Genomic DNA, 59,444 nt, shown 5'->3' with positions numbered 1-59,444 from the left:
ATCTTAATTATAATTTCGAAAACATAATTTTAATTTTTTCGATTTAACTGAAAATCTTATGAAAATTTCGATAGAGTCTTCCCTAACATTCGAATTTCTCCACCATTAAAGGGTTCCATCCAAACCAAATATCCATAAACCCTTCTCAACCGATTAATTTTTTCAATCATTGTTAAGGTAACATACAAACAACTCAATCATTATTAATAAAGTCAAGACTTTTTTTAACAATTTCAGCAGCAGGAATCAGCAAACAACTTAATAATCCAACATTTTTCAGCAATCTCAGAATCTAATCTAACATATCCTAACCACCTAAATCCACCAAAACAGAAAATTAAACTAATTAATATCTACTAACTAATTAATTAACTTAATATAATATAATTTGAAATAACTAAAGTTCAAACAAAAAATCTTAAAGAGGAGTGGAGGTGCAGGGGCGGCAAAAGCAGAAGCGACAGGAGCGTTGCATTAGCGGCGGCAGTGTCGAAAGCAACGGCGATGGCAGAGGAAGTTGACAGAGAGGAGAGATGAGAGAGTGGGAAGGTGAGAGGAGAGAGAGAGAGAGTGAATTCGAAATGAAGGGAGAGGGGTTTGCGGTTTCAATTAGGGCACGTTTACTGTCAGATTTAATGACAGATATTTCCGACAGTAACGCGGTGCGAATCACCAAAATGCAGTATTTTATTAAATATCTCTACCATCGGATAAATCTGACGCTAAAGTTTGGTACCAATTTGTTGTAATTTTCCGCTAAAAGTTATCAGCAAATTTATTGCCGGAAGTGACTATCCGCCAATAACCATTTGACATGACAAATTTCTTATCAAATTCGTTGTTAAATCTGACGCTAATTATCATCGTTAAATCTGACGATTTTTAGCATTTTTCTTATAGTGTATATATAATTAGAGTAAAGGACAAATATGTCAATAACCTTTTTTTTTGCGGACATTTTTGTCCTCAACGAAAGGAAAATACATTTAAGTCCCTCACCCCCGAAAAACGTGGACATTTCAATCATTCCGTTGAGTTCAGACGTTTAGACTGGACGAAAAAGTCTGACCTGGCAGAGGTGGCGCTGACCTGGCCATTACGGAGGCCACGTGGCAGGGATTAATTCGAAACAGAACATATAAGTCCCCGCAACGAAAACGATGCCTTTTTGGTAACCTCCCCCAATCTTTCAAATTTCTCTGCCATTTTCTTCTTCCTTCATCCTTTTTCCCTTCCATTCTTCTTCCTCGGCCCCTGCCTCCATCACCGCCGCACAGCCGCGCCTCCGTCAGCCACCATCAACGCCGGCGACCTCCTCCTTCCTCTCTTTTCGCGTCTTCTTCCCTTTCTCACTCCCTTACTCCCATTAGTCTCTCTCTCTTCTCACCCTCCTTCCACCCACCGTTCGTCCGCGACAACCTTCTCGACGACTCACTGCTACCGCACCGCCGCCTCTCTACCGGCGCACCACCGTCGCTACTAGGGCCCAACCATCATTTTCTCTCTCTCTCATTACCACCCATGTGCTTCCCAGGTCTTCTTTATCTCTGTTTAATTCACTCTGTTATTGCAATTAGTTAATTAATATTGTTTAGTTAGTTTTGTTTAGCTAATTTGAATTAGGTTAGATTAGTTAGTTACATTAGGTTGTTAGAGAATCTGGCGTGGATAGTGGATTAGGTCTTGATTGCTTAATGTTGCTGTCTGTGCAATCACTGTTTGTAGTTCATTATATTTAATTTGTTCAATTGTTCTTGAGTTGTTAGGATTAGGGTTGGTTAATGAAAATTGTTGAGACTGATGTTTTACACTGCTGCTGTGTAAATTCTCATTGTTAGGATTAGTTAGTTTCTTAATGCATATTGAACTTCAATTTTGATTCAGTGAGACTTGATTATTTGATCTAAACTCTCTACCTATAATTGACTATTGAATTCATTGGAAAGAGTGTTAACTGAGTAAATTACATGTTCTTTGTATTGTTTGTTGCTGCAACTTGAATTGTTACTGCTGTTTTGCTGCTAGAACGATGTGCTTTTCTTGAAATTTTAACTGTCAATTGCTCAAACTCAATCACTCACTTTGTTATTGCTTCATGTTTAGCTGCTACTGATTTTTCAGCACATGTTGGCTTGTCCATTCCCTTCCTATAAGTGTACATATAATTTTTGTGTGCTTAATTATCAAGGAATTCATATGGAATGTAAAATTGTTTGTTTGACTTTGGGAAATGTACTATGTACTAATGAGATGCTGCCGAATTTTAGAAAAGTTTTGTTTTCATAACTCAATCTTCACTTTGATTAATTGACTTGGTATGCACGCTTTTCGCTTTGAATGTTGCCAAGGCCAATTAATCACTAACCCGGCTTGTCATTTCTCTGTTTAGTTGAGATTTTCTATTCTTATATTTCACTAAACTGCTTCATATTCCTTATTTCCACTCATCTATGAAGAGTATTTGTGTGATGCTTTGATGTTTGATGTGTACTTCTTCATTCAACCTCTTTTTGCAATATGAATTACATGAATGGCCACATGTATATTCAAATTTTTACTTGAGGTTTTTCAACTTTAATTTTTCTGTCAATGTGCATCACTCATTCTTCATTCAATTCCACCACTGTATAGTTTTGAATGGTTGCATTGTATGAGTGTGAATTGTGTAGAGGTCCTGCTTGTGAGCTGCTGTTTCTCCTATTTTATCCTTTCTTGTGAGCGGTTATTGTCAATCCATTTCTTATAGACTGTTTGTACTTTTCAGGATGAGGACCACTGGCAAGGGTAAACAACCTGCCAAAGGAAAGAAATCAACTGAAAAAGGGAAACAACCAGCTAAAGAGAGCATTGGTCTCTTATTTGATCCTGACATGGGAGTCCCGGTAGAGAACACATCTAACTTCCCGTATCGATATTGTGACATGCTGGATGAGATGGATACTCCTGAGGATCGCTCACAGGACCAACAGCTACTCAAAAGAGAGGCAGGACCGCAGGAGGAGGTCGTCGGCGTTAATGGTAGCTGACGGAGGCGCGTCTATGGGGCAGTGATGGAGGCAGGGGTCGAGGAAGAAGAATGGAAGGGAAAAAGGACGAAGGAAGAAGAAAATGGCAGAGAAATTTGAAAGATTGGGGGAGGTTACCAAAACGACGTCGTATTCGTTGCGGAGACATATATCCTGATTCGAATTAATCCCTGCCACGTGGCCTCTGTAACGGTCAGGTCAGCGCCACCTCTGCTAGGTCAGACTTTTTTGTCCAGTCCAAATGTCTGAACTCAACAGAAGAATTGAAGTGTCTATATTTTTTAAAGATGATGAATTTAAATGTATTTTTTCTTTGTTGAAGATGAAAATATCCACACAAAAAAAAATGAGAGACCTATTTATCCTTTATTCATATAATACCCATTTATGTAAATTTTTGTTTGCGGAAGTTTCACGGATCGTCATGAGGCATTAGTCCCCGCTCCGATTTTCATTTATTCGGGAGGACGGATTTTCACTTTCATAAAATTTTGGAAGTCTCCGTTAGTCTTTTTACAAATAATCTCGACTCTGTTTTATTTATTTATTTATTTATTTTCCTCACAAATAGTCTATTTTTTTTTTCTCACAACATCTGGTAAACATGCAATGGTAAGAGCCAGGTATTGAAGGACACGTGCAACGTCCTTTCTCTTTTTTCCTTTTATCTTTTTAGTTGTGTTTTGTTTTTTTTTTCACTTTTCACAACACAAGTTTCGACTTTTACGAGTGGTTGCTTGCCCAGTTGCTTCTGCGGGGGCTGTGAATTACAATTTTAAAAGATAATAAAAAATTTATTTTCATTATTATAAAATGTTTTTATTTTAGCTTTTTATTTTAATCCAAAAAATTTAAAAGATTTTAATTTATTATCTATTTATTAATTTACTTTCTTAAATACCAAAATAAAAAATTAAAATATTTATATAACACGATCAATATTTTAGTTTATCATATCACATCATCATTTAACATATGAACAAATTATCCGTAAAAATTAAAACAACATTCAAACTAAATCCAAAACTTATTTAAACTAAAAAATAGAAAAAGAAAAAGATAGCTATTGATAGATAGATAGAGAGACGGATAGAATGAGAGTTGTTGATATGAGCAGCGAGTGAGAATCACACGCTTTAATCTGAGAAAATGATCACTGATAAAGTATGGTCCCGCATGCACCAAATCCAACATCCAAGCTCAAACAGTAATAAATGGGGTTTACGTGGATGAATATTATTGGACCACGCGTATAATGAATGAATAGTAGTCTTCACTCTTCACTACTCTTCTGTAGTTCTGTGCCTAGAGGCAGCTATCACTGCGCCAAGCACATGGCATGGCTTTGGATTAGGGCTGCCTTCCAAGGAAGATGTGACAACCATTCCCAACTACATTCTGCCTTGCCTTATAATTATAAATCAACAATTAATTTATATATAATTACTATAAGAGATAATATTCAATTTAGTTCTTGAAATTTTAATTGTCTCTATTTTGTCTCCAAAGTTTACAAACGTGTTTTATATTAGTTCCTGAGATGATTTTTAGTATAAAAACGTTAATGGAGCGTCGTTATAGACTATCAGATGTCACGTTAAAACTTGTAAAATGATACCGTTTTAGTTTTGGTATTTAAATAACTCAAAAACGGCATCGTATTACTTATTTTGTTAGGAAAAATTTTAATAAACACTATTTACGATGTTGTTTTGGGTTATTTTAGTGTCAAAACTAAAACGACATCATTTTACAAAGTTTAGTGTGGCATCCGGCTGTTCACGATAGTGTTTCGTTAACGTTTTGTATGTTGAAAAATGTTTCAAGGACTAACATGAGTTATGTTCACAAAGTTTGAGGACAAAATAGAGATAATAATTGAAACCTCAAAAACTAAATTGAGATTCGCGTGTAAGTTCAAAGACCAAATTAAATATTATCTCTTACTATAGTAAGTACGATTAAGTACATGAAGAGACCACAACCTAACTTTCATATTGATAACCTCATTCTCTTTTAATTATATTTTTTATTAAATTATCTATCATTTTAGGAATGCAAGCAAAAAATATAAAAAACGCTGATATAACTAATAAGAATTGATAATAATTTTAGTATGCAATTATTTTTTTTAAATAATAATTTGGAGTTTTAGAATAGTAAAGCTAGCATGTGGAAAGTTGTTTCATAATGATATTTCCACATGCACGACCAAACCTCCCGATTATGGTTGTTGCATTAATTCCAATTTGAATTTGAGCTCGTGCATGCGCGTTGTCCCCTCCATTTTTTCAGGTTACATACTAACAATTATAATACATTGGTTTGGAGTGTGTCTCAAATTGAAAAAGCACATACATTGGACATTGCATATCCACGCATAGCATGACCCCTATAACATTTATAATCCACCCAAAAAAGAGGTCATTACACTAAATGACATTATTCAATTTAATTAGTGATAATAATGCCACCAATTAATTGCTGTCTCTTTAGACCCATGCAAGTGCATAGCACATACGTGGCAAGCAGGCACATCTTAATACATGTCTACATTTCTTTCTAAGGGAAAGTACGAAGAGCTAATGAAATATTTGTATAATGTGTACAATGGAGGTTTATAGAATATTAGAGATATAATCATTAGTGTTACTTTTTTCCATCAGCTGAAGTTTTTGGGATGAGTGGTATCATAATATGGTATTAGAGACATAAATCTAAAAGATTAAGAGTTCGATCCTTGGTGAACCCCAAAATCCTTAGTACTCGAATGGTTATTCCATTGTATATATTGTACAAATAGTCCATTGTTTCCCTAGCGGAATCATCTTTCTAATTACTGAAAAGAAAAAGAAAATGTTTCCTCGTTGCGTGACACTATGATGTTCATTAATTAATTAATTGTCCACTAGTATAGCTACTAATACACATCCCATATCGTTTTACACATTTTGTGTGACATTCTTCTCATACCTCTCTTATTTTTGGTGCACTTAGTTTCATAACAACCTTCACTTATCACGCATTCATGTGTATTGGACATACATAAATAATGTTATAAGTTAATTTAACTATTTAAGGGTATATATTATTCTTGACCCCATGTATACTCGTACATACTATAGCATATACTAGCTTAGTATACTACAAAAGTAGAAAACAATCACATTGAGTATACATGATAAACATAATATATATATATTTCACGTACGAATGAAACCGCGTGACAATATTAACCTTGAGTTGTAACTTCAATTTGTTAGTTTCACTTTAACTTGAGCTTTACTTCGAATCTAAAATTTCCCTCCTTCCTCCATGTGATATGTTTGAACACACTTTGACAAAATGAGAAGGTTCCCAAGAATAAGATGACTCAAATGATGGATAACAACAAAGTGTAGATGACAAGCAGCAACCTGGTGTGTCATCCTCAATCATCTTTTGACATTTGTTGCCATCCAATGCAGCTATCTTACTTTCCAAATTTATTATATTCTACTCTTAATTGAGTACACAAACAAACATGTTATTATTAGTCACTATAACTTTCTATATGATAATGTTTTTTAGGGGTGATGATAATTTTACAACTAATTAATTTGCTATACGTTTTATCTATGGTTAAGATCTATAAAGGGGAAGAAAATAAGTGAAAATAGAGTGGAGTTTACAGTTAATAATAGTGATGAAATGGAAACACTATTATTTGTGCTTGACATTTTCAACTCCTTAAAAAAAAACACCACTATACGACTACCTTTTTAGATGTCCAAATATATATATATACTATTTTTTTCTTTCTAGTCTCGTTCGATAGTCAATAATTTTTTAGTCAACATGTAGCTAATCTTATAAAAGGGTTGTAAAATATAATGATTTTCAGTCAACATGTTTTCTATTAATTTTTGTTTACATATAAAGTAGATGCTATCTATATGATTATGTATAAAATGTCGTTGTGTAGAAATTGATATAATATACAAAATTTGGTAGATTGACTAACTATTTAGTCAAAGGATATTTAGCCTTCTAAAATTTTAGTTAAGAAAACTCTGGTTATTGGTACGAAAATATTTTAATATAGATTTAATTATTCTGTTGTTTTTATAATTTTATTAAATTTATAATTATATTTTTATATTTTTAATTAAAGTTTTATATTATTTTAAATTTTATAATTAGATTTTTTTTGTGTCAAAAATATTAAGATTAATAAATTTTTTTTTCCAAAAATTATGTAATCATAGATCAAATTAAATTCTTAATTATATGTACTTTTAATTTGTTAAAAAAAATAGTTCTGTTAGATGTAATATTTTTTACACTAATAAAAATTTAATTATAAAACTAAAAATATTATAATGATCCAATTAAAAAAATTATAAAATCTTAATTATAAATTTGATGAAATTATGAATTAATAAAATAATTAAACATTATATATATATAATTAAAATATGACACATATTATATTAAATAATTTAATTAAATATATTACATGATCTACTAATGCTTAATTGTTATTTTTGTAGAAAGACAACTTGAGGAGTAGTTACCTAAAGAAAATTCTAGAAAAAAAAAAAAGTTAACAGCGGCGATGGAATGAATAAAGGAAGAAGGAGATGGGTTGAGGGGGGAGTTGAAAGAAGGAAAGAGACATGCGTGAATATGAATCCGTGTGAAAGGAGGTATAGACTTGAAGCATGAAGACGAAGCTTCATGCTAGTAATTTTCACTAATTTGGTTTGGTGGGTGTGGCTCGAGAGAAAGAGAAGACGGTGATGCATAGTTCTTTCTTGTGTTGACCCCACTTCACAGTTAAAGGCAAATTTGGGACCGTTGTTTAAGGAGCGATGATTACGGCAACTAAAAAGGGATTACCAAGTACGAACCCCACCCCCTTCACACCTTTTCTCTTCTCTCTGTTGCACCTCATTTCCCTCGCTTCCTATTCAACATCAACTTAAATGCATGCCTCATTAGTTTACACTAAGATTACTCATAGATTCTTTAATTAGTAGTTAGTACTAGCTTTCAATTTCATACATAAAAATAGATAATAAATCAAAATAAAATCAGTAGTGGGCCCTACCATTGCTGCTGCTCTTACTACACCCGCTCATCACGCCCTTGCAGTGCAGCCACCCTCTAATCCTAGCGTGATTCATTTAACCTTTGACCCTTTCCCATTTTTGTTTTTCTTTTTTAACTTTATTCCAATACTCTCACTTTTTTCTATTTTAAAATCTACTACGCTCTACGGCACTATAGCAAGAAATAGGAAGCTACTATTAAGTACTGTCTCCTTGCCTTTTTATCCCAATATTAACCTTTACCTTTACTTTATGATGTCACGTATAATCTTCATGATGCACAACAGATTCCCAGGGGCGCTTTTGTCCATCCATCTTCAAATTTTTCCTACACTCTACAGATTTGCTTCATCTATTTGTCCTTTTCACGTTATCTATTCTGTTCCCATTTTTCTCTGCTTTATTATTATTTATATTTTTTTAGTATTTTCCTGTTTTCCAATTGCGTAATAACTAATAATAACGTATCCCTATTGGAGTGAGCCAGCCTTCACAAGATTTTTTTGAAGAAATAATATATTATATTAAAAAAGTGATATACATGAAAAAAAAGTTAAAGCCATTGTAATATGAATTTTATTGAAGGGAATAGCAGTAGCAGGTATACACACTATGGAGGACTCAAGCCTCAATATAACATTATAGTAAGAACAGAATCAGTATAATAAAGAAGAAAAGAAAAATTGTGAAGGAACGACATTAGAGACAATCCACGTTCCTCATCCAAAGACCTGTGCAGAATTTTAGAAAGGTGAGATCAGAGAGGAATTTTCCATGATAGAGAAAAGGGAAGGGAAGGAGAGAGAATAGAAAGGCTAGAGAAAATAACAGAAAGGAGTGAGAATTACCACATCACGCTAACGAACGTATTCCTCTAACCGCCTATTAGTAGTTCTCATTCTTTCACTTCTTCTTGGGCCTTGATTTACCCCTATGCTTGCCATCTGTCCCTGGCTTATAACTGATTCCTCCTCCCACATATGTGGCTCTAAGGTATGATTGTTATTACTAGTTTCTGCATAGGTAGCCTGGTTAACCTCAACGTGCTCTGCCTTCTTCCTATTCGTTACATTACCCCGCTCATCAACAACAACCTTGTCCTCAAGGTTGAAATCAGGATAAGTATGGCGCAGATCATCAGCACTCTCCCAGGACGTGTCTGCACGCGGCCCCTGACTCCATTTGACCCGCAGTTGAAGAATCTCTTTACCATCTTTGATGACTGTTCTTGTACCCAAAATTTCTTGCGGTTCCAATAAAGGTCCCAACTCTGTTGTGCACAGAGGAAGGGGGAGATAATGGTCAACCTTCTCACCCCTAAACTTCTTTAAAGCTGATATGTGAAACACATTATGAATCTTGGCTTCAGGAGGCAGTGCCAATTTATAAGCCACGGCACTAAGCTTACGACAGATCTTAAATGGCCCGAAATAACGCATCACCAATTTTTGATGCTTCCTCAAAGCAACTGAATGCTGTCTATAAGGTTGAAGCTTCACCAACACGAAATCACCCTCATCAAATTCCACCAAACGTCGCTGCCTATCTGCAAAGTGTTTCATGAATTGTTGGGAGCGAGCCATGTTACGTTTTAGCTGCTCTAATATCTGATCCCGTGCTAGCAGCATGTCTTGAAGAGACGGTTCATCATCTGGGCAGAATTCATACTTCACCAAGGACGGCGGTTCCCTACCATATAAGGCCTTAAAAGGAGACATCTTAATACTCTGGTGCCAAGAAGTATTATACCAAAGTTGCACCCATGGAAGCATCTCGAGCCACTTCCTAGGAGCATCAAAGCAGAAGCAACGGAGATACATTTCCAGAGTCTTATTCAGTACCTCACTCTGACCATCCGTTTGAGGGTGGTAGGCAGAACTCATAGCCAATGTAGTGCCCTGCATCTCAAAAAGCTGCTGCCAGAATTTGCTTACAAAAACCTTATCCCTATCCGATACAATTGATTTAGGAAATCCATGAAGCTTCACAACATGCTTAACAAAAGCCTCAGCAACACTCTTACTACTAAAGTCAGGCTTGAGTGGAATGAAATGAGCAAATTTGGTGAGGCGATCAATAACAACCAAGATCACCGAAAAGCCATTAACCGGTGGCAAAGCCACAATGAAATCCATGCATATGTCCTCCCAAACTCGAGAGGGAATTGGAAGAGGTTGCAGCAGCCCAGCGGGTAACTTGGATTCTATCTTTGCCTTTTGACAAGTGCCACAAGAGAGCACATAGCCCCTTATTTGTCGCTGCATATTCAGCCAGTAAAAAGTAGAACAAATGCGCTCCACGGTCTTGGCAATACCCGCATGACCGCCTACAGCGCTATCGTGGTATTCCTTCATGATGAGGTCAATGAGATTGCTATTTTTGGGTACCACTACTCTGTCCCGCCAGAGCAAGATGCCATTGCGATATGAATAATTCTTATCAGCTACCATGTTGTGACGGCACTGAATGATAATATCTTGAAGGAATGTATCCTTATCAATCTCTTCCTTTAGAATATTTAGCCATTCAGATTTTGGAGTGGACCAAGCCGCAAAGAAGGAACGTGATAATGCATCGGCCGCAAGATTTTCCTTACCCGGCTTATATTGTATCTCAAAGTCGTACCCCAAAAGCTTATGCAGCCACTTATGCTGCTCTGGGGTGTGCAGATTCTGCTCCAAGAGGGTCTTTAAGCTCTGGTGGTCAGTACGTATGATGAACCTCTTACCCAGTAAATAATGGCGGAACTTGGCAACTGCCTCCGTAATCGCGTAGAATTCACGGGTGTAAGCTGACTGCTGCTGCATAGAGGGAGATAATTTTTTTGAAAAGTAAGCAATAGGGTGCTTCTCTTGAGCCAATACAGCCCCAATGCCCAACCCTAAAGCATCTGTCTCTAACTCAAAGGGTAACTCAAAATTAGGAAGAGCCAAAACAAGACGTGAAGAAATGGCCATCTTGAGTTGAAGGAAGGCAGATTCAGCCTCATCTTTCCAGACGAATGCATCCTTCTTGAGCAGATCGGTCAGCGGGGCAGCAATAGAGGCATACCCTTTGATGAAGCGTCGATAATAACCTGACAAGCCTAAAAACCCTCGCAGCTGCTTGAGGTTTTGAGGTTGTTTCCACTCCATAACTGCTTGCACCTTTGCATCTTCCATATGAACCCCATTTCCAGATATAGTATGGCCAAGATAATCTATCTCTGCCGAGCCGAAGGAGCACTTGGAAAGCTTGGCATAAAGCTGTTCCTGCTGTAATAGCTTCAAAACTAATTCGAGGTGGTGTAAATGCTGGTCCCACGTCGGGCTATAGATGAGAATGTCATCAAAAAATACCAGCACGAACCGCCTTAAGAATGGACGAAACACATCATTCATTAAACATTGAAATGTCGCTGGGGCATTGGTTAAGCCGAACGGCATCACCAGCCATTCATACAACCCTTGATGCGTCCGGAAGGCAGTCTTGAAACGATCCTCCGGCCTAACCAATATCTGGTGGTAACCCGAGCGTAAATCTAATTTTGAGAACACTGTCGCACCAAAAAGCTCATCTAAGAGTTCATCAACTGTGGGAATTGGGAAGCTATCCTTGATGGTGATATTATTGAGAGCCCTATAATCAGTACAAAACCTCCATGTGCCATCCTTTTTCTTAACCAATAAAATTGGTGATGAAAATGGGCTCTTGCTAGGCTGGATAATTCCTTCGTGTAGCATCTCCTGAACCATTAATTCAATCTGAGCCTTCTGACTATGAGGGTATCTATAAGGTCTGGACTTCACCGGTGCGGCACCCTGAACCAACGGAATGCTATGATCATGAGTGCGCTGTGGAGGTAATCCTGATGGTGCAGCAAAAATCCCCTCATAGGTATGAAGAAGTCGCCCCAATTCAGGTTTCATAGTCACAGGGAATTGAATCTTGGGCATAGCAGCCTCCGCCGCTGGTTGCACCTCAAGAGTGAAAGCCGCTGCAATGGCGTCAGTACTAACCAACCGCTTTATATGGTTAAATTGAGCTTGAGCAGGGGTCCCTGATTTTTCACCATTCACAGTTACAAACTTACCCTGGTGCAAAAATCTGAGAAAGGAAGAGTCATAATCCACTATGTGAGCTTTTAGAGTCTTTAACCAGGTTGTACCAATAACCAAGTCGCCCCCTGCAACATGTAGTACAAAGACATCCGGAATTGTCACATAGCAACCTGACAAATTAACATTTAAGGCCGGAAGGTATCCCTCCACCGGTAACACATCAAAATCATCCACCATGACCTTGACCCCTGGAGTAGGCTCAATGGGCAGATTCAAGAACTTAGCGATTCGAGGCTGTATAAAACTATCAGAGCTCCCCCCATCGATCAGTGCCGAAATTTCTAACCCATTAATTGAAGCTCTAATACGGATCATGGCCGGACCAGTGGTGCCTAGCATGGCATTACATGATAAATGGTGGCCCAAGACTTGCTGCTCTAATTGTGGTAAAATCTCCAGGTCAGGTGGCATATCTCCAGTTGATGAATCAATGTCTTCCAAATCATCGGAACCAAGTTGCAGCAACATGAACTGGCGATTTGTACACCTGTGGCTAGCTGAAAACTTCTCATCACACCAATAGCACAAGCCTTTGTCACGTCTACTCTGAATCTCCGCTGGTGATAGTCTTCGGATCGGTGTTTTGGTTGGAGTAGGAGCGTTACGCTGATTCGGTGTTGGAAGCAAGGGCGGAAGAGGACCACGATTATTTACGCGTGGTTGCGGTGCTGCCACAGTAGGAATCCCTGGACGACTAATTGAAGGGCCCGAGGTGGTACGTGGAGATGGAGAGAATTTATCCTCGTAAAGTCTGGCGAGGGCGACAGCGCGCATGAGCGACGGGGGGCACTGGGCCTTCACTTCGCGGCGAATATCGGGCTTGAGTCCACTGATGAAGCAATCGCGAAGAGCCTCAGGTGGTTCAATACGTGAACGATTCGCTAGCGCCACAAAATCGGAATAATAGTCACCTACCGACCCAGATTGTTGTAGCTTGAAGAGAAGCTCCCGTGGCGATTCATAGAGAGACGGACCAAATTCAATTTCTATTACCCGCTTCAATTGATCCCACGAACGAAATTGAGCAGCACGCTGAGACATTTGAAACCAAGGAACTGCCGGTCCCGTCATATGGATCCCAGCGATACCGAGCTTCTCCTCCTCAGGTACCCGAAAAAAATCGAAGTATTGGTCCATCGAGAAGATCCAGCCAAGCGCATCTCCGCCATCGAATTTTGGTAAATCAAAATTCCTATTTTGCCAAGTTGAAGGAGTTTTTTGTGAGAGTAATATTATATATATTTATAATTTATTTTTTATATATTTTATATTTTTAACTTTATTGATAAAAAATATATATTTTTATTTCTCTGTTCATAAATACTTGCTTATTAGGTAGTGTTTAGTGGAGAGACAGAGACGGAAAAATAAAGACTGAGACTGAGAAACAGAGACTAAGAGACAGGAATTGAAATAAATCTCAATATTCTATTTGGTACAAAATGAGAGACATGAATTGAAACAAGAATGAAACTCTAATTTAATTTGCACAAAGAATAAAATTGAAATTAATTAATTGAAATGAAAGTATTTTAGATATAAAATGTTATTAAAGTTTCAGTCTCCATCTCTAAAAATTTCAATCCCTATGTTTCTATTTTTTGGAAGTACTAACATACTAAAATTTTAGAGATAGAAACAAAAATTTTAGTACCAATTTTTGAACTAACAAATACGATACTAAATCTCAGTATCTCAATATATAGTGGACCCCACACCTAACCATGTACATAAGAATACAATTGGGACGTGTTTCACACGCGATCGAAAATAGAGTAGATACATACCGATATTGGTTCCCCAAAAAAATAAAATTGTATATTTTAATAATGTTTTAAATTATACAAAAATGGCATGGCATTTAATAATAATAGTAATAATATATAATAGCTAAATTTGAAAATTCCAAATATTGCCCCTATAGTGGAGGACCATGTAGGCCTTCTCTTCGTCCATAAGTAGTCCACCCTCTCCCACTGCCCCAATTGCCTCACACATTTTTCATTCATTCTCTGACTCTGTTCGTTAACACATTATTCTTAATTATATTCCCGCTCCTTATTAGTCAAAGAAAAAGAAGTAGCAATGGCTATGGCAAAAAATGTGCTCTACATTGTGCCCATCATCACATTATTAATTTGCATGGTCGAAGCAAGGATCCCAGGTGTCTACACTGGCGGCGCGTGGCAAAGTGCTCACGCCACCTTCTATGGTGGATCTGATGCTTCCGGAACCATGGGTTAGTTTCTACCACATTAGCCCCCTTTTTTTATGTTACACCTATATATGGAATATTTAGGTGAATTACACTCGTGTTACGTTTTTAATAAAACGAGAAAATTAAATAACGTAACACTTTAAAGTAAATAAATACACTGGTATGTGTATTTATTTTTGTTGAAACTTGCATTAGGGAATTGAAAATAGTTAATTGATTTGATATATTTTAATAAATATTACGAAGATAATTGCACGGAAATTTTCACTGTTTTACTAGTGACAATGTGGCTAGTGAACCAAATGGCATAATCTCTCCATACTCAATAAAGAAGTTGCGGGTTCGAGTCTCCTATATTTGGTAATAAAAAAAAAATAAAAAATGTGGCTAGTGAACCAACGTTTTGGTGAAATAAAGGTTTTGTGGTGTTTGATGTTGTTTTAGGTGGAGCATGTGGTTATGGGAACTTGTACAGCCAAGGGTACGGCGTTAACACGGCGGCATTGAGCACGGCGCTGTTCAACAGTGGGCTGAGCTGCGGCGCGTGTTTTGAGATAAAGTGCGCAAACGACAAGCAGTGGTGCCATTCCGGTAGCCCTTCCATCTTCATAACCGCCACTAACTTCTGTCCACCTAACTATGCGCTTCCAAATGACAATGGTGGTTGGTGCAACCCTCCTCGCCCACACTTTGACCTCGCCATGCCAATGTTTCTTAAGATTGCTGAGTACCGCGCCGGAATTGTCCCCGTTGCTTATCGCCGGTGAGACATCACTTCCACTGTGCCGTTTCCTAATACTTGCTTTATTTGTGTTAGAAATTGTTTTGTTTTATTAATATGCTTTTCGGCTTTGGAAAACGATTTATAACGTCTTAACTCTTAACTAATAGGCGCGTAAAAGAATCTTTATGGGGCCCAAGCTAATGCGTAATATGTGATCCTATAGGAATTTATTAACAAAAAAATTATTATTTATATACTAAAATTAGTTATTATAGTCTATATAAGACAAAGTGACTATCGTATTTGTCCCCATTAAAACTAGTATTTGTGTATATATATTGCCTATTATTAGTTAATTAATTTTATTAATTATTACCGAGTGAGGCATAATCGATTATATGGTTGTTTCCTTTACTAAGTAATTATTGTTAATGTGATTAGGTGATTAGGTAAGTAACAGTCTGAAATCTGAACCATAGGGTATGGGCTTTGTGTCTGATTCAATGCAAGTGGGGTAGGGTTCTTTAAGTGCTTTTGTTTTTTTGTCAGAAGATATGGGTTATTGTTCTTGTTACTAGTAAGTTTACAACTTTACCCTACAAAATAATATTTAGTTTGTTTTAACTTTATTAAAATTTGTTAATTCGAAACGAAGGAATCTTGGAAAGAGTTAGAAGGGTGACAAGTGGTGACGGGTTTGGTTGTTATTTACGCAGGGTGCCATGCAGAAAGCACGGTGGGATTAGGTTCACAGTCAACGGATTCCGTTACTTCAACCTGGTTCTGATAAGCAACGTGGCGGGGGCTGGGGACATCACTAGGACCTACATTAAGGGCTCAAGGACGGGCTGGATGCCCATGAGCCGTAACTGGGGCCAGAACTGGCAGTCCAACGCGGTTTTGGTGGGCCAGGCCCTTTCATTTCGGGTCACAGCCAGTGACCGCCGTAGCTCTACCTCTTGGAACATTGCTCCATCCAATTGGCAATTTGGTCAAACTTTCACTGGCAAGAATTTCCGTATCTGAAAAAATATATATAAAGAAAAAAAAAATCATTGCTAGTGTCATCATATCAATGACACCCTTTATTTTTTCTTTCCTGGGGTCAATTTACCCAAAAGAAAAAAAGATTAGGTCAGTTTTTAGGGTTCCCTCCAATTACTTGTTTCTAGGTTGTCTTTTTGACTGGGATGGGTTGTTATTGGAGAGAGTGAAGACTTAATTGGGACTACTAAAATGTGTAATTTTTTTTAATTGGTGGGGTTTGATTAATTAATGTAAAATGTTGATGTGCGTGCGTGAGGAGTGAACTCTTTTTTTTTTTTAATTTTGTATGGTAGGGTTAGTGGTGTGTGTAACTGGGAAGGGCAAAAAAGGAAATTGAAAGGGTTGAGAAAATATGTAGGGAAATTAAGCTGAAGTGGCTATAAGCCAAAAAAAGAAAATGGTAGCCCGCAGCTAATTTGTATTCTATAAAAATATATGAATGGTGTTTATATATATATGATATTTTTACAATTGATTCTGTGTGTCTAACACTATAATATGGTCAACTTTTAACGTTATGTCCTTTGTTTTAATTGAACTGAAATCTACTTGTATTTGTTATCTTACTCAACTGTGTGGTGCTTCGAATATATATTTTCGGGGACCATATACGATGTAAAATTATATACAATATGATTTGGGTACTTGCACGTCGTTTTCATTGTTGAAAGATGTAGCATAAGATTAAAATAAAAATCAAAATTGAAGATTGGAAAGTGCACATGACCAAACCATATGCAATGTGTTGTGTACTGAGAGAATCCTCTTTCCTTGTCTCGACGACAAAAATAACAATGCCAACAACTACTTTGACGAATAATGAATGATATGGTTTTAATTGAGGCACCGGCTAGCTTAACTTCACTTTACTTGATCAAAAGGGAAGTGAAGCAAATCGGTCTTTATGACCTAATTAATAATGTAAGAGAAAACTTCGAAGATCTACATGTTGATTGAAAATATAGGGTAACATTATTTTGAACTATCATGTGTTAGGCAATTTTTTAACGCGTTATATTTTTGTAGATAATTAGTTGGCACGTATTTTTATGAGATGTTGAGTTGCTTAACTCACATGGAATGGTTGGGTATGATCCAAGCCCAATTAGCCCATTAAATTTAGGGCAATTATATTGTGTTAAGGGTTAGTTTGGCCTTTACCTTTTCTCTAATTCAGCATGTCAAGGAATAATTTCATTAACGAAAATGTTTGGTAACCAAAGAAAATCAGCCAAAAACAACTATAACTTATTTTATTTAACATTCATTAATTGTTGCGATAATTAATGAATACTAAATAAGGCAAGTTTTGACTGTTTTTTTCTAAATTTTTATTGTTGGTCGAAAAATTGCTCCATATATAAAAGTAATATTTATACTCTTGATATAAATAAAAAAAATTGAAAAAATGGATAATATTTATTTATATTTAATGAAAAATGATATGAAAATAAGAGTGGATAATCTGAAATTTGATTTCCATTGGTTTGTGTTCCGAATATCATGTATATATGCTGTGGAGGAATAAATAAGATAGAGGAGACAAGTGGAAGAAAAGACAAGAATGCCAAAAAAATGAAATGATTCTCCCAACTAGACTTAGTTTCGCTAAGGCAATCTATTATTATCTTAGCACACCATAGCCAACAAAAGAAGTCACATCATAGCAAGCATTTGTGGTGAAAAGAAGCACATGGGTGGGGCTTGATTCTTTGTGTTAATGGTATCCAACGGTCACACAGTGATCTACAACTGTGATACCATCCATCATCCACCACCTTCACTTTTATTTTAATGGATGCAGCTAAAAGAAAATTATTTACTTTGGATACCTTAGTAGCTACCTACCCTCCTTCAAAAGTGAAAAAGATTAACAACATAGCATGCCTTAATGCCTTTCTCGTCGAAATCCATCATATGTGTTCTTTCTAACGTCACAAACCAGTGCTTTCTCATATAAATATTAGAGTAAATAACTATTTTGATGAGAAAATATTCAGTTCGATCCCTGAAATTACACTCAAGTCTCAATTTAGTGTTTAAAGTTTTAATTGTTTTAATTTAGTCCCTAAACTTTTCAAATTCTAATCACGTTAGTTTTTGCAGTGGTTTCTGTTACAGGGTCAATTGAAAAGTTTAGGGACTAAATTGAGACTATTAAAATTTTAAACACTAAATTAAAGTTCGAGTATAATTTCAAGGATCAAATTGAATATTTTCTCCTATTTTAATACTCAAAGATTTTAATTTTGACAAATAAGTTTTTATATTTATTTTTGGTAAAATGGATCCCAAAACATCTGTTCTATTTCACAAACCATTAAGTCATTTTGTCAAGCAAACTGATATTTAAAAGATTTATTTTATAAAAATAAATATAGAGATCCATTTTATTAAAAGCAAAATTTTTCGAATACACAAATGACTATTTACTCTAAATATTGAGAGCGTTTCAAGTAATTCGATATTTTAATTACCATGTATAGTTCTTATAAGCACAAATGCTATTCGAACAACTGGTACGTGTATAATTTACTGGTATAACTGTTGTAAATAAGTGTTGTTTTGAACCTTTTTTATTTAAGTAAAATTATATTTGCACTATTTGTGTTTTTTTTCATAATATAATGATATTTTTATTATTTTCTTTTATTTTTACGAATCACTGTTAATACTAAAATTGAACGATATCCAATATTTATAACATTTTTTTTAGAAATATACAACTATAAAATGCACCTCTATTTGTGATAGTTGCACCGTAGTTGTATACATTAATTATTTGTGTAGCATGTGTTTTATAAGTACTTTGACAAACATTACAAACTATAGTATGACAATGTATAATTTAAAAAAACTATATAAAACTCTCTTATCTTATCAGTAAATAAAATTATATCCTTAAGGTAACGTATGTAAAATGATACATAAAATTTGTGCATAAAAATTTCACACCAACTCAATTATGAAAATACATGAAGTTCCCTTCTCATTTAGATCAAGTACGTTAAGATTAAAAAAAAAAAAAGGGTGTGAGAATGAATCCATGATAGGTAGATTTGCCAACTATTTCCTCGATAGTCTTTCCCCAGCATGCTTTATTGGATACTCAGTTTACAATGACCAATTAGCCATCACTTTCTTTGTATGCCTATTCAGATAATATTTACACGCATGCAACGAGTCCATTTTTCTTGGGAATTGAGATCAAGGGATAAATTAACAAACAAAAACAAAATTAGGTATGAATTACTACTAGGGGATAGCGAAAATAGATCATCTCCAGTTTTTTTTATATTGGATAAAATGCAGAGTAATCTTTAACTTTTAATTTTATAAGTGAAAGCAAAAATAAATAAAAAAAAGAATAATCAATAGTTAGATTAAATACTGAATACCATCCTTTTTTTTTTCACTTGAAAAAATCCACTCCCGACAGTAGGCAAGACAACGAAACTAAATGAATCTTTTCAATTTGAACGGTGTTGTGAAGTGTCATCTCTTACTATGTAATATCTCTTATAATTTTTTATTATACCGTTTTCATTATTTTTAGTTGTCCCACGTATCTTTTAATTCAGTAACTCAATGACTAATCTGTCGCAAATCTGAACTATTGACTAATCTGTCGTAAATCTGAACTCCATTTAAAAATTTATTGCGCCAATAAATAGTTACATGCACAAGTTAGTTTTATACACTTTTTAGTTTTTTATTATAATAGTCATATTTGACAATACTAGTTGAAAAAGAATCCATTACACTTCTTTTACTTTTTCTTTGTTCAAAACACATTATTCATCTTCGGCTGTACAAAACAAAACCTCCTGTTAGCCCAAATAACACTTTTGAACGGCCCACTTATGTTATCCAACGTGGCCCATAAATCGGCCTCTTTAAGCTTTATTAATGTATATACATTTTCTGACCCAAGTTGACCTAATTCAAAAATAAATTAATAGTTAAAAATTATTAAATAATTTAATATAAGTAATTAAAGTTTTTAACATTACATATGTTCATATCTTAATTTTCATATTTATATAAAAATACTAAATAATATTATATACTTAAATTTTTTATGAACTAAAACTAACCAAGTTAAATAATAAAATTTAAAATAATGTTAGTCATAACTGATTTTTGTTATGATATACTAATTTAATTGAAGTTACTTAACAAAAAAATTTAAATATATAACATTATTCTTTATAGTCATCAACACTAATTATTAATTAACTTTTAGTACATTATTTTCTATAGACAAATCATAGTTGCACCTAAAACAAAACAAAAAAGAGAAGAAAAGGAGGAAATAATGAAATTATTATCACCTATAATTGTTTTCCAAAATGGAACTAAGTCTAAGACAAACAGAAAATAGATAACAGAAAATTTCTCAAAAAGATATTAACAACATTAAGTTACCGCTTACCACGCTCGTTTAAATATTAACCTACGCTTTCTTTTTGGCACTACCACACTGAACCCTACTTAAAGGTAACATTCTTCCCTCCAACATTGTAAGCTTCATCATCAACATCATCCTTCCTAAAACACTTGAATCTCTAATCATTTATATCCGTCTCCTCCTGAATTTTACAATGACAACATAAAATCAATGCATGGTATCGTAATGACAAATCCAAGAACAATTACCACTAAACTATAGATTTTTGGACGGTGGAGATTCATATGAAATTATTTTTATGTAAAAATAATAATTGATAACCGCTCGATAATTTGACATAATTGACTAAACTATTGTTTAACGAGTAAAGATAATATTCGATAAGTACATACCGTGTCGATTCCTTCAATATTGGAAAATGGATTCCAGCTAGGATCCTCAAGGTAGTAGTTCCCCTCTGAGGACAAACCCACTTCTTTGTCGTCAAAACAAATTCTCTTGGCCACATGAAGAAACGGTTTGTAATCAAGGTCTGCATCACTTTTGATACATGCGGAAATGCTTTTTGAACATTCCTTCAAAAACTGATTTTCACATGAAAATTTCTTATTAGTCTAACTTATTACTCAACATGTTTTTGTTTCCTTTAGAACAATGTCACTCACCCTTTGTAAGTCCTCATGCACACCAAGTGTTTGATTCATTGCTTCAAACCTGTTGTATTTGTATTGTTCTTTCTCCTTGAGCCTTTCTTGAATGGTGTCAATCCTTGCACGCATTTCTTCATCACCAGCATCTCCCATATGCCTCATTACTTTCAGAGCCCCTTTCATTTGCTCCATTTCCAACTCCAGCATGTGCTTCTCTTCAACACCCGTTTCAAAATCAATAATCCCTCTGTGAAGTTCTTCCTTCTGTTTCTGCCAGTGTTGGTAGTAAACTAGTGATCAATAAGTAATTTCAACACACATCAACATTAATGCAATAACTCAATTAAACTCAGAAACAAACCTTGTGTTTCTCCAACAATAAGACTAAATTGTGATCAGCTTTTCTTTGTTCCAAACTAGCATTCTCAATCTGCAAGACCAAAAGATGCTAAAATACTTGAAATGCTTTCTATGACTCATTACAAACTTACAAGTTTTAACAAAGAATAAATACTGTCAAATGGCCTAAAAGTTCATCCAAATGATGACACATTTAAAGCATCTTCTTAAACTATCAAAGTATATACCATTAGTTTCTCTTTGTGGATTTTTCCCAACTCAGTTTCATTTAGGACTTGCCCTACAACCAGTGCAGTGCTTCTCATCTCAATCTCCTGCTTCAGCAGCACCCTAACATCCTCACGCTGAGATATGATGTTTTCTAGATACTTCTGTGCACTCTGATGAGCCTCCCCCATATCTATAACACACACAGTAGCACTAACACATGAAGCCATATTACTTTAGTGTAAAGATACTATTCCAAAGTTCAGTTGCCATATTGATTGAATTAACTTACTTTCATTTAAAGCATACATGATTATATGCTCACAATGCATACTCTTGCATAATAAATATACTGATTCTATTGCATTGCTAACATATAAATTAAACTCCCATGGAGGACATGTAAAAGAGGATCATATAATAATTTTTCCTTTTTTCTGGTACAATGTAATAGTATCCTTCGGGTTATGATGAATAATAGCACATGAACTTTAAGATGGTGAACCTTGATGGTAACGTTGAACCACCTCATCCTTTTGCTTCAAGAGATTATCAATAAGGAAGGAAAATCCACCACCCTTTGATGAATGCAACTCATTATTGTAATGCAGCACCGTTTTCTCATCTTGTTCTTCTTCTTTCATGTCATCAAAAACACCCTTCAAGTTCAAACCTCTTGTCTTCCTAAGATGCTGACCAACAATCCCTTCAAATCTGTAGTCGTCATTGCTAGCAATCCAACCATAGAGAAACTTGTTGGAGGGACAAACAAGAACGTTGTTCCACTCCCATTTGCCACAACCACCCTTTTGGAAGCTCTTCCCAAACATGGTGGCTTGTTCCAACAAATCAAAGTAAACAAGAGCAAAACCAGAATGACCTCTTTGGCCACAACAAAGGACTTCAACTTTCAAGGGTCTGAACCCTCTCTTAGATAGTTGTTGCTTGAGAACAAAACCACTTGGTCCTACAAAACAACCAGTGTTGCTGTTCCATTGAAGGGGTATGTTTGCTAACACACCAATCAACGGTTGATCTTCAACTTGGGCTTCATCAGCTCCAATGTTGGTAATGGTAGGAGGAGGAGATTGTGGCTCAGCTTTCATTTTCAACTTCATGTTTTTGGTAGCACTAGACATGATCAAATACCAATGAAGTTGTGAGGAGTGAAGAAAGAAATGTTATAATGGATGGATAGCTTGTAGGAGAAGGAAGATATGGTCATTGGTATGTGTAATGAGAATTTTGATTTTGATTTGATTGATTTGAGAATGGTTGAGCGTCCCCAAACAAGTCATCTTTGGTGCCTAGCTACTTTTTATGTTACAGGTCATAAGTCTATGCAAAAGCTATGGATTTAAACTACAAACATCTTTGCCCGGTTTAAATTCTTTTTAATTTTATACATGGAATTTAATCCTCTAATCCATAAAGTTTTGACAATATCTTGTGATAATTACACGGAGGAATTAGGATTCATATGTGGTGTCATAAAAGTTAGATTGGATTCATGGCTCAATTTATTAAAAATTAAGTCTACTTTTATAATTTAAACTTGATTAACTAAAAGATTATGAATTAATCTCACCCGTTGATTAAAATAGTATGTAAATATTTTATATAAGAATAACGTATTGTATGTAAAATTATGAGAAATATTCAAAGACTAGCAGAATTTATTGTTTGTGTCCATCACTTTTAGACATTAATTCAATTTCTTTAGTCTATTAATGTAATAATATATTTTTAATTCATATTTTTAAATATTGATAACTAATTACTGGCTTTCTAGTATTTTTTTAAATTATAAATTATATATCTCGTGTAAATGTTTTCTATCATAAAACTTTTTTTTATTTTAAATTAAGACTTTTTTTTTAAGTTAACATTAAAGGAATATGAGAGGAATATATATCTTTGCATAAAAAAATCTCAAAGGTTAATTATATTAAAGCTAATAATTAAGAGTTTTAAATTCTTTTAAAGTTACACACACAAGAATTATTATGAGAGGAAGACATATTGTTGCATAATGATATCAAAAGTTAATCATATTAGAAGAAGTAAGATTTTATAATATACGCTAATAAGTAATAATCATGTCATTAATAAAATAATAGAATCTTATGTTATACTGTTGGCATATTATTGTTAGATAAACATTTCAAATGATAACCATCTTAGATGTTAAAGTTTATAGTGAATGGTAATATTTGGATACAAATTTCAAACACTCCTGGTTAAATACAATGTTCTAGTGTGTTTTACATAGATACATAGAGGGTAGATGGTAAGATAACACTAACGACTCAACAAATTTATAATTTGAGTGAAAGTATAAATAAGATGCCATTTTAAAAAAATAATTTTTTTTTTGTCCGTGTGCCTCACTAATCAACAGGGCCAGACCCATAAGTCATATCCCGTGTTGCAGCTTGTACTCTACAAGAATTTGGCCCATGGGCCTAGACACTCAGACCGACTATAAAAATGTAAGCATAGTGCATCACTTAACTGAAATTTTAGTTTAGTGGTTAAATATGTTACCTCTTAATATGTTGTACCTGAATTTAAATATTAGCAATTGTCAAATAGTAAATAAAACTCTTAAATATATATTAGTGTGTAATATAATACTTAAGATTGGGGCTGTCCAATCTATCAAAAAAAAAAAAAAGCATAGTGCACCAAAATTAAAATCACAAAAATTGCCAAAATTCCTGTCCAAGAAAAAACAAATTACAATGAGTCACCAAGCCACCAACTACATCCCCATTAGATCCATGACCCCCCAAAAAACCCATATGCACATTAGATGACACTAGAACATAATTAAGGAATTCAATAGTTATCAGAACCAATTATAAATCTTTAAGCATAGAATATATCTGTAAAAGGAGAATACTGAACAAAAACAATTGCCTAAAACCTTGCATGCGCATAGCTACTTATGAATCATCACTGAATTATATGCATCAATAAGTGGGAATCATGATTCATGTGGAAGCAGCACTACACTTGGCTACGTTTGTTTAGACACAAAAATAAGAACATAAAAACACAAAATTATGTTTCGGAGAAGAGATATGAACACAGATATTATGTTCTAATAAAGTATATAGCAATTGTGATAAAGAATCTGATAAAAAAAATGTAGTTAGTAGCAGTAATACAGTCACTTAAAGCATAAGATAGTTATGCAGTTATAACATATTAGTTGCCCACTCTATTCATATAAAAAGCTGCATAATATGTTCTGTAGAACTTACTAACAATTCAATTCAATCATTAATCACATTCATCTTCAATACAATTACTCTCAAGTCTCAATTTTTCTAGTATAAAATCTATTATGTTTAGACACACTAAATTAATATATATATTTTATATCATTTTTATTAAAAAAACAAAAAAAATTAACAAAAAATATAATTTATTTTTTATTATTTTTATTAATTTTTCATAATTATATTTTTTGTCATTATATTTTTCATTCTAAAATTATTGTATGAAAAAATATTGTAAATTAGACTTTATAATTTATTTTTTATATTAAATTTATTACTAAACAAAATATAAAAATATTCATTTTTATATCTATATTATTTGTATTTTATGTTATTTGTATCTTATTTTTTCTTATTCTCACCGCCGAATACAACCTTGAAGTTGAAGTATGTACACCATTATTATTATTATTATTATTATTATTATTATTATTTGTCTTCAGTGTTGAAGACTTGAAGTTGTGACTTGAAATGACAATACATAATTATTCATGAAAAGTTTTTACCGAATAGGAGGAGTTGTCTTCAAGCAGAAAAGTAATCAAGCACAAGATTGTTATAAGGTATGTGTATGTGTCGATAATTCAAATATCTAACACTAGAGCCAATACTGCTTTGGCACCTGGATTTACCATCCACCAACATGGTTACCATTTAAAAAGGTCTCTTAATAAACAACAAAAAGGGTTTTCTTTACCTATTTAACAGCGATAAATTTTTAAATGGAACTCAATACCGTAACAAATTAGTTTTTAATGTGCTGAGTTAAAAAATACCAAAGAAATTTAACATTTTCCTCTTTAATTTGTGTATTGCTTTTAACATTTTATTGTCAGCTGGAAACAGTTTTGCAAACTGTATGTTAGGATAAATATTAAGAATTTTTCAAAATTCTATATTAGAAAATGTTTATTATATTTCATTAACTCGTCAACTTTTTTTGTTTGTTATTTTAACTATAATACTACTTTCATTTAAAAGCTTATAATTCAATTTCTTAAACATGCTTGGAAACAAACTAAAAAAACAAAAAACAAAACTAAATGAAACCTTAAAGGTGTGTTTAGTTTGTATCTTTATTTTTTATTTGTATTTGTAATATTTTTTATTTTTAAATTTTATAAAAAAAAAATAAAATTAAAAGATAAAAATAAAAAATAAAAACACAAAACAAACGGACGGTTAAGAGTCCAATATGTAACAATCTGACTTGGTGGCTTCAATTTTTTATTTTTATTTTAATAGCTAGGCTGCTGCAGTTTTCTTTCAAATAAGAAAAATGTAACCCTCTTGTATTGACGAATTAGAGTGTGATTAAGCATGTGATGAGCTCAGAAGTCAACAACACGTTTATTCAATTTTATGTTTTGTTTTCACAAATTACCTTTTAAGGAAAAAGGCTTGCTAAACATTTTAACAAAGCATATAAAATTAAAAAACATGGTTTGATTTGAATCATTCCTATTTTCTGAAGAAGCCGTATAAATATTTAGGCAACATATTGATTATAATTATATTACTATGTTAGATAGGAGATTAAGAACACACCAACAAGGTAAAAAGACTTCCATTGAATTGTGTAGAAAAGAATAGTCTAAAGTTTAGAATTTACAGGCACATTATTTGACCCAAAAAAAAAAAAAAAGGAGACAACTTCAAGGGAAGAAAAATGTCTGCAAAATCTGCCCTACTCACACTTCAACTAAGCTATGAGGGGGACCATACAACCTTGTCATGTGATTGTCAGTGTTAGGGTAAGAAATTAACAATTATTTGTGTGTACCTTTTTTTAGGAACATGGATTTATTCGTCATTTATCCTAAGTAATATCTCTCACAATGGTGACTCATTTTTTAACACAATAATTCGTTTCAAATATGTGATAATTAGGGTAAGTAAAATGGAAATTTTCACAAGTCAACCTGGTATAATGGTATATATAATATGTGTAGGGGATAAATTTTGAGTCATAATAATTTCTTCTATATATATATATTCTAGGAATCAAATTCCTAATTAAATATTTAAGAAGCCCAGCTCACCATCAATTATATGTACTAATTTATACTTATGGCTTAATATTTTTAATTTTTCTCTTATTAATATTGATTAATATTTTAATCATAATTTAGACATCTCATGGTGACTCTCTCAATTTTTTTTATATAATTTATTTTGAGTAAAGTATCATTTTTATTCCCAATATTTACAGTAAATCATATTTGTGTCCTTAACGTTTAAATCGTTCTATTTGTATCCTTAACGTTTGTAAAAGTGATTCACTGTTATCTTGCCGTCAATTACACATCGCTTTAGTTTGAGTTTTGAAAATATTTTCTTGGAGTTAAAATACAAATGTCTGGGATAAAATCGATGATCCACTCCGAAAAATAGCTCATCAAAAGTTGAAACTAATTCCTACAACATTTACATAATTCACTTTTCTAGGGACATAATTGAATCTAAACACAAATAGTGGGTATAATATTAAAATCGAACACATTCAAGTGAGACCTAATTGAGAATGAATACATCCAAGTAAGAATAATTGAAAAATATAATCTGATTTGTTAATATAATTGATAGTATAATAACATTGAATCACTTTTATAAACGTTAAGGATACAAATAGAACAATTTAAACATTAAAAACACAAATAAAACTTACTTCAAATGTTAAGGATAAAAACGATACTTTACTCTTTATTTTTTTTATACAAGAAGGTAAATATAAAAGTTGTCCCTTCATTTAAACTAAATATCGATGAAGAGAATGATTTTGATTGTTAATTTTTTTTTAAATCAGTAAATAATTAATTTTTTTATTTAAATGAAAAAAAAATTCCGAACCTGAGCAGATACCTCAGCACGAGGCAGAGTCATGGATCCTGGTCAAGTGGTCATGTCTTTTTCACTCTGCACATAAAAGCACATGACAAGTGCACAACAGATCCTTGAAAGCAATTATTAAATTAGCTTTATATGATCTTTAATATTTTTTCAAGAGGATTTTTTATTTTAATAAATAAATTAATTATAATAATTACTGAAATAAATAATTTAAAAAATATTTACTGAAATAAATATTCTTAGTTTTTCAATTTTCGTATATCTCGTTTATCGTGTAAACGAGATATATATATTTATAAATATAAAAATATATTTTTTAAAAATAATAAAAAATATTAATAAATTTAAAATCCGTACGATGTTCAAATTCTATAATGAGAATAAATACGGTAACTGTGTCCACTCCTAAACATTGAAAGATGGAAAGCGTGAAGGTTTTTTTTTTACTAAAGATAGGAGACTCGAACCCACAACCTCTTAATTGAGTATGGGGAGACTATGTCATTTGAGATATAACTCATTAGCCGGAGTGCGTGAAGTTGATGGATAAATAAGATAGAAAAAGAATTAGGAGATAACCATTTTAATTATATATTATGGAGATAAATAAAATAGAGAAAGAGTCGGAGATAACGGTTTCTCAATTGTTAGAAGATGTTGATGGGAATAAATAAAACAGAGGTAGATTAGGAGAAAACGGTTTACCAATCGTTAGGAGAGGTTTGCCTATTGTTAGGAAAAGTTGATGAGAATAAATAAGTGAGAGATAACCGTTTCAATTCTCTTCTCATTTTTTGTCTGTTTTATTTATCCGTGCATCAAGCCAACAACTCTATGCTTTCCATCTTTTAAATATATTTTCATATAAAAACGAAATTTAAATATATTTCAAATTTTTATATACTTACATACAACAAACAAAATTTGAAATATAATTATATTTAAATTATATTTCAAAATTTTATGTACTCTTATGCAACAAACGATATTTGAAAGATATATAATTTAAATTTAAAAATTAATACTCAAGAAAGTATATAAAAAATTTTAAAAAAAATTTCGGTTAGAAACAATAGTATTAATAGTGGGGTAGTTAAAAGAATGGTAATTGTATTAATGGTGGCAGTTTAATGGTGCACTTATGTGCTTTTACGTAAACGCGTTGACGTGCTTATTTTCAATGGATAGTCCATCTTTCCTATCATTTAAAATAGACGGTCTTTCCTATTATTTAAAATCGTCCATCTTCTTTATTATTTGAAACCTTTCAATTTTAATAATTTTGTCCAATTTAAATTATTTATAAATATATATATCTTGTTTACAGTATAAACGAGATAACATGTATCCCATTTATACTGTAAATGAGATAAACGAAAATTGAAAAACTACACAGAAAATACGTGTAAAATTATCTCATTTACAGTGTAAACGAAATAAAAGAGGGGTATTTATTTCGGTAAATATTTTTTAAATTATTTATTTTAATAATTATAATTAATTTATTTATTAAAATAAAATCCCTTTTTCAAGAATCTACTCAAGCCATGTAATTTTGTAAACTATTTTTCATTAATAGGATACATAATTTAGATATTAATAAAAAGATGGAGGATTATTTGGATTGGAGGAAGAATATATATATATATATATATTTAAAAGGATAAACTATTAAAAATGTATTCGAATAATTTTATTGTTAATAAAAATAGACTCAAATTTTGTTGTCGACAAAAATATTCTAAATAAAAAAATTTAAAAACACAATAAAATGTCAATTTTTTTTTAAAGTGATAAATGACTTTTGTATTTAACAAATCATTTATATATTAGATCTAAAAAATTTATAAGAATATTTAGATAAATATTTAAAAAATATATAAAAAAATTGGATAAAAATTTGATTTCTATATTTTTATTTTTAAAAAATATTATTAGTTGTTGACAAAAATTCACAATAAAATATATACTTAGCGAAAAATTGTCAAATTTTAAGGATAAAAATATCTCATTTTTTTAATTATGCTTGCAAAAAATCGCATCAAAATTCAACTTATAAAGTATTTATTTAGAATACATATTTAATGTTGAACATTTTTGTCGTTATTTAAAATTATTTTAGGACATTTTTATCGATAACAAAATTTGAGTGCATTTTTAGTAGTTTATCCTATTTGAGATCTTTTTTTCCAGGTTTGATCCCAGTCTGTTCTTGTGCCGGCCTCTTGTCCTCACACATGGCGGGTTTTAAAGGTCGTTCACGTCGCTCAACATTGCTTCTTCGTGGGATAACGAACTTTTTCCTTTACTTCTCGCTTGATATTCTTGCATCTCAGCCATGACATTGTCAAATGTCCGGTGCAGAATTCCGGTCAGCTCCTTGGACTCTGACACAAATTCGTAGATATTGTGCGACCGAAATACCAAATTGTCGAATCTCTTACTTCTCGGCTCTAGTAGAGGCTCGTCTTGGCTGCTCTTGATGTGTGTATGCCTCCTCTTTATGTTCTTGCTCCAGCATTCCAGTATGTATTTCGGTGCCACGTTATTTACTCGCTCGAAACTTAAGACGCACAACGAATGGTAGCACAGTATTCCCCTTGACTCGAACAGCAGGCACTGGCACTTTACCTCTCGTGATACTGCGTCGTAGATGACGAAAAACTTGTTGAATGTGGAGTTAGAAACCTGCTCTACAACTTCGTATGTTGTGAAACCTAGGGTGGAATGCATTGATCTTGTGATGTATTTCACATTTCTTCTGAATTGTCCTTGAACTTCCTTGAACTTCTCATGGGTATATACGTGTTGAAACTGTGCCTCTATTGCTGATTCTGTTGCACGGTATCACGGTGTGAAAATCTGCAGTGTCAAATTCTCTCTCTCTTTGTTCTCTGCTTGCTAGGCAATTGTTGTATTGTTTCACGAATTGACTCAGGGAGCTGTTGCGTGTGATGAACTTGTTGAAAAATACGTGCATGCTTTTGCTCTTTTATGTGTTTCTCATCCTGGCCCAGAAGTGGTGATCCAGGTAAACTAGAATCCATATATGCCGTTCGTATAGCTCTGCATAATGAACCGAAAACATGAGCTGGGATAGACCAAAATCTATGCACATTTTAACCAAAAAGTAACGGCATGAAAATAATTCGAATTAAAACCTCGGTTACCTGAGAGCCACTTGTTGCCTCCGAGACCGTGCTTTGTAACGAAATCGTTATAGTTTCTATCGAATGCATCTTTTGTGAACGAGTTCCAAACGACGTGGCTCATCTCTTGTTCAATTTCTTTGTGTCACTTGAAGCTGTTTAGTTTTCTTGGGATCTTCTTCATGATGTGTCAGATGCACCACCGGTGAATTGTTGTGGGCGTGCACATCTCGATGGCCCTTTGCATCGATGCGTATTTGTTGGTGAGAATGCCTTTTGGTGCCTTCCCTCCCATGCAATGGAGCCAACATTCGAATAGTCACTTGAATGATTGGATGTCCTCGTTTTTCATCAGGGCGCATCCGAGAAGTGTCGACTGACTGTGGTGATTCACGCCCACAAAAGAACTAAAAACCAGATTGTACCTGCATAAATGGACACTCTCACAAAGTGATGAACTGAAATGTGTAGATTTGGTGAACGTAAATACTTAATTTGGGTGAACCGAATACCTGTTTGTGTTGTAGGTGGTGTTGAATAAAACCACGTCTCTGAAATACTCACATGCAGCCCTGCTTCTTGCATCGGCCCATAATGCACTTTTGATGGAGTGATCACCTTCAAGGTTGAGCTCGAAAAATAAATTTTGGTTCTTCTCTTTCATTCTTAATAGGTACTTCCCGAATTTTTTGCCATTGTCATGTTCGGAAATGTTCCGTACTTCCCTTATAATGTAATTTCTCACGTCTTTTTCTATAAAACTTAGTTCCCAGTGACTGCCGGCTGCTGCTACGAATGATTGGTAAGTTTTGCTCGGTCTGATTCCAGCTTTCTCGTTGGTTTCGATGGTGCAAAGCACGAACATGCTTAGCTCCCTGTGTTGTTTGAGCATCTCTGCCTGGTCTGGACAACAGAGGTGTGAGTAATTCAGAATAACTTTAAAAATTGTCCAGAGACCGACGTCCTTCAATATGTGTACATAGATGCTGGCTGGATAGTTTATGCCGGCTGAGGGACTTGTCTTCAGAGTTGGAGATATCTTGGATTTCCACCTCCCCTTTCTGCTGCATACGATTAGTTGATTCTTAATCTCGTCTCCCTTCTGAGTCGTGTTCCTTATTTTGGTAGAAAAATCAACAAGTTTGAAATAATTTTTATAGAACTTTCCGGCTTCTTCTAGTGTCTTGAAAATCATTCCGACCTTTGGGACAAATTATTCATCCACAACACACCTGGTTTGCAGAATGAACTGAACATCTTATTGTGGTAAAACAATTATATAGTACTAAATGAATGGAACATTATCCATTATATAAATTCAAATTCGAACAACTTTCTGCATAATGAACCGAACACGTTATTACGGTGAAATAATTGTATAGTACTAAATGAACGAAACATTATCCATTATATAAAATCAAATTCAAAACACATGTGTCTACAATTTAGAGATTATCAATTCAATTCAATTCAGAATACATGCGTCCATTCAATTCAATTCAATTTAAATTAGCAATTGCATTCCATTCAATTCGATTCAAAATTAAATAATCCAGACCTCGTTCGCTTGATTCGTTTCAGAAGAATAATCCAAATTGCTCTCATTCAACTGATTTGAAGTTGAATCATTTATTTTTCGATTCAGAAGATAAATGCTATGTGCAAATCGAAGAAGAAAATGAAGAAGAATAGGAAGAAGATAAATGCAACGTAAGCAGATCGAAAAAAGAAAACAAAGAAGATGAACGCGAGTAGAGAAGAACGACCAAGCTTATTACGTTGATTGCAATGCAGATCAATAAAAAAAATGTGAGCAGAAAAGAACTAGGAGAGCAAAAGGTTTACGTTGAGCAAATGTTTAGGTTACATTACGTTAATATGTAGCGCATGTATCACAAACAAGTGGGGGGTGGAGGAGGCTTGTCTAGCAATATATGCTTGGATAACTTGGATATATTTTTTGCATGGATGTGGAGTATTATTAATTTAAAAATTGTATTAAATTTATTGTTTTAAATTTATAGATTAAGATGTATAATTTAATTCCTTTTTTCTTTCTCACTATAGAAAAATATTCTCATACATAGAAACAAATGAATCATTGAATTGACTAAACACACTAAAAATGATATAATAATGGAAAATCTAAATACTATGCATAAGATTTTAGACTTTAATTTTATGAGTTATGACTGCCAATGTTATAAATAAATAAATGACTAGCAGCCACATTAGGTAGGCAGTTGGTTTGGTTTTATCTTCCATTGCTTTCTTGTGACCACACTCCACACTAACGCCAATTGCCCCATCCTTTCTTAGTTTAACTTTCAAATTAATTTAAAAACGGTTCACTATATCCTAAGATGATTTGTAAAGATATTAAAGAGGATAATGCTATTTATCAATTTAAAATTTGAGAGTTTAAGTTTCCTGTGTTACTAACAAATATTATATAAAAACAAAAAATATATTTATATATAATTATGTTAAATATATACTAAAATCAGTCACTAAATAGATCACCATAATAAAATATATATTAAAATATAAATACATAGTGATTAATTTTGGTAGTTAATTTTAATGTGCAAATAGTATTTTTTATTTATATATTATATTATTATTATTTTATAGATGTTTTAATAAAGAATGCATCAAATAATTAAATGTATCATAATAAAATAATTAATATATTATAATACATAAAGTACGGACACTTCGTTGAATTGTCGTGTTTACGTATCGGACACATTTCAGACACAACATTCATTGATACTCGTATTTTTTTGTGTCTAATCGTGTCTTAATAAAAAATAAAAAAATTATTCTTTAAATATGTTTAAGCACAGTTAAATATTATCACATGTCAACGTGTCCAATTTTATTTTAAATATGTATTTTTTAAATGAGTTTATAAATAATATATTATTAATTATTAAAATAAAATATTTTAAATACTTTGTATAATTAAATGAAGATATTAAAAATAGTTAAAAAATTAATTTATATTTTAATATTAATAAAAAAATATTATATTTTATATTATGTCATGTACCCGTATTTTTTAAAATTTAAAATTCTTGTATATGTGTGTTTCATATTATATCGTGTCATGTATATGTACATCATATTTATGATTAAATAATTAACTTTTAACAGTAATATAATCAAAATATTTATGAAAAAGTAAATATATATTCATATACAGTAATTCATCCGGGTATTATAATTAAATGTTTGTATATTAAGAAATTAAAAAAAAAAAAAAAGCAAGAAAGCAATGTTATTAAGCTATCCTAGTTTAAAACAAAAGCCCTAAAGTTTTCATTATTATTTCACGTGTATACTAAAAATTAGTATCTAAATTAATTATTTATATAAAATATATATTAAAATAATTAAATAACGTATATATTTATATAAAAATATATAAATTAATTTTTTAATGCATATATAATATTTTTGTAAAATTATAATTGATAATTCAATCTTAATTTTTTGTGCTAAAAAGTACGAATGATAAAAATAAAAAAAATAAATATCATTTTTGTCCCAACGTTTGGGGTAAATTCTATTTGTGTCCCTAACATTTAAATCGTTCTATTTGTATTCCTAATGTTTGTAAAAGTGATTTAATGTTATCCTGTCATCAATTACAAATGTCTGAGATAGAATCACTTTTATAAACATTAAAATATAAATAGGACGACTTAAATGTTAGGAATACAAATAGGATTTATCCCAAACGTCGGGGACAAAAACGATATTTTACTCAAAATAAAAAATAATAAAGTGAGTATATATATCATGCTTTAAGTTTAAAGTGTTGGGGAAAAAAATAAAAAAGAAAAGAAATAAAAAGAAGAAGAAACAGAGAGTCGATAATTGAACTGAATTGAAAGTTGAAAGTTGAAACTGAAGAAATGAGAATGAAGTGCAATTGACCCTTTCCAAGTTCCAAGTTCCAATCTTTTCCTTCTTCTTCGTCTTCCCCTTCACAAATCATCTCAGCAATGAAGTGCTTCCACTTCCCAAGCATCGAAAGAGACCACCGGCGAGACTACGACAACGAAGACGGCGTCGTTTCAAGTAGCTGCAGAACCTCAAGGGTCTCATGGGCCCGCTCCCTCAGCGTCGCTTCCTCAACCCTCGTTCGCAACTCCGAGTTCGACGACACCGACTCTTCCTTCAACGACACCCTCGCTTTCCATGACTTCCTCTCTCTTCGCCGCGCCAACAACCTCCTTCTCTTCTCATTCTCTCAGCTCAAAACCGCCACTCGCGGATTCAGCAGGGCCCTCTTGATCGGCGAGGGTGGCTTCGGCCCTGTCTACAGGGGGACCCTTTCTGTTCCCGATGACGGTGACGGTGACGGTGACGGTCTTTCAGAGGTTCAGATGGAGGTTGCAATTAAGCAGCTGAATCGTAACGGCCACCAGGCATGTGTCAACCACCGTTAATGGATTTTCTTTTTTGTGTTTTAAATTTTGATTTTTGGTGATGACCCATTTGCTAGTTGCTTCAGTTTCGTGTATTCAATGCGTCAAATTTTTATTTTGATAATTTCTAATGCAGTTTTGGGGATTTTGCGCGGAATAAAATTGTGCATTAAACACTATTTATTATATTTATATTTCATACCATTTTTTTTCCTTCGGATGATGACCCAATTATGTTTATGATTGATTCAATTGGTACTATGATATGTTTTGTCTGGCTAGTTGCCTCAGTAGTGTTTAAAGACTTTGATTTTGATAATTTTGGTTGATTACTTATTGCGTGTTTGGTAATAGACTAATTAGTCTGTTTTAAGGAGAATAATTGAATTTTTCTTAATGTTTTGAGGGTTTTAATTTTCGGTTAAGAAAAATTGCTGTTTTTGACTAAAAAAATGAGCTAAAAGAAAGAAAAGATATCAGATTTTGTTGTGTTTTGCTGTTCTGGTTTTTGCCCTTTTTTCCTAGTCTAATGGGTTGTTAAAGGAGCTATGTTTTAATGGGGTTTTCTGTTCTGTGTTTTGCATTTCTAGCTTTCAGGGGCATAAAGAGTGGATTAATGAAGTGAACTTGTTGGGTGTGATCAAGCATCCGAATCTCGTGAGGTTGGTGGGGTATTGTGCAGAGGATGATGAAAGAGGGATTCAAAGACTTCTTGTGTATGAACTTATGCCTAATAAGAGCTTGGAAGACCATCTTCTGGCTCGAGTCTCATCAATGTCAACACTACCATGGACCACGAGATTAAAAATTGCTCAAGATGCAGCTCGCGGTTTGGCATACCTTCATGAAGAAATGGATTTTCAGGTATAGATTTTACATGCCTTATTAGAAGCACCTTGAGATCAACCATAACAATCAAAATTTGTCACTTCACAGTCATTCAGAAATCAGATCCTAGGTTATCATTTATTGATCTGTTTTGCCAAAGACATGGTTGATATAGTTTCCGTCCAAAAAGTCACTAATTAATACATGTATTTTGGTGGGTTTTTAGCATTTTTGTGAACCTTTTATTATTGTTATTATTATTTTTCTTTTGGTAAATGAAGCAAACTGTTTTATCTTTACTTGTTTAAGGTTCTTTCTTTAACTCTTTTTTAAAATGTAAAAATAATAAAAGAATTATCAAGAACTGGTTTCATAGAATTTCTTAACAATGTTTTTTATATAAAATAGTTGTGGTTTTGCCATGTTTTATGGCATTTTGCATCAGCTTAGATCCATAAAGTAAGAAACCATTGTGATTCTCATTCCAACTGATGCAGCTAATATTTCGAGATTTTAAGACTTCCAACATTTTGCTGGATGAGGACTTCAATGCAAAGCTTTCTGATTTTGGACTTGCTAGGCAAGGTCCCTCGGAAGGGCTGGGCTATGTTTCAACAGCAGTAAGAACAAGTCCATTCTCAGAAAACTCATTATATATAATTGGTGATAATTATGTTACATGAACTTCTTTTCTCAGTGCTGAATGCTATTTGGAGTAGGTTAGATGAATCCCATTATTTCATTGTTGAATGAGTATCTCATTTGTTTGTGATCCTGATATTCTACTAATGTGAGAAATAAATGACTCATTTCGTCTTCACGAAGGTTGTTGGTACCATAGGTTATGCTGCACCAGAGTATGTTCAGACTGGTAAGCTGACTGCTAAGAGTGATGTATGGAGCTTCGGTGTAGTTCTTTACGAGCTTATCACTGGTAGGAGAGCTGTAGAACGGAACCTACCCAGAAATGAACAGAGGCTCTTGGAGTGGGTAAGACCTTATGTTTCTGATCCTAGGAAGTTCCATGTTATAGTAGACCCAAAACTTGAAGGACAATATTGCATGAAATCAGCTCAAAAGCTTGCTACTCTAGCAAACAAGTGCCTCATGAAGCAGCCTAAGTCACGTCCGAAAATGAGTGACGTGGTTGAGTTTCTCGCAAACATTCTCAACGATACTATTCAGGAAGAAAGCATCCCTCAAGCTGTTGTAGCCAACGGAGAAGAGAAAGTGAAGCCATCATCTGTCAAGGACATAGAACCTGAACCAGCTGCTAAGCAAGGGAACAATTATCTGAAGAAGGTTTTTGAGTTTAGAGACATGGTGAGCTTAAGAAACAAGTCCATTGGAAGGTTAGATTGGAAAAATTGGGCACCTGGGCTTGTAAGAACTTGGTGATATGTAATGTGCATAATTTGAAGTGCCTTGCTCATCACAATGTTTGGTAATCACGTAGTTTTGAATCAGTGAAATCAACATTGTTAGGCACAGAGTTGACATACTCTGCTAATATCCAATTTTGTGTTGATTAATAATAGTTGTGTGTAGTGTGTACAGGTTTATTATGAGTAAAGCAATAATATTAATATCAATTGATCTGGCTTTATCAGAAGATACTACTATTTCTATTTTCTTTTTCAAGAATGCATTCATATCAGATAGACTTGAAATATTACACTTCAATAGTCAAACACAAAAGGAAACAACTAATCTTTATCTCAAAATCTAAATTTCCCAATCAATAAATTGATAATCTTAATTACCAAAATCTAAAGAGGGTTCAATGTTTTGGAATGTTCTTAAGATATGAAGCATATCTATCTTTCATTTAATAAGGATATGGCGTTACTATATAGTTGCAACACGCCAAGATTTTGTTGGAATGCAGAGTTCACTTTTGTTTCATTTATATGTCATTTTCTGGATAGGTTGTGCCATGTGTGGCCATGTCGGATAGACCAAGTTGGATGATGGCCCGAAAAAGGACCATAACCGATTTAATCGATCATGAATCATTCATCAATAGTCACTTTCTAATGACACAACAATGGCCATTGTGGATCATCTTTGCTAAAGATAGTTTCTACAAAGTACAACTTGGCATTCTCAAGTCATTAGCATAGAGTGACTTCGAAAATGATGTCAACGATTCCAAAATCCAAACCATTGACATAGTAGAGTCCATTCTGCAACATGTTCTTTTGTTTTCTTGTGGGGTTAGGCTTCTCTATTGAACTACTTACTGCAAAAAGCTTCAACTCTTGGTCATAAACAAACAAATAATATAACATTTAAGGTTTAGAATAAATGCTGCTTTTGCTCCTTAATGAACCGTTCTTACTTCTTAGTGACACTTAAACCACAGTTTATTCCATCATTCTCCAAAACCAAATCTACAAGGTATCCCTTTTGGCCTGAGGATGAAACAGCTGAACATTACACGAGCAACAAAATAGATCAAGAGAAATTAGGCTCAGAATGTATTAGCTACAGTAAGATATGTACAATCTATTATATAAACTATGATCTAAGCTTGCTCAAGTTCTTGGAGATCGGATCAGCAGTATGCATAGCCTTTCAGCTTTAAGTTTCAAGTGCAGAGTGCAGTTGCAGATGGCCGAGGATATGCCGTGCTAATTCTCACAGGTTTAGCATCATCGGCGCTTCTTCTGCGAACTCTATGGCCATTGCCAGGACGATTCTGATTTACATTGACAATCTGAAGCTGCTCCAAACTGCTAACAACTTCATCCATGCTTGGCCTCAACTTGGACTCTGGTGCTAGGCACCTTAGTGCAAGGACAGCTACCTTAAAGGCCTCATCTGGAGAGTATTGGCCTTCTAGACGGTTATCCATCACTCGATGAACCTTGCGCTTGTTCGCAAGGTATGGTTTCGCCCATTCCACCAAGTTGTGCTGTCCAGAAGGACGGTTCTTATCAACAGCCCTCCGACCTGATAACATTTCCAATAGGACAACTCCAAAACTAAAGACATCACTCTTAGCAGTGAGATGACCTACAGAAAAAAGTGAATGTCCATTAAACAAAATGCTATTAAGCTTAATCTTGGATGCATTAATGATCATTAATCCCACAATACCAGTTGCTAGATATTCAGGAGCTGCATATCCATAGGTTCCCATTACCCTTGTGGAGACATGACTTTTGTCACCGGTAGGGCCATCCTTCGCCAAACCGAAATCAGAAAGTTTTGCATTATAATTCTGTAATTAAATCCACAAATAAATGTTCAGATATGATATCTAATTTGTTTCCTAAGTTCATCAAATCTAGTTCTGATGTGTGTGTACAGAGGACGCATACTGAATCAAGCAACACATTTGAAGTCTTGAAGTCCCTATATATGACTTTTGTTTCGGCACTATGAAGAAATGCAAGCCCTTTTGCAGCACCAAGAGCAACCTTCAAGCGAAGGCACCACGAAAGAGGTTGAAAATATGAGCCTCCTGCCACCACAATATAGCTAATGTTTTAGAAACACTTCTCATCATGTTTAGCAATGTGAAAAAAAAAAAAAGAGATGAGGCAGGAAGAACTCACTCCTGAACAAATGATTCTCCAAGCTTCCACGAGGCATGAATTCGTAGACCAGAAGGCGGTGTTCATCTTCAAGACAATACCCAATCAATTTCACCAGATGGGGATGAGAAAGCTGGCCTAGATAGTTCACTTCAGCCTAAAAGATACAAGTAAAACACAGTAAGACAAATCCACATTGATCTAAGACTAAGAAGTGAGAACAAACTACTTAGTTTTTCAACCAAATAACAATATTGTCTATTACCATGCTTATTCATACTAAACCAGTAATGAGGAGATCACATTTTTACTATGCTACTAATTATAGAAATTCAGTTTACCTCAGAGAAGAAACATCAACCAGAAAAGATTACTTGAGATCTGCTTCTTAAATTGTTAACCATACCTTGCCTATAAGGTAAGAAGTAAAAGAAGCAGATTAAACTCACCAACCACTCCTTGTGACCTTGGAAACCATCCTGATTAAGTTTCTTCACAGCAATAACAATGCCAGTGCCAGGTTTAGCAGCTGCAAATGTCTGCTCATCAATCCATCCCTTAAAAACTGATCCAAATCCACCTTCTCCCAAGACGCTGTCCGGACGAAAATTTCTTGTTGCAGCCTTAAGTTCTATCAAAGTAAAGCTCTTTAGATTCGGTGACTGCAAGATCTCACCCTCAGTTCGTGGATTTTGAGGCATTGAAACCGTTGACACCTTACTATTTTGGTTGCTGAGATCATTTCTATGGGTACCAACATTCTTTGAACTTAACCCTGACGAAAGACCAATGATATTAACACAATTGAACTTTCACTAGCAAAAATTTACATGCATACAGCATTCCTTCAATGAACTATCAAATAGGTTCTTAATCCTTCTAAAAATGTTCTTAAGAAAACATGCATGATTTTAAGATTAGGACTCAGACTACAATCAATGAATATATTGAACTTCCACCAAGAGAAACAATGGGAGAACAAGAAGGCTAAGCTGAAATTCACTTTGCTAATTTGCTTAGTTAAAATAAACAAAAAGTAGATATTTAATAAAACCAATCAACATGAAAGAACATGAATGGATATATCTAAACTAAACTCAGAAACAGAAACCAAACCAAGGTCATGCCAAGGATGAAGGAAAAAAGAATCTTTAATACCAGTGTTATATGGGGTCTCAGCTTTAATTTGGTTGCTCAAACAAATTCCCATGGCCAGAGAAACTTGTTGCCTAAAACATCACCAAAGAGAAGAGCAAATAATCAGAGGGTTCAGCAGAAACCATGATAATTAAGAAATGAAAACCAAGCTACATAAGAACCTGTGGTGCAATAGGACAAGATTGGAGGGAAGATAGTAGAATCTTGAATAGGTGTTGAGGTGGTAGTGGTTGCCTTTATATCGATGGTTGAATGGATTGTGAAGACAAGAAAAGAGATGAGAAGCTCTTTTTTGTTCTGTACTTAAGAACAGACTATTCAAAAGGTCAGAAAAAGAAAGTTGACTCAAGTGGTTTCACCTAAATACAAACTGTGGTACACATAAATATACTTCATCTCCTAAAAGAATGGTTTTATGGCTGGTTTTTTATTTCCAATGGATTGGATAGTTCCTAATTCTAAGCATTACATTACAAATTTATTCACACTACACACTCACACACTTAACACCAAAGAGATTTACTGTTATGAAAAACATCATTTTTACCTCAGAGTAATTTATATTAGTTTTGAAGAAGGAAAAAAAAAAAGGGAAGAATCGTTGAGTATAATATTTTAGTTTTAATGTATCATATTGGGGAAATAGTCAAATTAGTTCCGAAAAGATAAGAGATTCTTTAAATTCATCTCCAAAATTTTTTTTAATTAAATTGGTCCTTTAAAGATAGCGAATTAATCGTATTTGTCCTTCAGTCACTCTATTAATAATTTTCTTTAAATATTGATATTACAAAACGTTAATTAATAATATATATAATACCTGATATGTTAAATTGGATATTGACTAAATATGTTTATAAAAATTTATTAATTTAGTCATTTTTTTTAATTACAAAAATTTTATTCCTAATATGACCTAATGACTAAATTGATAATTTTTTATAAACATATCTAGTCAATGTCTAATTAAATATGTTATGTGTCATGTATGTTATTAGTTAACATTTCACATCATCAATCGTTGACGAAAATTGTGAATAGAGTAATTGAAGGACAGATATAATTAATTCGTAATTTTTGAAGGACCAATTTGATTGAAAAAATCTTTCAGAGACGAATTTGAATAATACATTATCTTTTAAGGACTAATTTGATCATTCTTTTTCCATATAAACTTTTTCCTTCTTTTTTTAGCCTTAGACTAAAATCTGAGACCAAGATTCAAGATTGTTGAATCATCTAAAGATATTTGCATATTAAAATGAGTTACCGTGCAAATTATATATATGAAAAGCGACAAGAAATCTTAGCTCTGTTCACCACCACTAAAAACCTTTGGGGTTCCATGATGTATGTTTTTGTTTTGGCTTTATATATTTATCTCCCATGTTGGTGATGGATGGCTTGTAACACTTGGCTTCATAGCTGGCTTCTCTTCTCTTTCGTAATTTGTAGTCTTCTCTCATCTAATTTCATTAACCTTGTCTTGTCCACATCCTCCTCCATAACATAATTGGACCCTTTAGGCATTTGTCTCTTTGAACTTTCATTATCCATTAATAATGTTAAACCACACTTTAAGCAACCACTAAGCAAGTTAACAACACCAATCATGACTTTTTCCCAAAATTATAAATCCAAACTTAGATTCTTCCAATCAAGGGAATTATTGTTCTTCACTTGATTCATCTTGGTTCTTGTCTTATTATTATAATTTAGTGTCCAAATAAATATATGGTATATTATAAAATTTTTAGTTTTAATATATCATATTCGTGCAATTAAAGACTTGTATGGTGGAGGCACAACTAGTGTGAAGACTCAAAATAGTGTGACAGACAAATTTTTTATTGGTATAGGATTACACTAGGAATCATCCTTAAGTCTATACCTTTTCACATTAATCTTGGAAGTACTCATAGAACGCATCTAAGAGCCTGTAACATGGTATATGCATTTTACCGATGATATTATCTTTACGGGAGAGTTAAGGGAATACCTAAATAAGAAATTGGACTTATGGAGAGAAACTCTAAAAGTGTATGGTCTGCGTATAAGCCGTAGCAAGACAGAATATATGTGATGTAAGTTCGGTTTGAGAAGGGAAAATCCTAATATAGAGATGAAGATTGAAGAAAACATCTTACGAAAAGTTAAAAGTTTGAAGTATATTAGGTGCATCATACATGATAATGGAAAGATTGAACATGATGTAAATCATAAGATCCAAGCAGGTTGGTCAAAATGGCAGAGTGCATCTGATTTTATATATGATAAAAAAGTGTCTTTAAAACTTAAAGGTAAATTCTATCGCACTGCTATAAGACCCGCTATGCTTTATGGTACGGAGTGTTGGACGGCTAAAGGGGAATACGAACATAAGTTAAGTGTGGTAGAGATGAAGATGTTAAGATGGATGAATAGTCATACGCAATTGGATAAAATAAGGAATGAAAATATAAGGGAGAGAGTTGGAGTAGTACCCATTGTGGCAAAGATGGTAGAATCGCGTTTCAGGTGGTTTGAACATGTGAGAAGAAGACTGACAAAATACCCAGTTAGGAGAGTGGATGAAATGGAAGATGAACAAGGGATGAAAGGCAGAAAAAGACCTAAAAAGATCATCTATGAGGTGGTCAAACGAGATTTATATGTAAACAGTCTCTCTGTAGACATGATACATGACAAAATTCAATGGCATCATTTGATTTATGTAGCCGACTCTACCTAGTGGGACAAAATTTTGTTATTGTTGTTGTAATGTATCATACTCTTGATGTTGCTGGTTTAAATTTTCTCTTGAACTTTGCTACACGTCTTCTCATCAAAGTAGTTTTGTTCATTTATTTTTGAGTTGGACCCGTTACATATAATAATTCACCTATGTAATTTGACTATAATGTATGTATCACGTGCGAGTTCATAAAGAATGTCAAAGGAGACATGCATGCAAGCTAGTTACATTCACTTTAGATGCAATAACAACGTTATCATCACAGTTTTCTCGTCAGCATTCTGAGATCTATGATATGTTATCTACGAGTCTCTTATTTCATGTGACATTCATAAATATTAATCCCTTGGTTTTTATGGACTATATAGAACCATGTCCAACTGTTACTTTTATGGAAACACAATTAATAAAGGTTTTGATGTGAAACTCTCTTATTTATAAGTGAATTTACTAAATTAGTTACCTAGGGGTGTGAATCCACCGTTCATAATTTTAAAATTAATAATAATGTCAGGATGAATTAAAATTTGAACCACATAATTTTATGTGAATTACGTATAATTTGTAATAATTGATTCTATATCTTTATCGAATACATAATAATTTGTAATCAGTTATATCTACCATCTTCTTGCAGCCTGTGTTACATAGTATGTATTATAACCTGCATACGCATATTATGTGTATTAGAATTTAGAAAGGGGAAAATTCAGTTTTCAGTTCCGCTACGTTACTAACAGCATATCTGCCAACTTCTGCCAACTCTTATTTATAATGATATTTTATGGAAGTGTGTTCGTGAATATGTCTAATAAAAATGTCTTTTTTATAGCTGTGTTTAATAGAAGTGTCTTTATAAATATATTTTCTGGATGTGTCTCTTTATATATGTATTTAAAATATATTAATTATTAGACACATCCACGAACACATTTCCATAAAACACAATTATAAATAAGAGTTGGCAGAAGTTAACAGATAATATGTTGGTACCCTATACTTTTCCTTCAGTTTTGTAAAGGAAACCTCCAAAAACAAAAAGAAAGAGCAACGTAACACACATGTTTGTACTTTTTCCCTTTTTTTTTTTAATCAGCAATTTGCTCAACGAGTTATTAAAAACAACGGATGGATCGATTAATCTATCTAATGGAAATAATTTTTGAAGATTTTTCGAATAATAAAAATTTCTTAAGAATTAAAATATTTAATTTAAAATTTATTAAAAATTAATTTGAGTGTTTTTTTTTATGTTTATGAAAAGTTAAAAATAACTCTATTTTTTTAATGTGATCGAAACTTCATAAATAAAATAGAAAAAGGTTTAAATATTAAGTGTTGCCTATTTTTATATGCACCTTTAAATAATAATTTAACATCTCTAAAAAGCTATATTAGATGTTACAAAATATTTGCTAATTATACAAGAATGATATATTTTGCATGATGAAATTAACGATCTGAAGTCAAAATGGTAGATTTTATTTGTTTATACATTTATACAAATATATAATAGAAATATAAAAATTTGTTGTATAATTTTTTAAAATATTTCTTATTATAAAAAATAATTCTACTAGTAATAATGATTACCCAATTTAATTTATGAAATGATAGATTAATATTCACTTATTAATTAATATACTAGTAGCGTATATAGTAGTATATATAAAGCTGTTACTGATATTTAAATGTGATGAATATTCCTTCGTTTGCGACACACACCATGGCCACTTGGCCAGCAAAGCCAATCAAGATTAATTGATACAATATTGCCGCTGTATTGCACAGGGCGTAGCGGGTCCATGCTTTTATCGAAGAATAGACAGATAAAATCAAGATGAATAAGATAGAATCAAGAGCGTACAATGTGCGTACTTTTTTTTTCAATCAAATCAAATAATAAAGAAGGAAGCTTCGCCTTCAAAAAAAAAATCAAAATAAAAGATATCAATATATCATGCTTTGCCCTTTGTCACCTAATGCTTCGTGTTCTACCATAGTAGGCTCCAAAACAAACCCTACACAAAAATCTAATTTCACACACTTATATCATATTAATATTATTATTATTAGGTAGTTTTTAAATAAAATGTATAACAGAAGCAACTAACTTGAGCTGAGCCTTAATCTGAATTTGAACAAGTGCGTACGGATGATGTCCTACAACTACAATAAGAGAAAATTATTATTTATTTTGTCTTCTCATTATTGTGTGTGGTCAAGTGTCTTTTAGATTGGCTTTGGTATAATCAATTACTCAATAAAGTCAAGTTATTTGGCATAGGGTTAGTTGCTACTTGCTACTAAGCCAAAACCAAATTAAACTAATAAGTATTTTACATTGGGAGAAAAAAGGAAGAGCACTAATAAAATAAAGTGGGGTTAACCAAATTTGTCGGTTTAAAGGGTGAGATTCCTTATTCATTGCCACTTGTATTAGGAAAAGTGAAAGCGATGTACAGTCTACAGAGCAGAACAATGTCTTTCTTTTTTTTTCCTCAAGAAAAAAGTCCATTATTCAAACTTATACATTTTCAAATCTAGAATATGCAGCGTTCAAGTATTTTTCTCTTAGACATGTAAAAGTTAGAACATATTATTCGTTTATATATAAATTTAAATAGGGTTTAGCTTCCCTAAAGCTTGATAAACTTAACTCTTTGAAAAGGCCAAAGCCCATATCCATTGACAACTGATAGCAGACCCAACTCATTCATAAAATAAAATTCCAAAATAGGGTCTTGTATCTACAAAGACCCTAAAAAGAACACCTCATATGAATAACATTTCCAGGCCCAAAGAAAAATGAATCATGTTCAATACCCCCAAAAAAAAAGAAGAATCATGCTTGACCCGACTGGAAAATTTTGTTAGCATACATTACAGGCAAAACGGGTCGAATGCTAAAAAGGGCGGATCGAGTTAGAATTTGGAGCTCGTCAAATTAAAAAAATCCGCCAAACCCGCACCTCCAAATTGACGCGTTTTGGTGAGACGGGTCGGTCCGCCGAGCCCAAAATTTTTTTTATTAAATAAAAAAAGTGATTACTATTATAAAATTAATAATTATAAAATTTTCAAACTTTTTTTTTATTTTTTATTTTTATTCTTCTTTTAATTATTAATTTTATTTATTTTATTTTACAATTTTATATATACACTCAAATTATGTGACTTATTTTTTAAAATAAAGATGGTTCTATTGACAAATATTATTTTGAACAATTTTATTGAAGTTAAAAATTAAAAAAAATATAGTAAAAAAATTATATTATAATTTGACTATTTTTTATTTGTATTTGATTTTTTTAATTATTTTTTGGGTTAATTTTAATAAATTTTATTTAAAAAAAAAAAGAATCAAGTGGGCCGCCGACTCGCCAATCCGCCATAAAGCAGGACGGGCTAGCATTTTGAACCCATCTTAGTTGGCGGAACAGGCCTAGGCAGGGCAGGTCGGATTGGCCCGCTTTGTCACCCCCCTAATTACAGCAGAAAAAAAATTTTCTCTAAATAACATAGAAATTAGAAAAGTTGAAATTCATTGATGATTTTTCACTTCTAAATTTGAACTAGCATGCTCTGACGTCTGACCTAAAAAAAAAATTGCATGCGTTCTATAACAATAAACACGAGTAGCTAGAGTTCCTGCTTCATTCCATTTTACGCCTATTTTCAAGCACATAAAGCTAAGCTATTTTGTAAGACACAGAAACCTTTACATGCAGAGAACTCACTTGGGTAGCTCATCTTTCGGAATTTATTTAACACCAGCTCTTGGCTACACAAACCAACCAGGAAAATTCACTTCTCTACACTATATTGTTTGTTCGTTCAAGGGCTAAAATTATAAGTAAACTAACTGAATGACACACCAAAAAAAAGGGATTAAAACAGAAAAACAGTTTGGCATGGGAAGATTATGAAAGACATCAATCTTGTGTTGGAGCTCCTTGGTTAAGCTCAGCATATCTCATGCCAACGCGCATAGAATGCTTCAGAAACTTCTCAGCACACCTCTTAACACAGGTTTCCTCTTGTTTTTGCAGGGATTTATGCTTGAATGTATCCACACAATCAGTGAAACACTTCTCCACCAATGAATTATACATTCTCAAACTGGAATGCAATCAATATAAATCATAATCATGCCCCAATAATCTTACACCAAGCAAATAACAGTGAAAACAAACATAAATTTCCATTCATCTGTTCAATCATTTACACTCCTTAGAGATAAATAAACAAAAATAATGTCATAATCTAGAAATATAAAGGAACTTATACATTAAAATTCAATTTCAACCACTCTAAGTAATTAAAAATGTTGTTCCCTTAACGTCCAGATGCAACATTCAAAAGTGGTTACACTGGTTTAAAGGAGAACTTGGCTATGGCTTCAGAACAACGAGCACCACAAAGATCTGAAACTATTTGTGCTGCCCTAACTTAGAATTTAGGAACATGAAGCTCAAATCAAAACACATGGAATTAGTTAACAGATAGAGTGAAGAGGAGGTACCTGTCACGGATTTGGACCTGTTCCATCATGGACGCCATTCTTTGCTGATCAGCTTCTGGAAGTGATTCCAAACCAGCTAACATGTTCTTATCCATGATTCAATTCAATTCAACTCAACCTAGTGTTCTTCATTCACATTAATCAAATAAATCACAAACCTCAACCAATTATAGTACATCCACTTCAATCTCGTTAATTAAAATGAAATAGTAATAAAAAAAACCTGTGGAGACGGAATCTCTGGACCGAGAGAGAGGCAGCGAAGGCAACCGGGGAGTTTGGAGAAGAAACTCAAACCCTAAACAGAAATGGGGATTAGTGGGCTAAACGCTGAATATACACATCCGGAATGGGCCAAGACCAAAAACCAATAAATTTATTATTGTTTCTTATATTTTCTTGATAGATTAAAAAAAATTCTCAAATTAAATAAATTTAAATCCAACAAGATTAATTTATTAAATATGTGACTGAAAGTTAGTGCGTATAGAAAAGTTAAACTCAAATAAAGTTTGAGGTTAATTTTGTAAAATAAAAATATTTATGTATAATAAAAATTAATTATTAAATTAATTATTATATATTTATGTATATTTATATATATTAATTGTAGTAGTATAATAATAATTTGGGGGGTTAATTATCAAATTGGTCCTCAAAAGATCACGCGATCATCATTTTCATCCCCAAATAATTTTTTTAATCAAATTAGTCCCAAAAGATTTAACATAAGTCGCGCTTGTCCTTCCGTTAACTGTTTAACCCATTCTGTTAACGTTATTTCACGTGTAGCGTTAAGTAAAATGATGCCCTGTGTGGTAATAGTGGACTATGCTTAAAACGGCGTCGTTTCTTATTTCCTCAGCCCCATTATTCTTTACTCAAAACAAACGAAATAAACACAGATAAGATGAAGAATCGACGATCGTAGGAACGGCGGAGGCACCCCTTCATCGGCGACGCTTCACCGACTACGACTGCGCTTGGGCGGCTTGGTCTCTAGGCCATCGTTGCTTGGGTGTCTCGGGCTCGGTCTTCTCCTCCCATGCCAGTCAAGAGAAACGAAGAGAGAAGATGTGGAAGGGCAGAGGTGTTGTCATCGACTAAAATCATGTTTCTTGATAAATTAGTATTACCCTTATGATAATTGATTTGTTTTCCTAGCCTTATACAAAAGCTTTATACCTGATGAGCATAGCCAAATTGGTCAAGTTACATGCTAGTCAGAATTTAAAAAAGTTGCTGGCTCTCTAAATTTTTCCTTAAAATTAATGAGCATAGCCAATTAATTATGGATAGTATTATTTTTTTGGTCATCACAATCTATCGTCACTTAAATTAAAAAAAAAAAGAATATCGAATAACAAAGCACAACAAATTGAAAACAGAGCACACAAATTTTAATTAACTTGTAACAAATTAACCAAATAATAAAGAGAATCAATCAAAACCCTAACATTACCACCAGGCACCAGCAAAAAAACCCCAACCTAAAATCCATTGAAGGAAACATTGATTATCTCTCTCACAGATGACAGTGTCTTCCACGAAGGTGCGATGGTAGCCTCTCACGCACAACGAACGCAATCGCAGTACTCATTGCATTGCCGATGATAGCACCGTCTTCTTCTGTTTGACCGGAGCTTCGTCGCCTTCTTTCTTCGTTCTTTGAGTAGTCAAAGAATAGAGTGACTGAGTGAAACTGTAAATAGAAGGAGATGAAACTCCACTAAACGCTAAACGACGTCGTGTTTAAACCAGGGACTTGTAATAATCAAAACGGTCCATTGACAGAAGGATTAACGCCATTGATTTTAAATTGTTCGGAGACTAATTTAATTAAAAAAATTATGCAGGGACAATTTTGAAAAATGACTTATCTTTTAGGGATCAATTTAACTATTAGCCTAATAAATATACGTGAGTGAGTAAATAGTATATAATAAAATTTAGCTCAAATTATTAATATTATTATGGCAGTGTTAGTGAATTAAACTTGGAGTAATTAAGATTGAAACATGTACACTGGTAGTAATATACACTCACATGTAAGTTACATGAAAATCAAGCCACAATAAATAAAACTCGATTGTCAAATCCTTACATAACATCTACATATTTACATGAACTCACAGAATCCTATAACACTTCAAGAAATTAAGAACCAAGCAGGTATTTTGAAATAAGTACTGCATCCACTCTTTCTCTTGAAAATTTTCATGTGAAGATTATTTCATCTACTAAATCTTTGAAAATATTCTCTTCTAGTTCAAGCGCTACACACTCCTCTTCATGCTTGAGGATCATCCAGCCATTGTTTTTGGCCAAATCTCGACCAACAACATCATCTAATGTCTGATCTAGCTCTGGCCTCAATCTCAGGTATAAGTTAACTCTAATCCATACTTCATTAAGAAGATGTTGTTGCCCCTTATGCATTATTGTGATGTAAGTTGATGATGATGTCTCATATATTTGGAGCAGCACCTCTTTTACTATGTTAGAAAGAAGAAGGTGATGATGATGATGGTTGGATCTGACACTATCTTCTCCATTGGATTCAATTTCATGGAACCAAGATGTATCGAAATCCATGAGCAAGGATGGCTTAATTAGTTGAACAATGTTCTCCTCATTTCCCATGAGGCCTAGATACTCAAGAACATGTTTCACATATTTGAAATTGGAATCAATGTCTTCATCATCTGATTTAATTCCTCTGCTTTCTGCTATTGCATTTGTGTTATTTGGTAATTCAATCTCCAATTCATTCATGCTAGAGCTCCTTGTATTTAGTTCTCTACCTGCTAACATTTGGCAATAGCAAAATTGGATTATATATTGAAATGTATCTATATCTTCTTTTTTCTTGAAAGCATGCAAATCAAATAGTACTACACTAATCTAATTATCTAATGCATATAATCACAGATATCTTACCTTCTACATCACTGGCTTCAAGTGTTGCTATTGCCTCCTTGGCCATACTTATTTGCACTTGTAGTTGTTCTTGGAGAAAACTTCCATCTTCTAAAGCTAGCTCATGTGTATCCGATGATACATCATCTTCGAGTTCCCCATCGTTTGTCTCCATGGTTTTATCAGATAAAGGAGCAGCATTCGCATCATTGCCTCTGATATCCATTGCTTCCTCCATTTCGGTTTCTGTAATGTGATCAAGTGAAATGTCCTTGTTTAAAGGAAGTCTCACTGGTTTTCTCTGAACATGGATATCATTTGCAACAGAAAGTGCCTCATGTAGAATCAAGAAGTTGAAAGAATCAAGATTAGGCAGGGACAAATCCCTTCTAGAAGCCTTAGGAGGACACTGACACAAACTCATGCTATTATCCTTATCCTCATTTGGAAATTTTAAGCTTTTAGACATTGATCCATGACACTTGATATCTTTGCCAAAGCTTTGCTCAAACAACTGAGTGTATCTATCAATAGACTCACCATTAAGAGAGGATTTTCTTCGCTTGCAGCCGCAAAATTCGTGTCTGCTGGAATCAAAACAAAAATATTTATTCTCATCTGAGATTCCATTCTCAGTATTGGTGATGCCATATTCAGATGAAGCTCTATGGTGGTGGATAGCTTCAACAGAAGTTTGGTAGCCACTTTTCTTGAATTCCTTAAGAGCATGTTTAATCTTCTGTTTAATAACCTTGAAACGATGAAGAACTAATTGGTTCCACCCTTTGTGATTCAAACCTTGAGGATTGCTTGAAGAGGAAGAAAATCTTTGTTTTTGTTTAATGGATGCAAAGGTCTTTAATGCTTGAGTACTATGAAGCAACTTGTTCTTCTTGTCGAAAGGCCAAATTTCGCTTTGCTTGTGTTCGAAGGTGGTAGGACTAATAATGCTTCTCACCTGTGATGTCTGATGAACTGAACCTGATTTTTTCAAACTTGCTTTTTTATTGAAAGCCAATTGAAGTTGAAGATTTTCCCCACCAACATGAAGATCATGTAAATATTTTAATATCAAATCCTTCTCCACTCCAAGTACCTCCAAAGAATCAGAATACCTCTTAGAATTAACAGGAGTATCTCTGTGAAGCTTATTTGCTTCCATAAGACTTTGATCAAGGACACCTTCTTTGGTATTATGTGCTTTACTTTGCACAAATTTATGTGATGAACCTAAATTTTTGGATTCACCATGGAAGCTAATGATCCAGCCTTTGGAGTTTTCAGTTTGTGATCTTTTATTTCTGCTCTTGGAAGAACTTTTGCCTTTAGCACTACACTTTTGTTCATGTTGCCTAGCCTGCTATATATATTAAATTTTAGTTACAATAACTATGTACATAACATTTGGTAGCCAATACCTTAAAATAGAAGCTTAAAGGTTGAAACTTACCAAGAGGGGTTCTGTTTCTTCATCTCCAATTTGTTGGTCTCCCCAATGGCTATGCAAAATGTTTATTCTCTTATCTGAAAGAGTTTCAAACAAGCAAGCTATTATGCCAAAAGTTTAGAACTACTAATAATGATTCCATTCAAGTTTGAAAAATGCTGATTATGCAGCAAAGCAAAATGATTGAAGCAAAAGTAGAGAAAATGATAAAATGATGTGAAATTTCTTACATGTGGCAAGTCTTGAAGGGTAATGGTGCTTTTTAAGGGGGAACACATTTCTGATATTAAGCCAATGATGGTAATCAAGAATATGAAGCATGCCCCACATGCATCTTGGTCCTTCATCATTATTCTCCTGATGGAATTCAACAGTAGCTGATGTCTTCATGCAAGAAAGAGAGTGCTTCTTTCCCATATTATCTTATGATAATAGTTTTAAATTCCACATTTTGAGTGACAAATTTCTAATCAATTTCTCCCACTAGGCCTTGTTCTGCGGAATCCTGATCAATCACATAAAGAAAAAAATAACAAACAAAAAGGCCTTATTGGCACTCTGCAAATATTAACAAGGATTAAAGAGTAATTAAGTACATACTGTTATTATATTAAAATTCATAGGTAACAAATATCATAATGTTCAGACAAAAAGTTGTCTACAATAGAAAAAGAAGGAAATTTTACATAACTGTACTTATAATTTATGAACAGAGGCAGAACCTATACTATATCAGATAAACAGAACATGCTGTTAGATTTTAATTACAAGCTGTAGTTTCATCCAACTTGCTAAAAACTGAAACCAGAATAATAACAGTTCAAGACATATGAAACTGACATATATAGCAAAAAATTCAACTAAGAATTGATCTCTAAACATAACTGGTTTGAAGCAGCTAGCTCCAACTTCAAAGTTTTTTTTTTTTTTCCCTGATAGAACTGAATGCAGAAGCACAAGAGTAAAAAGAGAACAAAAAAGGTTAAAGGGAATTCTAACCTCTTAGGCTTGAGAAACAGAAGAAGGTAGCAAGAGGTAGGTGTAATGAAGAATAAGCTAATGTTGGAAACCAAAGCATACATGATATGATGCATAGAAAAAATGGAGTTTGTTATATCTGCAATGTTATGTTGTCATTGTCTCTTACTCTTTTGACTTACATCTACTATTCAACTTTCTGTTATAAAAGCAAGTCACACATATTATATAACTACTGATATATAAATATCATTCTTATCACTGTCTCTATAAAATAAAATATGAGTGCACTAACACCAAATTGACATTTTTTTTAACATAAAATTAATCACTTTTATTCCAATTGGTCTATTTTCTTGAGGGGAAATAGAAACATGCAGAATGAAGTAATCATATTTCGTTTCACTCATTAAAAAAAACGGTACAACATTATTTTTGTTTTTTTGTTGCTAATATTAGTACAAATATTAAAGCAATTTAACATTTAAAAAAAAGTTGGAATATATATACAAGAAAATACTGAGTTAAAGAAACTCCTTAGTCCTTGCACACATATAAATGTAAGAGTATATAAGGTTTTGTTAAGTCACTTGTTATATCATTTTTAAGGACTTATACAAAACAATAATTGAGTGTGAAGTTATATAACCGAAGCATTTAACATCATCATCTTATATTAACAAAGAAGTCTAAGTTGATAATGGGCCAGGTTCTATGGATCTAAATGGAAAATCAGGCCCGGCCCATCATGATATTAACAAAGTCTATGACATTGTTTTAGACCAAAGTAAAAAAGAGTCCATGGTTGGATAGGCCTGAAAAACTCATTGCTTTTGTGATTTGAAATGTTCACAATTCTAGACCAAAAAAAAAAAAAAATGTTCACAATTGGAACAGAGTGGGATTTAATTTCACTATTTCAGCAAACCTTAGGTTAGTATTGGAGGTCATGTATCTGATTATGAAAGAAAAAGGGAAACAAAAAAAAAAAAATAAAAAGGGAAACAAAAAAAAAAAGAAAAAGAAAAAAAAGTATTACTATTATCTTTGGCAAATAAGAAATAAGAACTAACACAAATCATAACAATAATTCAATTGACAAGACGAGCCAAAATGCATTTAAATCAATACATTACTAGTAAGCACATAGATAAGCATGTAAACCTAATATAGTGAAAATTTATAGCCAATTACATCATAGAGTTAATAGTTATATGAATTTTGTTTTTTGGCTTAAAAAAATATTGACATCTATTGTAATATTTAACAAACTACATTTGTGTTAACCAACTTGAATTGGTTTAGTAGTTAATTTACTGATTCGTTTAAGTAAGTTTTGAGAATTCAAATCTCATATTATACATGTAGTAATTCATTGACTGACAAATTAATCATTGACCTACTGAATTTGGAAATACCATGGGAAAAAAAGTTGCGTGTGTTCCCTGATTTGAGAGGACGCATAAGCAAGCATGGGAAACAATAGAATGAAATGAAGTCACATTCACACATCCACACACACATACACCAATTCAACGCACTCTATTGTCAAAGTTGTGAATGATAATTCATAACACCATACAATACACACAACATACACAATCAAATTTTGCGACAAAAACGCGTTTAAGTGTTTTCATTATCTATATATGTTGCATTATGTTCATTGCTCACGGCTAATAATAACTTGACTAATGTGACCATATAAATATATATGGCCTACATACATTGCTGTATGCTTATATATATATATATATATATTCTTCTTAGCTTATTATTACTAAGGTCAAATCTAATGGATTGTGTTTGCTCAATGGCTGCCACTACATACAATTAAAATATCATTCACATCTTCTTATTAACTCCCTTCTTAATTCAATTCTATTTCCACACTCATCATCATGGTCATGGATTATTAGGAATTCTTTCTTAATAATCCTCTCATTGAGATCATCATATTCATATATATATATGTACAGTTTCCTTGACTTTGAAAGAGACATTCTATTTGCCGGTCTAACAAATCTAACTTGAGAAAGGAGCAGAACATATATATATATATAAAAGGTTTCCCAATCAGCTTTGTGTGTTCACAAAATTGAACTAGCTAGCTATATATAAGTTTCAAGTTATTTTTTATTAATATAATAAAAAGAAAAATTCTAGAACTTTTTTACGTATAACCGACTCCAAAAATGTTCACAATGGTATTTAATCAAAAGAAATATTGTTCAAGTATTGAATATCAGCAAAAGAAAATGATTTATTTAAAAATATAAATTGTTGTTTTGTTTTGATGAAACCTTTTATCATGTGAAAGAATGACTGTTGATTTATTTGAAATTGATCATTTTAGATTGGGAAAAAATATATAGTGGATGAATTTTTTTAGGATTTTGTTAGGTAGACAATGATTTTTGTGAATAATGTGAACAATAGATTTTAGAATTGGTGCAATAAAATTTAAAAAAAAAATTTTACTATCAAATTATTCCCTAAACTCTAATATTAGGATAACCGTCTGCACACCTAATAAATGGAACATCCACCCATTATTATCTGGACACAAGTAAACCAAATAAAAAGGAATAACCATCCAATTAAAAATAATAAACATAATCATCTGTATACATATTAAATTGAACATCCGACATATCTCATTATTTAGTATTCTCGTTGTCTACCTATATATATTTTTTTTGTATGTCTACTAATTATAGATTGGAGAAGACTATTATAATGAATTTTACTTTAGTTTTTGATAATTTAGAAGTTCATAGCAGTTTAGTCATATTCATTATCTAAAGAATGGTTATACTTTTAAAAATTAAAAAAAAAACATTATAATATATAATTGCATCTGTTTAGTTTGCATTGCAATCAGAAGGTAGATAATAATGTAAATAAATTTTCATAAAGAAAATATTAATCAACAATAGATATGGACATAATGGCTGAAGTGGAAAGCATTAAGGTGATGAGTACCAAATTGTTGTGGGCAAAAACCAAATGGTCCACGAGGTAATAAGAGACATCGCACTAACTAAGCTTAATTATAAATAAATAACAACGACATCAATGGTTGAAGTATACTCTAAAATTCTCTCAAGTGGAACCATTTCTAATTGCTTATAATAATATTAAACCTAAGTCAATTTTAAGGATCAAAAGTTAGATTAATATAATTATTACAGATCTTTTCATCAAGAAGCCGAGTCAATATATTAGTTCATAATGTTTCTTCTAGATACGTTATATTTTTCAAAGATAAAAAAAAATTTACAATTGTGCTCCAAAAAGTATTCTTTTTTCCTAACGACACAAAATTATTATTTGAAGGAGCAACTTGTTTATTTATTTATTCTAAATGAAAGCTTATTTTCTGGGTTTCAACAATTAAAATATCACCGTTGTTTAAATATTTAATATTTGCTTTATTAAATATATATTAAGTAGTAAAATTATAAATTGAACTTTCACACTACTATCCAATCACTTATTTCTAATAATAATAAGATTTTTAAGGTAATGAACAATTTTCCTTCATATAACTACTTTTGTTGATATAATAATATACAATAAAGATATTTATTCCATATACTTAAAAAAAAGTTATACACGCACTAACAGTAATAATTTAGTTCGTAACAAGTTAATTTGATTATAATCAAACTAAATCTCTACATATATAGACTGTGATTTGTATGAATTAGGCCATAAAGTATGTTGTTATTATGTGTGTAAATAAAGAAGTCCTATTTGAATTTCATTACTCTTAGGAATAAAATATGAGCAATTTGTTTGTGCAGCTGTTAATTGAAAGGACAAGCCAAAATAAAATAATAAAAATAATAATAATATTGAAATGTAATGTATATATAATAAGAAAGACAAAAGATTGAAAGAGTAGGTGGGTCATGCAAGCAAATGGATTGTGGAGAAGGTGGCTTAGGAGGGCATTGCCACTTGCAAATAATGAATGATAATCGATACCATTTAAATTTAATTAATCAATTCTATATGATTATCCCTATTGCGTCTTATTAACATTAGTCACGCTACCATTAAATAATAGTATAGTATGATCAATGTAGTTTTTATACATAAATTATTTGTTAGAATTTTACTGTAGTGGACTTTTATCAATTGTCAATTTTTAATTTATAAAAAATTGGTTGAATATTTAGGTCTAATATTTTTATAAATCTAATGTCTATGAAGTAATAAAATGCTCTACTTTAAATGTTTCATATCATCATGTATTATTAGCAGATTTTATATATAGCTCACTATTAGTATATATGATAAGCTCGATAAAATAATAATGTATGATTTTAGTGATTTAAGTCTTTGATAATTAAGAGTTGTTCGTTATAAATATATATTATAAAAAATTTATATTTTTATCAAGATATTTTTTAAAAATAAAATAAAAAATTTCACTTTATTTTTTTTAATTTTTATTCAAATTATGAACAACTTTTATGGACACTAAAAGATTCTCCTTCCATCAATCAATTAAACACAAAAGGCGTGTTTTCAAATACCAACATTCATATATAGGTATATATTTTTGGCAATTAAAATAATTCATATTATATTAATAGTATTCTAACTACTTCTGGTATAAATCGAAAAATGTAACATCATTTTCACAATATTTTTTTTTTTCAGATTTCAAGTATTAAAATCTAAATTTAATTTCATGATTCGAAATCGAAATCAATATTCTTTCTAGATATATGTTTAGTCTTATTCTTTTACCATATATTTTATTTTATGATACCTTTTTATCTAATTTAATTTTATTGGTCAATAATATATAATTTATAAGAGATCATACATAATTAAGTTATATGAAATTTTAAATAAAAAATATTTGTTATGATAAAATACAATTATAATTAAAATGACAACAAATATGACATTATATATAACATAACTGATGTCAATAGCGGTCGTACAAGTAATTAAGTGAAAATAATAAATCACAAATAAAACATTTTTTAAACAGGTCAATGTCTATTAAATAAACTAACATTTGTTGTGAAAAGAACATTTTACCATTCTGTGTATATTGCTGTTAAATTAAATGATACAAGAAAATAATTAAAATATATATAACTTCTCAATATATTTATTGATCTTTTTCTCGTCATCATAATTTTCTCTTTCACACTAGTTTCACTTTCTAAGTTCATTGGTAATTTAATATATCTAGACACGAATTATATATAATTACATTGTAGAATTGAATGTTAAATTTAACCTGAATTTGAACACTACTTTAAAGTTTAAAGTGCTTTCTTCATTTAAGATGTGTTCATTAATTTTATTTTGAAGGCTTTTGGAGAGAAGTAAAAGATTTTAGAAGGTTCAACCACGTTCACGAACTATTAAAAAAAGCGAGAGTTTTAGAAGTGTTTTAATTTTCTAAAACCTTTTAAATTCTTCATTTTTTTTTTCTTTCTAAATAACAAATTTTTTTAAATTTAAATTGCCTTTTTTAATTAATTATTTTATTACTATTTATTACCAATTACTTTTTTTTATGAAAGATTTTTTTTTTTTTTACCAAAGATAAGGAAACTCGAATCCGTCACCTCTAATGAGTATGGGAAGACTATACCATTTGAGTTATAACTCGTTGGCTTTTATGAAAGATACTTTAATAAAGAATAAAATTGTAAATACATATAATAATCTTCCAAAACATTTTTTTCCTATTTATATTAAACTCGTAAATAAAAAT

At 32.5% G+C, this 59,444-nt stretch overlaps 7 protein-coding genes across 11 annotated transcripts; 2 read left to right on the top strand and 5 right to left on the bottom strand.

Annotated features, from left to right (window-relative positions):
* The first annotated feature begins 14,070 nt into the window (after positions 1–14,070).
* Positions 14,071–16,679, top strand: LOC112736640 (expansin-A6). The gene is made up of 3 exons (XM_025786177.3): positions 14,071–14,458; positions 14,882–15,200; positions 15,878–16,679. Exons 1-3 carry the CDS (start codon positions 14,305–14,307, stop codon positions 16,185–16,187), a joined length of 783 nt encoding a protein of 260 aa, XP_025641962.1. The 5' UTR covers positions 14,071–14,304; the 3' UTR covers positions 16,188–16,679.
* Positions 16,680–20,408: 3,729 nt separating this feature from the next.
* Positions 20,409–22,975, bottom strand: LOC112736639 (factor of DNA methylation 4-like). The gene is made up of 6 exons (XM_025786176.3): positions 22,342–22,975; positions 21,857–22,029; positions 21,631–21,699; positions 21,285–21,539; positions 21,012–21,203; positions 20,409–20,800 (listed from the first exon to the last, which is right to left on the bottom strand). The coding sequence occupies exons 1-6, from the start codon at positions 22,973–22,975 to the stop codon at positions 20,777–20,779; spliced, it is 1,347 nt and encodes a 448-aa protein (XP_025641961.1). The 3' UTR covers positions 20,409–20,776.
* A 7,245-nt stretch (positions 22,976–30,220) lies between these two features.
* LOC140177410 (protein FAR1-RELATED SEQUENCE 6-like) lies at positions 30,221–32,014 on the bottom strand. Its single transcript, XM_072210504.1, has 4 exons — positions 31,635–32,014; positions 31,446–31,547; positions 30,948–31,081; positions 30,221–30,807 (listed from the first exon to the last, which is right to left on the bottom strand). Exons 1-4 carry the CDS (start codon positions 32,012–32,014, stop codon positions 30,221–30,223), a joined length of 1,203 nt encoding a protein of 400 aa, XP_072066605.1.
* A 2,896-nt stretch (positions 32,015–34,910) lies between these two features.
* Positions 34,911–38,001, top strand: LOC112736637 (serine/threonine-protein kinase PCRK1). Its single transcript, XM_025786172.2, has 4 exons — positions 34,911–35,561; positions 36,159–36,425; positions 36,887–37,009; positions 37,215–38,001. The coding sequence occupies exons 1-4, from the start codon at positions 35,136–35,138 to the stop codon at positions 37,785–37,787; spliced, it is 1,389 nt and encodes a 462-aa protein (XP_025641957.1). The 5' UTR covers positions 34,911–35,135; the 3' UTR covers positions 37,788–38,001.
* A 685-nt stretch (positions 38,002–38,686) lies between these two features.
* LOC112736638 (probable serine/threonine-protein kinase PBL10) lies at positions 38,687–41,780 on the bottom strand. The gene is made up of 7 exons (XM_025786175.3): positions 41,251–41,780; positions 41,090–41,160; positions 40,381–40,706; positions 39,953–40,088; positions 39,716–39,858; positions 39,492–39,615; positions 38,687–39,407 (listed from the first exon to the last, which is right to left on the bottom strand). Exons 2-7 carry the CDS (start codon positions 41,139–41,141, stop codon positions 38,980–38,982), a joined length of 1,209 nt encoding a protein of 402 aa, XP_025641960.1. The 5' UTR covers positions 41,142–41,160; positions 41,251–41,780; the 3' UTR covers positions 38,687–38,979.
* A 5,763-nt stretch (positions 41,781–47,543) lies between these two features.
* On the bottom strand, positions 47,544–48,710 carry LOC112736636 (mitochondrial import inner membrane translocase subunit TIM9). Of its 2 annotated transcripts, none has more exons than XM_025786170.3 (3): positions 48,572–48,710; positions 48,349–48,474; positions 47,544–47,945 (listed from the first exon to the last, which is right to left on the bottom strand). In XM_025786170.3, exons 2-3 carry the CDS (start codon positions 48,441–48,443, stop codon positions 47,759–47,761), a joined length of 282 nt encoding a protein of 93 aa, XP_025641955.1. In that variant the 5' UTR covers positions 48,444–48,474; positions 48,572–48,710; the 3' UTR covers positions 47,544–47,758. The 2 variants fall into 2 exon arrangements, with proteins under 2 accessions (XP_025641955.1, XP_025641956.1); XM_025786171.3 differs by having other exon boundaries at positions 48,349–48,466; positions 48,572–48,707.
* A 1,586-nt stretch (positions 48,711–50,296) lies between these two features.
* LOC112736635 (uncharacterized) lies at positions 50,297–53,911 on the bottom strand. Of its 4 annotated transcripts, none has more exons than XM_025786167.3 (5): positions 53,714–53,911; positions 52,945–53,219; positions 52,718–52,791; positions 51,289–52,627; positions 50,297–51,155 (listed from the first exon to the last, which is right to left on the bottom strand). In XM_025786167.3, the coding sequence occupies exons 2-5, from the start codon at positions 53,129–53,131 to the stop codon at positions 50,566–50,568; spliced, it is 2,190 nt and encodes a 729-aa protein (XP_025641952.1). In that variant the 5' UTR covers positions 53,132–53,219; positions 53,714–53,911; the 3' UTR covers positions 50,297–50,565. The 4 variants fall into 4 exon arrangements, with proteins under 4 accessions (XP_025641952.1, XP_072067197.1, XP_025641953.1 ...); XM_072211096.1 differs by having other exon boundaries at positions 50,297–51,152; positions 51,289–52,624; positions 53,714–53,909; XM_025786168.3 differs by having other exon boundaries at positions 51,289–52,624; positions 53,714–53,892.
* Between the last annotated feature and the right edge of the window lie 5,533 nt (positions 53,912–59,444).

The sequence above is a fragment of the Arachis hypogaea genome, chromosome 13 (assembly GCF_003086295.3).
Source record: "Arachis hypogaea cultivar Tifrunner chromosome 13, arahy.Tifrunner.gnm2.J5K5, whole genome shotgun sequence".
NCBI classification, from domain to species: Eukaryota; Viridiplantae; Streptophyta; class Magnoliopsida; order Fabales; family Fabaceae; genus Arachis; species Arachis hypogaea.
This window is presented reverse-complemented; position numbering and strand designations above follow the sequence as displayed.

Bases quoted from the DNA above. Each gene is read 5' to 3' on its own strand.
- LOC112736640 (XM_025786177.3), top strand. From the start codon at position 14,305: ATGGCTATGGCAAAAAATGTGCTCTACATTGTGCCCATCATCACATTA. The intron at 14,459-14,881 runs GTTAGTTTCTAC...ATGTTGTTTTAG, and splicing joins TGATGCTTCCGGAACCATGG to GTGGAGCATGTGGTTATGGG. The intron at 15,201-15,877 runs GTGAGACATCAC...TTATTTACGCAG, and splicing joins GTCCCCGTTGCTTATCGCCG to GGTGCCATGCAGAAAGCACG.
- LOC112736639 (XM_025786176.3), bottom strand. From the start codon at position 22,975: ATGTCTAGTGCTACCAAAAACATGAAGTTGAAAATGAAAGCTGAGCCA. The intron at 21,700-21,856 runs GTATATACTTTG...TTGGTCTTGCAG, and splicing joins TCCACAAAGAGAAACTAATG to ATTGAGAATGCTAGTTTGGA. The intron at 21,204-21,284 runs GTGAGTGACATT...TGTGAAAATCAG, and splicing joins TGCATGAGGACTTACAAAGG to TTTTTGAAGGAATGTTCAAA.
- LOC140177410 (XM_072210504.1), bottom strand. From the start codon at position 32,014: ATGCTCAAACAACACAGGGAGCTAAGCATGTTCGTGCTTTGCACCATC. The intron at 31,082-31,445 runs GTGACTATTCGA...AAATGTGCATAG, and splicing joins GAGGACATCCAATCATTCAA to ATTTTGGTCTATCCCAGCTC. The intron at 30,808-30,947 runs GTATTTTTCAAC...ACCGTGCAACAG, and splicing joins AAAAGAGCAAAAGCATGCAC to AATCAGCAATAGAGGCACAG.
- LOC112736637 (XM_025786172.2), top strand. From the start codon at position 35,136: ATGAAGTGCTTCCACTTCCCAAGCATCGAAAGAGACCACCGGCGAGAC. The intron at 35,562-36,158 runs GCATGTGTCAAC...TCTAGCTTTCAG, and splicing joins TGAATCGTAACGGCCACCAG to GGGCATAAAGAGTGGATTAA. The intron at 37,010-37,214 runs GTAAGAACAAGT...GTCTTCACGAAG, and splicing joins TGGGCTATGTTTCAACAGCA to GTTGTTGGTACCATAGGTTA.
- LOC112736638 (XM_025786175.3), bottom strand. From the start codon at position 41,141: ATGGGAATTTGTTTGAGCAACCAAATTAAAGCTGAGACCCCATATAAC. The intron at 39,616-39,715 runs GTATGCGTCCTC...ATTTAATTACAG, and splicing joins CAAATGTGTTGCTTGATTCA to AATTATAATGCAAAACTTTC. The intron at 39,408-39,491 runs GTATTGTGGGAT...TTTTTTCTGTAG, and splicing joins TCCTGAATATCTAGCAACTG to GTCATCTCACTGCTAAGAGT.
- LOC112736636 (XM_025786170.3), bottom strand. From the start codon at position 48,443: ATGGATAAGAACATGTTAGCTGGTTTGGAATCACTTCCAGAAGCTGAT. The intron at 47,946-48,348 runs GTACCTCCTCTT...ATTGCATTCCAG, and splicing joins CAGGTCCAAATCCGTGACAG to TTTGAGAATGTATAATTCAT.
- LOC112736635 (XM_025786167.3), bottom strand. From the start codon at position 53,131: ATGGGAAAGAAGCACTCTCTTTCTTGCATGAAGACATCAGCTACTGTT. The intron at 52,792-52,944 runs GTAAGAAATTTC...AAACTCTTTCAG, and splicing joins CCCTTCAAGACTTGCCACAT to ATAAGAGAATAAACATTTTG. The intron at 51,156-51,288 runs GTAAGATATCTG...GCCAAATGTTAG, and splicing joins TGAAGCCAGTGATGTAGAAG to CAGGTAGAGAACTAAATACA.